The sequence below is a fragment of the Rhyacophila brunnea genome, unplaced genomic scaffold, assembly GCF_057557595.1.
Source record: "Rhyacophila brunnea isolate RB1 unplaced genomic scaffold, BYU_Rbru_1.0 scaffold_10, whole genome shotgun sequence".
NCBI classification, from domain to species: Eukaryota; Metazoa; Arthropoda; class Insecta; order Trichoptera; family Rhyacophilidae; genus Rhyacophila; species Rhyacophila brunnea.
Window position 1 is genome coordinate 10,178,228 of NW_028232752.1, and position 72,089 is coordinate 10,250,316.

At 30.3% G+C, this 72,089-nt stretch overlaps 1 protein-coding gene across 1 annotated transcript; it reads left to right on the forward strand.

Moving 5' to 3' along the window:
* The first annotated feature begins 3,451 nt into the window (after nucleotides 1-3,451).
* LOC147078872 (neurotrimin-like) lies at nucleotides 3,452-52,249 on the forward strand. Its single transcript, XM_085955269.1, has 7 exons — nucleotides 3,452-3,566; nucleotides 4,334-4,431; nucleotides 24,458-24,665; nucleotides 48,123-48,281; nucleotides 49,517-49,645; nucleotides 50,272-50,409; nucleotides 52,092-52,249. Exons 1-7 carry the CDS (start codon nucleotides 3,452-3,454, stop codon nucleotides 52,247-52,249), a joined length of 1,005 nt encoding a protein of 334 aa, XP_085811395.1.
* Nucleotides 52,250-72,089: the final 19,840 nt, after the last annotated feature.

A 72,089-nucleotide genomic window follows, 5' to 3' on the forward strand; every position in this document is an offset into this window, starting at 1 on the left:
TGACTTCTTCATTTGAAAAAAAACGTTGTCCACTTAGCCATTTTTTTAAGTTTGGGAAAAGGAAAAAGTCACTGGGGGCTAAATCTGGCGAATACGGTGGGTGGTCGACCAATTCGAACTTCAATTCTTCAATTTTAGCCATTGATCGTAAACATGTGTGAACACGGGCATTGTCCTGATGAAAGAGGATTTTTTTCCTGTTTAAATGAGGCCGTTTTTCTTCAATTTTGTTTTTTAGCTGGTCCAATAAAGATGCATAATAATCCCCTGTTATTGTTTTTCCTTTTTCCAAATAGTCAACGAAAATAATTCCACGTGCATCCCAAAATACAGTAGCCATAACCTTACCAGCTGATTTTACGGTTTTCGCCTTCTTTGGACATGGTTTGCCTTTCGCAATCCACTGCTTTGACTGTTCTTTCGTCTCGGGAGTATAGTGGTGTATCCATGTCTCATCTACAGTCACAAAGCGACGAAAAAATTCATCCGGATTGCGTTGCATGAGCGACAACAGGGCTTTAGAGGCCACCACCCTATTGCGTTTATTGTCGACTGTGAGCAAACGCGGCACCCATCTTGCAGAAATATTTTTCATGCCCAATTTGTCATGTAAAATAGAAATGACGCTACCTTTTGAGATCCCTGTAACCTCAATTATCTCACTCAACTTTAATCTTCGGTCATTTAACACCATATCGTGGATTTTATTGATCATTTCTGGTGTAGTCACCTCTACAGGACGTCCTGAGCGTGGTTCATCCTTTGTTGATGTACGACCACGTTTAAATTCATTTAACCAGTTATAAATAGTTGCAAGTGAAGGAGCAGATATGCCGTGAACTAAATCCAACTCATTTTTTATTTCCTTTGCTGTTAACCCTTTTATATTAAAATGTTTAATAACAGCTCTTAACTCAATTTTCTCCATTTTCCATTTTTCCATTTTCCACAAGCAAATTTTTTTTTTAAATGTACGAGAAACACACAACAACCCGACCAATCTGATTGAAACTTCGCAGCATACTGAATCGGTAGTGCCGCTGCATGAAAACAAACCGCTTACAGTACTAGTCGCGCCACCTGTCGGCTTTTCTAAGGACTTATTGACCCACCCTCGTATTTTTGGCATCTTATTACGTAACTATAGAAATTAAAAAAATATTCGTTAAATACTTTTCATGGTGCCAAATTCATTCCAAGAGACATTCCCCGAATTGAGTTGAAGTAAAATTGGGCCTTTTAAAATGGCATCAAATTTGAATACGAATGCTGTGCGACTCTTTAACAGAGTAAGCAAATAATAACATCGTCTGAAAAGTAACACGAAGCCAAATTACCTTAGCGTTTGTTAAACTTGACGTCGCTGCCAAAAAGCATTAGATTTTCCACTTGCTTTTTCGTATTTGAGAATAATTTTCATAAATAACGTCTATTAGTTTGATAATACTGAAGAGTTGCCAAAGTGATTTCAATATTTAACATTAAACAACCTGATGACATAATACACAGTGACGATAAACTGAATTACTTTAACATTTATTTTCAAAAACTAGCTAAGTATTATAAACCTGGTAAAATAATAATACCACATAAATTAGATATCCAATAAGCTTCATGTAAGAGCAGTCGAAAATAATAGTGGTAACGAAATTCAATTTACCTAAAGTAATTCGTGCGCAGTATAAGAAATTGCAGTCTGCGCAATTTCAAAGTTTAATTATTCCAATATTGTAAATATATTATAAATTAATTATAATATGGGGTGGCGCAACAAGAATTGCAATATTTTCCGCCATTTTTAAGCTGTCAAACGTATAATATTTATAATGAAAATACATCATAATAATATATAATATTATATTATATAACCTATCGTTCATCGTTCAATAATTCAACAGTTAAACATTTTCAGACGTTCGTCACAACGATTTTTGCAAAACGTTTTGGGTTTAAGAACATATTATTATAACATTTCATTGGTTCAAGAATAATAAAGCCCATCAAATCTATCATTCGTAAACTGCTGCATGGAATTCATTGAAGAATCAAGAATATCTATCTTAGAAGACTTATCTTTGGTATTTAAAAAAAAACATAGGTAGCTGTTTGACATTAATTTTTACATAAAGAGTTAAAACTCTTGATTTATGGAGGCAAGTAGTTGAAAGATTACCGGATAATTCAAAATGGTAAAATCCATATTATGTAGTAGAATGTTGTTACCTACATTGCCAAATTATTTTTAATATTAATCGAGGGTTTACGCTCTCTAGTGGGTCTATTCTATACTTATCGAACACTAAAGTGATGAATAGTATCAAACTTGGGGTAGGTTTGTATCAAAATATTAGCACTTATTGTAACAATTACACGAAGTTGGTTTTTATTGTTGCAATAAGTGCTATATTTTAACAGCAGCAAGATAGGTGCTGTTAAAATATAGCACCTATTGCAACAATAAAAACCAACTTCGTGTAATTGTTACAATAAGTGCTAATATTTTGATACAAACCTACCCTAAGTTTGATAATATTTACCACTTTATCACTTTAGCGGTCAATAAGTATAGAATAGACCCACTGTTATTTTTTATAATGGCCCATGTTTTTAGAGTCCCTATCCTTTCTTCTTTATACACACACTAATGCATTTGTTTCATTATCTCAAAAAGTAGTTCGACGACAGTCGTGTTTTTATGTTTATTACATACATTTTATCTGTAAATCGTTCAGGGGAACTTTTAATTATTGAAGATTTTAGATCGACGGGATCATTAACAATAAAATTAGTTTTTAAGGCAATTGTGAAGTTTGGAGTACCAAACCGTCTCTATAATCTAATATAATGAATTTTTAGTGAATTTGCATATACGTACTGAATTTAGTATCTCTACTACCCGACTATATTGAAAATATGATGAAATGTGTTTTAAGTCGGAGAGAAATACGAGACAGAAAATTTAAATTTTCTTTTAATAATAATTATAGAATATAAAATTAATTTAATAAGTTAAGTCTACCAGATATTATATCATAAATTTTAAATCAATATTGTAATTCATTTTTTTAATAATAAGTAATGGAGTATGACATGTTTAATAATACCTTATTTATTTATATAGTATAGATTCGCAAAATTTATAGCATACATCTGTTCTGCAAATAATTGACACGTGAACCCCTAAAGAACCGCGACCTCTGCTCTAAAAGTTAAGCCTCTTTGCACTGCGTCACCTTACTGAGAGTGTCGTATAAGTTTCTGCGAAAACTTTCCTCAAACTAACTTGTACAACTTCACAGTGCAGGCCAATGTATGTATTACTACAATATTAAGATCTAATAATACGCATACACTTATTTATATCACCTAATAATTATTATTAAAATAGTTCTTTTATGCATGTATTTAGAATAAAGATGTCGGCACTTTTTATAGTGGACTCTATTTTAGGATGATTGTAGATGTGGATGCTGGGGGAGAGCGGTTTAAACGGAAGTCAATCCAAGGACTAGCCTTGATGTTGTTCAGGTATCTGGCTGGAGCAGGTCTTAGGAGGATTGTTATTGGTATTAACTTAATTGTAATTCTTCGTTTTATATTTTAATATTACAATCCTGTCATTAAAAAACACTATATTGATTATTGTTACAATTTATTTATTTTGAGGCCTATCTTGGAGTAAAAAGGATAGTATTATCAATTTCTGATTATTGGGTCGTGGCTTTCTCGCGGTTGGTTGAATTTGAAATGTGGTTTTTTAGTCGATTTGTATTTCGACTCAACAAACGTATTTAAACAAATGACAAACTACAAAACCTTTAAAATAATTCGCTGTGTACTAATGTGTACATTGGTTCTTTGTCAATGGTAGCCAAGTTGGTAGAATGCACGTCCATGTAACCGTTGGTTTGATTTAGGATCTGGGCAAAAATAACATAATCTTTTGTTACTAGTCCATTGAGTACAAACAAGGAATCAAAAGGTCGGACGAATGACTATCAACATCAACCATTCATCGTAAGCCAATATAACCTTCTTTTTATGATGACTCAGAAATATTTTTTTTTAATTCACTCATTTTACTCATTTTACAATAAAATTGTAAAAATATGCATAGTTTTACTGTAAGGTAAAAATTGATTTGAATGTTGTGATATTACAATTTTATGGAAAAATAAAAATTTAGTAAAATAATATAAATTTTTCAGAAAATATAATTTATAAATGTAATATGGTTGAATAGGCCTGTAAATTTGGATATTGTACGCCGAGTCATGCGGGAATAAGTCAATACATTATCATTAAGAGTATCTGTTTGCTTGTCTATTTCCAGCGGAGCCAAAGTTTGGGGCACCAATAACGAATGTGACAGTGCCCGTTGGGAGAGAGGCTGTACTTTCCTGTGTCGTCTCCGACTTATCTACATATAAGGTTTGTATTTATTTTCACAAAAATCTATTAGTACAATATATTAGGCCATTGAGATGAACAGATAGATTATAATATAATAGTCTGCAGAGCTTTTTGTAAATCTATTTATAATTGTTTAAATAATGCAAATAAGTATGTGCTTGCGTTGGATGAGCTTATGAAATCATAGGTATGTGTTCGAATTAGTCAAACAAATTATCACTTTCAATTGTAATATTTATCTGAGCTTAAAGTTTGGACCTTTGAACAAGTGGCTAAAAAACAAACAAACAAAAAATCAAATAGGATTGTAAAGAAAATTCTTCTAGTTATACAAACTCATCAATTCGTAATTTTTCTTTGTTAGGTAGATACAGTTTCGAAAAAAATATATACTATTTATATTTTAATATACAATGTCACTTTGTATTAAAACTACACAATTTACCTACTCTAATATAGATGACACTATAAAAAGTACTTTAAACAATATACTAAAATATGGAAACGAACCTGGAAACAATTTTCTAAGCTTGGATGAAAATGGGATAGCAATAATTGACAAGATTTAAGAATTTAACATTCTTTATTGAAAATACATTAATTTAAAATACCTTAAATATATTATTGATTAACTGAATAAAACGCCATTTTTTTAGAATTTATTCCACTTTTATTATTTAATAAATTTGGAACGCTTTTGTCCGCCTCAAAGGGACATTTTCAACTGAAAACTTAAAAATGTCCCACGAAACCGGTCCAAATTTATTAAAAATAATAAAAGTGGAATAAGTACTACAAAAATATTGCGTTTTATAAAATATCCATTAATACAAAGCAGTTCCACCATGAATTGATAGTTAACACAATAAAAGAAACCTAAAATATATATAGAAAAGCACATAAGTGCGAATCCAATGTACCTATGCGTGTTCGAGTTTTCAAAAATTTTCTTCTAACATGTGAAGACTAGTATATGACGTGCTTTAAAATTATGCATCATTGATTATTGATTACACCTTCTGAAGATATTATATTCTGCCTCTGCAGTGATTGTGGTATCAGATATTAACTGACTGATATAACATTTAATTAGTAATTATTCATATTGAGTTATATCCAATATACCCACCATATAATAATATTTACATAATACAATACAAATAAATGTATAGTCCAGCAGAAGATGAAATCGAAAGTTAGAGCTTTTTATTTTTTGATCCACGGCATATTGCCAGTAGACCAAGCTTTTTTTTAATTAAAAATTCCTTCATACTGCATACTGCGGAGTTTTGTATAATATTCTGCAACCTTGGAGCATAAATAAGAATTTAGTTTTTTTTATATACACCACCGCCCTATACTGCCGTACTAAGCACAGAGGCCGTAACTGACGTATTTGGGTATTTTCATGTTTTTAGATATTTGGATTCTGCAGAGTTTTTGTATAAGATCGGTGAATAAATCCAAGCCGTAACTGCTATAGTTACAGAGAAATCAAGGGTTTTAATAGCCGTATCTACGGAGTTTGAGAAATAAACTCGATAAATACTAAGCGATTTGGTTGTAACTATCATTTACTAAGGCATATTAGCCGTATCTGACATATATATGGCTAATATCAATACATAATAATAATAATAATAATAACATAAATCAAATTTTCAAGGTATGTAAACAAATCTTAAACCAAAATTAACTATTATAGGCAAATAAAATAAATAAAAAGTTCCCCAGTATTAGCAGGAAAAGTAAAATAATATGAAAGCTCAGATCTCCCACTTGCCTAAAATGCAGATACGGCCTCTGTGCTTAGTACGGCAGTATAGAACTGCTAACAAAAACCACTGACTACAATTAATATGTAGCTACCAATATTTAACTGCCAAAAATATTTTGGAAAATTTAGTTAATTAAGTTTTCTAAGCATCACTTAAGCAATTTTTGACTAATTCATAGTTTTAATATTTTTTTTATCTATTTTAAAAAACATCGATTTTTATAAAAAATATAAATGTGTATAACTTGAAATCCTTTTTATTTACAACGTTTAAGGAATGTCCAGGATCGTGGTTTGAAAATGCAATAAAAGCTCTATTTTGACCTACGCTGAGCACGTCCGCCCTTAAAATAAAAAATATTTTTCTTTTAATGTTTTCAGATACATATTTATTAATTAATACAGTTGAAATTGTAAATTACCAAAAAAAAATCTCAAATTGCAAGCTTTGTATTCATGTTTTCTATATTTTAATATAATCTATGTTTTCTTAATTACTAGTATTGGAATGCAAATGATGCATTTATATGACATATTTTTGTTATTGCATGAAATCACATCAAATCATGGCTTTAATTTATAGTAAAACGAACAATAGTTACTTCCTGGACAAAGATTTCCCGATATTAAACCCAATCAGTAACCATCCAGGCTATAATTCGTATAAAAAATCTATATAACTAACTCCTTCTACTTGAGATATTTGTAGATTAAATATTAAATGACAACATTTAAAATTTGTTATTCATGAAACTTTGCTATACATTTTTTTAGCGCTGGTGAAATTTAACAAGGAACTTCATTCTTATACGACGGGTTATTATCCGAGGTTTTTTTTGAATGGTTAATATCCCGGGATTGTTCTAAAACCATCTACAGGATGTCGCTTCAGAAGTTAGTAGATGCACTACTATTTTTCTTGATGAATATGCATTATTATGAGTATACCATTCATGAAAATATGTGTTTAAGTTTTGCGCGTAAGAACTTGAAGGTTCGATCGTAACAAAATCTTCATTTTACTAAATCGTGTTGAGTACATCTTGCCATGGCTTAAATGAGATACAATCTTAATTAAATAAAAAAAGCTGCAACCTCATATCATGTTAATTTCATACTGATGATTGTGTTATCTACAACAATGACGTATTTATGATTATGTCTTTTACATGCCCTCGTAGGCCAGTGCGTAATTTACTATCCGTTCATTTGAAGGCTCTAGATTTAATTTCATGTGAGGTCACAATATATTTATGGGATTTTCTCAAAGTCCGACTGTTTCATTGTTTCACTTCTACCACTAAATGACAGTTTCACTACACTTCTGTCAATTACCTCCATGGTCTTTTGCTGTGTTAAATATGTTTAATAAACATTTTACTTATAAAAATGTAGGTACATAGAAATGGTTGCTGGCTCATTTATAAGGTTAGTGTTTTCTTAATTGAGTTAGCATTTACTTGGTAGAATTGAAACACCATAGTCTTGATAATGGTGTTACAACAGAAATAGCTATCGGCAAACCTTTTTTAAAAAACCTGTAGAATTTAATATTAATTATATTTTCATTTCTGTTAGTGTTTTCATTCAATTTCTGTATAAGTCATGTTGTTTTACAAAATTTATATTAATGATGTAATGTAGGTTTGTGGATCATTAATACAAATTGTAGATTTCTCTTTATAGTGATGTTTACTATTTATGTATATTTTAACCGTAAAATTTCTTAGAAATCTTCCATATTATTACAAAATACAAAATCGCTTACTGGAATATAAAGCTCGTATTCCACTGAGATGTTAATTAATTTTCATTAATTAATTAACCATAGCTAACTCTTCTGAAAATACAATACATTTATTTATATTCATATCGTTCAGCAAATGTAATTGAGTTGTAAATTTTCGCGAGAAATTATTATTCACATAAAGCAATGTTGGATTTTATTATCATTATAATAACAATGGTGTAACGATGTGATATTTATTTTTCATTATGAAAGTAAACCTCCCCATTGAGTTTCTTGTCACCGCGACAGTCTTGTGGGATACATTGCTTAGTTTTACGCACCACAAACACGTTTGTGACCAAACTACTCTATCTTAATATGCATACATTATAATATTTTACATGGTATGGTTGTAACTACATTTAAATTTGTTTCTCTTTATCAAACAAGTTTAATGTCAGCGAATATCAACGAGGCGCTTATATTTAACCAATTTATAAATAATACATACTGCCAAAAGTTGGTAAGTCTCGAAATCTTGTTATGGAGCTATTGTTTTTTTAAGTTTGACATGCCCTTTAAAATCAGGCATAATGCTAATTTCTTTGTGCGTTATGTGGTTATTTTTATGTATCTTGGTTATTTTTTATCGTATTTATTGATATCTAGATTTCACTTCATCATAGCATAATATCTTGAAAATTGCTTCTGTAACTAGCCCGAAACGTCGAGGAAAGAAGAAAGAAGTACACATGGTGAAAACCTTGAAATCTATAAATACGATAAAAATAACCCTGAATGCCTCAATCATTATAATATAATATTAATTCGCAGATATTTGTTATTTTATTAATTTATAGTGAAATGTTATACATGTTTTAATGGAAATTTTTAAAATATTGAGATAAGAATCAACAAAAATATAGTACCCACGATATAGTTTGTCACTTAGACGTATATAATATCACGAATATTTCCTACCATGGATTTCCTAAATAGCATAATTCATGGGTTACTGCCGAAAGTCTCGAAATCTTGTTATGGAGTTATTGCAATTTGAAGTTTTACATGCCCTCTAAAATTAGGCATAATGCTAATTCATTTGTGTGTTATGTGCATGTTCTATATCTTGGATGACGTTGATTTTTTTCTAGCTTACACATATAGACACATAATTTGTTGTTAACTCTATATTATTATCGACTTACCAACTTTAAGCAATAACCCCACAATTTGTAATACATAATTATCAATGGCGTATTGTCCACTGTTCATGAGGAGCATCTCCATAAATCTATACTACTCTAAACATAGAATATAACTTTGATGCTATTGTCATATTTTTATTGCATGTAATTTGCTGAAACGAATGTAATATTTCTCGTTTACAATGAAAGAATCTATAGATATAGATAATCAACAAATATAGTATCTTATTTTTTACGTCCATAATAATATCGTGGGGCTGCTGCCAAAAGTTGGTAAGTCGATAATTATTTACGTATTTCGATTTTACAACGTATTATGTGTTCATATTATATAAATATGTATGCTAGAAAAAACATTAAAGGTCATCCGATAATATAAAACATTCACATAAAGCACAAATAAATTAGTATCATGCCTGATTTTAGAAGGAATGTAAATTGTCAAATTGCAATTACTCCATAACATGATTTCGAGACTTACCAACTTCCGGCAGTAACCCCGCGATGTTATATCGGAAAATCCGTGGTAGGAAAGCTATGATGATATTCGTTTGCGCAAAGTGACAAGTTATTGTACATATTGTATAACATTTCATTATAAATTAAAACAACAATAATAATTTGTGAATAATTAATTTTATATCATTTTTGAGACTTTCACAGTTATTTTTATCAAATTGATAGATTTTTAGGTTTTCACGTGTGTACGTCTTCCTTCTTTCCTCGACGTTTCGGGCTAGTTACAAAAGTCATTCTCAAGATATAACATATTATGATAAAGTGTAGTGTAGGTGTATGAATATTTGTCCAATAATCATTCGAATTGACTCTATTTATATCGAAGAAAGAAGGAATAAGTACAAACGGTGAAAACCCAGAAATCTATAAATACAAAAATTAATGTTATTTATCGTAAGTGCGTATTTTGATGTTGTATTTTACATCTCGATTACAATGAATGGTTATTATAACTTCTTAGTCTACAGTCTATGTGAGTAACCGGATAGCTGTCGTTCATTATTATAAATGTATTATCATGTTGATATCTATGAATAGATTCTGAGCAAAAATGAACATTGCCAATTATTCAACCGCTAAATATGATATTTTAATACGTACGCCGGGGTTGATAAAAAAGTTTTATAATAAAATTAGTTGATTTTTGTAAAACATTGTTTCATTTAAAAGCTTCACTTTTGGCCATCAAAAAATAGTTATTGATTGCAGCAATACTGTCCTGATTTTTTCTATTGATCCAAACCAAGTGGATTATAGTGAATGAGAAACTTAGTCGATGTTCAATAATTCAAGTAATTTTACCATTGAAACGGGTGATTTGTCACACAGCGCGTTTTGGTAAAAGAAAACATTTTTGTGCACCATATTCTGTCGCCATTTTTCCGTCAACTCATATTTTAAACAACTCAATGATGTCACATAAAAACCTTTGTTATTGTTTTATATTTCGTCATATTGTTATGAATTATGATATTTTTTTGATTACGAATAAACATCGCCCAACAATGCACTAAAATATTCATTTAAGTATATTATTGGTATATATTCAACAATACGCATCACGTCAGACAGAAATTTTGATAAAAGTCGATTAAAAATAATAATTTTCAGCATTGATTCTTCTTTAGGAATTGTTGTCATCTCATAAAAATTTAACAAACTTTTCAAACTATCCTAATATAGGTAATGGAATATTTTAAGAACAAGTAAGAACATCAAAATACTCGTAACAAGAAAACACAATATATTATAATGTTACATATAAGACTAATTATGATATAAGGAATCAAGGACACAAGAAATATAGCCAAATGTGTGTTTGAAAGTCTAGAAATGATGAAACTTTAATTCATCTAAAACCTTCAGAGATAACATTAGAAAATCATAATTTTCTGAGAATTTTCTAATGTTAATGTATTCTCATATTCCTCCTCACGTAGGTGGAATATATCAATACCCGAAGCAATTTCGTTGAACATAGTTATCACCCTCCCAATTGGCATTACCAGTGGCAGGTTGGTTCTGCACCTTTGGAGAATAAACAACTGATGCTCTCCATTTCTAAGATAGTTATCAGAGACACACAGGTCAACACTGCCCAGAATGGCAGAGTTTTCATTTATACCTCGTATAAGTCATAAAAAATACGTTGCTAAATAAACATGTCTTCTAAATTGCAGACTGCAGTGTGTAAGCATATTATCTAAGAGAAAGTCAGTTGGATAAAGCCACAGATAGTATCCATACAACCTCAAGTAAATGAGTCTCAAGAATTTCTTCTGAACCCTCTCTACCATGGCCTTATGGCCATACTTCAACTGATGCGGTGCCCAAACAACTGACCCACTCTCAAGTCTGCTTTGAACTAAAGAATTAAATAAAAGTTTTAATACCGTAACATCCGAAAAGACCCGGGAAGTACGCATGACAAAGCTCAACATTTTAAGCGCCTTGTTACAAATGTTAACTATATGGTTAATAAATGTCAGTTTACTCTCAAACGTAATGTCAAAATCCCTTACAGATGATATTCGTGACAGAACTCTGCAATTCATCGAGTATTGGAAAAACAACACTTTTGAGGCTCTGGTAAATGACAAAAGATTCCATTTATCAATATTGAATTCTAGTTTGTTACGCCTGCTCCAATCCAATATATTATCTATAGCAAGTTGGAGCTGACAATAATCGTCCAAGGTGACAACTTCGAAAAAGAGTTTCAAGTCATCAGCGAATAATAAAAACATAGCATTTTTTATTACCAATGCTATGTCATTTATAAAAATCGTGAACAGCAACGGCCCTAAGTTTGAGCCCTGAGGGATACCAGAAAATGTGTAAAAGGTCTGTGACTGATAAAGGCCGTACGATACGTATTGTTGACGGTTTCTAAAATAATTATACCCTTCTAGAGGTGGCAATAGTATTGTAGAACACAGCGGATCTAAACTGTGAAGTATTCTCTTTAGTATTGGGTAATATCAATTACTCATACTGATATGAGGCGGAGAAGATAGACATTGGCACATCTTACATTTATTTGGTTAACTAAAGGTATGGTTTCAACAAATTTTAAGGCTTTAACAATACTATATGGAAAGTAACGGGAAAGAACTACATTTATTGTATCCCTAGTAATCATAATGGCTGTAAAACTTTAGAATATTTACCGAAATTATAGCGTTTTATGTTGACAACTGTTTTTAGTTAGAAACTTATTGTCAAAACAGTCCATAGATAACTAAAGTTAACTTTCTAAACAGTACTCTCGGGTAAAATATGTTGCCAGAGTTAATGAATATTAATAATACACCATATTATATTTTGTACACTTGTTGAAATAATTTATATAACTCCATCTGCAAATATGCTACTTTTATAAAAAAAGTTAGTTAGATTCTCTGATTTATAAAGCAATTTATATTATTTCCTAAAATTAAGTTACTGAAAAAGCTTTATTTTCAGTAAATATTACTAGTATGTTTTTCTTGTAATTCAGTCACTGTCAACCTTGTCTTTATCGTCATTACTGATAATAGTGATCACTCTGGAACAGGTACGCCATATAATGGTTACTCCATCTAATTTGTGGTCAATCTCTACTGCCCTTTTATAGGATATAATCCGAAACAACTAAACTTTTGAAGCTTACAACTCCATTTTAACAGGAATTGAATAATAAGATGCAAACCAAGTCATAAACGCCAGTCTTTCGCAGATGCTCTGTGTTCCATCCACAATACCATCAGTAGTATTCACCAGTACAGCATCTTAAATCTGTTGATATTTTTTTTACTAGATATACCATTTTTTAATTGTCATAAAATATCCCGTAAAACGTGGCCGACGCAGATGCATGAATAAATTCAATCATTATGAAATTTAAAATAATCATTTATGGTATACTAAGGCCCTCCTCCCACAGAGCAACTGAAGTCCAACGGAACTGAAACTCAAATTCCAACCAGTATCTAGCCAATGTATTTCAATCGCTGTCTCTGAAGTTTCCAGTCACCGTAAAACAGTGGTACCAACATCATTAGATTCGGGGAAAAATCATATTTTTTACCAAAATTGGTAGCAATGCAAACAAGTGTCATGCTATAAAAACCATTAACAACCCAAGACGTCAAAAGTAGAAGATAAGCAAAATTGAAATAACCTACCTAATTGTATTCGAGTAAACGCAGCAGCGTGCGTGTTGTCGGTTTTTGTACAAAACAGCTGATGGCCTAGTTTGACAGTTTGAGGTTATGTGATTTTTATTTCAAGTGGCTTCATTAGCGCCGTATGCAAAGCATTACATTGGTCAGTTTATGAGTACCATCACCAACCAGTTCCGCCAAATTTCAGTTGCGCCGTGGGAGGAGGGCCTAAATCTAAGATAAACATACTTTTTATCATCAATTTCATGCTAGAGTAACTATTGATTGAATACTTATTGTATTTTTATAGTGCAAGCATAGAGTTTTTTAGTCATATTTTTTAAATTAACTATAAAGTTATAGATCAACCAAATAAAAAAATACCACTGGAATAACGTACAAATGTCAAATAATTAATGAATCCAAAAATGACATAGTGAGTTTTACATAAACATAATATTGTAAGATTAATACTATTATTTATTTTTATGTCTGGACGTATTTTTATTTGACTGATGTTTCCACTTGAGGCATTGGAGATAATGGCCCCACCAAACCACACCCAGTCTTAATCGGGCGTCTTAAGGGACTCTACATTTGAGTGTAGACATCCGTATTTTTTATACCTTAGAATATCTCAGGAGCAGTTACCCATGACTTAGGTCGCCATGCAATCAAGTGAACTTTAATTTTAAGCTACATTAAAAAAAATGGTAAATTACAAAAGTTATTACAAAACTGCAAACAATATAAGTAAAAAGATCTTCTCGTTGACAGTATTAGAGCAGTAAGACAAGTAGTAAAATCACCCCAAACGCATATATTATTTCCACACGTTGAATCCAAGGTGTTAATAATTATTCACCTGCGCGCGCGTGTTTCTTATCAGATAAGCTCTCACGAGGGGACCGACAAATTCACAATTAGCGGAATACCTAATTCTATTTCATAAAACCAAACTGTTTACTTTAGCACCCCCGTCTGAATCCACTAGGAGTACATTGGAATTATATGTAAGCGAAGGGTATAATTAAAGCTGTGACATACGCAACCTTAATTTCATATCAATGATACATTATTCACGTATAACTAATGAATACATAGTTTATTTTGATACAGATGTTATAGTAGTTAACAAACAGTAATAATGATATTATACAAAACGAAATTAGTAAAACATCCAATACTTTACTATATACCTATAACGGGTTCTCTAAAATTTATTTTCCAAGGACACACAGAGATAATAAGATAAGTCTTATTAATATTTAATAAAATGGATGTCATAATAATTGTTACGTTTCAAACGGTTTTCTTCTTCTTATTGTGCTATTCCCTAGCGGAGGTCGGCCACCATCAGGCGATCTTCTATTTGTCGTCTGATACCTGAAACAGTTCAGTGGACCTGCCTTCGTACCAATCACGGAGATTCTTAAGTCACGAAATGAGGCGGCGTCCTTTGCTACGCTTACCATTGATCTTTTCTTGAATGTCAAGTTGGGGAAAGCTATACTTTTGTCCTCTCATAATGTGGCCGGGGTACTGTAGTTTCCTGGTTTTGATACCATGCAAAACTTCTCGGTACTTCACCATTCGATTGAGAACTTCAACATTTGTCACCCGGTCAGTCCAAGGAATTTTGAGTATGTATCTATACAGCCATATCTCGAAAGCTTCAACTCTCCGTGACATCTCTTGGCCTAGCGCCCTCCATACCGTAGAAAAGAACTGAGAGAACATAACAACGTACCAAATAATGCAGTTTCACACCTGGGTTAAAGTCTCAATTGTAAGGAGGCGTCTCATTTTGAGAAAAGCGCTTCTTGCGATCTCAAATCTAGTTTTTATTTCCTGAGACTGGTCCCATTTCTCATTGACCCATGTACCTAAATATTTATAATGGGTCACACGGTTTTAATGTATTCAAAAATGTCATAAAACCCTTTTTTTGATAGTCGGAACCTTCCGTGGTAATCTTGTCAAAATAATTGAAACAAGTTTTAATCACTCTTTCTTTTATTCAACGAATAATTCACATGATTTAAGAATGTTACATTCTTTTTATTGAACTTACATAATTTTAAAAACACTTCTGATAAAATCTATAAACAATAGATACCCAGCAGGAAACGAACCTGCATCTCTTGGGATTCGCGCCCATGCACTCAGAATTGCGACAAATTTTAACAAAGGCTCTTACAATACTCTCTGAAACACTTTCCAAATTGAGTAACTATTGGCAATTGGCTTTTGTATTTTGAATCAAAGTAGGTATTACTTATTTTAATTACTAACCGACCTCAAGGATCACTCCAAATTTTTTTTTTGTTGAAACTTACTTGAATTTGCCAATATTTTTTAACAACAGTTTGGCGTTAGGTTAGGTACTGTTTTTATATGAGACATAATTCACACATCGTTCTAAATTTTCACGGCTTATAAGAAATGTTGACTAAATTTTCATATGTTATACCTAGTTGTTTTATAAATTGAAGAAATTTTTTTTTAAAAGAGTTTTAAATTACAACTGACAGCATTACTTTTTTTACTTGACTATTTATCATAAGAATGAAAAGATAAAACGATGTTAGTTAAAAAATATTATTTATTCTTAATATAATTTAAGGGCGAAATAAAAAAAAATCGGTTCGGTACATGTTCAAACACGCGCGTTAACATCATTTTACTCCCTATTTCAATTATAGTTTGTCAATTTATGGCTACGGCCGTATGTTGTAGCTTAACCACTGGGGAATGCCAAAAGAAATGGCGTATTTCAAAAAAACACCTCCTTATTCTTAGGTCAATAATTATTATAAAGCAATTATTATTCGTAGAATTTTTATCACACTTGAATTGTGAAAGCTTATAATGAGTATCTTTAGAATTATTTTCAAATGTGTTAATCTTGCCCATTTTTTGAATAATAAAATGCCTAATTCTTGTCAAATTTGGTATCACAGAGATTATCAATATAATTTTTATTGTAAATATTTCACTATAATAGTGTCGACATAAATTATACTGATGGTTTTATAAATGCGTTTAAAAATTAATAAATGTGAAAAAATTTAACAACACTGCACACATTTATGTACTGAAATATGACTATATTCTAAAAAATTAGAGCGAGAGGTTTAAAAGAATACTATTTTATGTATTAAAGATACTTTATGCAGTCATCAAATGTTTAAAATAAATATAAAGGATAATAAGGATTCAAAATTATATAAATAGATTATCTACAACGTTTAAGGCATATCCAGGATCATGATTTGAAAATAGAACAAAAGCTCCATTTTGACCTACGCTAAGCATGTCCCCCCTTAAGGGGGGACATGCTCGTCGAAGGTCAAAATTGAGTTTTTATTGTATTTTCAAACCATGATCCTGGACACTCCTTAAACGTTGTAGATGATCTATTTATATAATTTTGAAGCCTTATTATCCTTTATAGTTATTTTAAACATTTGATGACTGCATGAAGTATTTTTGTTACATAAAATAGTATTCTTTTAAACCTCTCGCTCTAATGTTTTAGAATATAGTCATATTTCGGTACATAACTGTGCAGTGGTGTTATGATTTTTTACATTTATTAATTTTTAAACGCATTTATAAAACCATTAGCATAATTTATTATGAGATAATTTTTGTAAAATATTCACGATAAAAAATTATATTGATAATCTCTGTGATCCCAAATTTGACAAGAATTAGGCATTTTATTATTCAAAAAATCGGCAAGATTAACACATTTGAAGATAATTCTAAAGATACTTATTATAAGCTATGTCTTTGACCATTCAAGTGTGATAAACATCTTATGAATAATGATTGCTTTATAATAATTATTGACCTAAGAATAAGGTAGTGTTTTTTTGAAATACGCCATTTCTTTTGTCATTCCCCAGTGGTTAAGCTACAACATACGGCCGTAGCCATAAATCGACAAACTATATTTGAAGTAGGGAGTAAAATGATATTGACGCGCGTGTTTGAACATGTACCGTTTAAAAAAAAATAAAAAAAAATTCGGTTAGGTACATGTTCAAACACGCGCGTTAACATAATTTTACTCCCTACTTTAATTATAGTTTGTCATTTTATGGCTACGCCCGTATGTTGTAGCTTAACCACTAGGGAATGACAAAAGAAATGGCGTATTTCAAAAAAACACTACCTTATTCTTAGGTCAATAATTATTATAAAGCAATCATTATTCATAAGATTTTTATCACACTTTAATGGTCAAAGACATAGCTTATAATAAGTATCTTTAAAATCATCTTCAAATGTGTTAATCTTACCGATTTTTTGAATAATAAAATGCCTAATTCTTGTCAAATTTGGGATCACAGAGATTATCAAAATAATTTTTTATCGTGAATATTTTACAAAAATTATCTCGTAATAAATTATACTCATGGTTTTATAAATGCATTTAAAAATTAATAAATGTAGAAAATCTTAACACCACTGCACAGTTATGTACCGAAATATGACTATATTCTAAAACATTAGAGCGAGAGGTTTAAAAGAATACTATTTTATGTAACAAAAATACTTCATGCAGTCATCAAATGTTTAAAATAACTATAAAGGATAATAAGGCTTCAAAATTATATAAATAGATCATCTACAACGTTTAAGGAGTGTCCAGGATCATGGTTTGAAAATACAATAAAAACTTAATTTTGACCTTCGACGAGCATGTCCCCCCTTAACAAAACGCATTTTTTTATAATGCTTTTTCCATTTTTATCTAAAATCGGGACCGGATTTGTCTACCTCAGAGGGACATATTTACAATTCACAAGTTTACAGTTGGAAATCTCCCTTAAAATTGGCGTTTGATTAAATTAAATTAATAACACAATGCAATTCCACCATAAATTTAAGACAGTTAACACAATAAAATAAAATAGTATTTATATTTATTTAATATTTATCTGAGGTATCAATTAAAGTTTAAAATACCTTCTTCTGGTCTATGATTATCTGAAGTATAAAATTTTTTCAAAAAATATTTTCGAAAAAGATAATATTATTATATTCAGAATACTTAAGTATTACGTTTTATAGTAATGATTTTTGTAAATAAAATTTATGGAGGTAACTGATTTTGAAACTAGTATTTTCACGTGTCAAATTGTTTTATAACAATATATCTCAATCTGATATGATATCTTACGTGAAATATTTTAATAAAATATAGTATATCAAAAACACTCGGTAACAAAAGTTTTAATCTGGTAACGGATAAGAAAGTTATATGGTTGGTTTTGATACTGTCGTGCAACCCCACGATGCTTTGAAAATTCATATGTCAACATTAAGCGAGACGTATGTGCCATAATAATAAAGTATTTTTTTCCGAATATTTTGCCGGAAATTTTTCTTGTCATATTTATTTATTTCTGAAGCAACCGGTGAACCAAATACCACTTCAAGATATGTTATATATTATTATTATGTTGATAAGCATTATCATCAGAATTAGGGCAACAAGAGGTGGGTCCTGGCCTCCTCTAAAAACTCTCTTCACCTGTTTCTATTAGTCTATTGTAAAATGCGGTAAAACGTTTTTGTATACCTATATGTATTATTAGGGATTGCAATACCGAATAAAATATCAATACCGGTATTTCCGTATTTAATATTGAATCAATACCGGTATTCAATAAAAATATATTATCAAGAAAACGCCCTTTCTCTGACAATTTTCCTCAAAAAACAATATTTTGGCCAGAAACAGTAGTTGCGAGAAAGCGTTTTTTACCTCTTGCTGAATTCATTTCCAAAACCGAAGACCTGAGGTTTTACGCTCAAAGAAATTTAGGAACATAGTTTTTTTCGTTATTATTTCAACACTATCTGATAATTCATATTCTAAAAGTTTCAAATGTTTAGCTAGTCGGGAAGTTAATTAAAAATCGATTGCAAGATTTATACCGGACAAATAAGAATACGAGCTAAGAAAAACGTTGTAAAATGACTTTAATGAATTATCAGATAGTGGTGAAATGATAACGAAAAATGCTATCTTCCTACATTTCTTTTAGCGTAAAACCTCAGGTCTTAGGTTTTGGAAATTAATTCAGCAAGAGGTAAAAAACGCTTTCTCACAATTATTGTTTCTAGGCAAAATATTGTTTTTTGAGGAAAATTGTCAGACAAAGGGCATTTTCTTGATAATATATTATTTTAATTGAATACCGATCGATTCAATATTAATAATATGGAAATACCGTTATTGATATTTTATTCGGTACTGCGTAAACAAAAACGTTCTACCGCATTTTACAATAGACTATTAGAAACAAGTGAAAAGATTTTTTAGAGGAGGCCAGGACCCACATCGTGTTGCCTTAATCCTAATGAATATCGCGCCACTGGGATCAATGTATTCTTATTTTTGTTATAAAGTGGGTCATGAACCACATACGAAGGTACTTAATTTTAGCTTCCAAGCTTGGATATAAATATTATTCTTAATTCAATTATGAATTCGAACGTCGAAAATAGTACTAAGTAATAATACAATAAAGATATTTATATTTACTACATTACTAAAATTAGTAATAAAAATAGTTCTTATTGTTTTTACTATATTCGAGTCCTTATAGTTTTAGTTTTTATTCGGTATGTTGATTATATTATGTAAAAATTATATTATGGCAATTAAAAGACTTCCTAGGTAAGATTTTATAAACCTCAATATGAGGAACTAGACTGCCTCTTAAAAAGTTTCACTCAACTTGGATCGATGAGGACATTTTGGCCAATAAAGAAGTTGATGGCTACATTTTTGTTAAATTTTAGCTTCCTAGTTCAGAGCTACACCACGTCTTTACATTTTTGTAAACCTCTACCAGCCTACATATACTAATAGTGACCGCTTTTCAGTTCGGTATACTAAGTATATATCGATAGCTCAATATTACCGACGATATTAATTATACTATGCACAAGACTTATCGTGGTTGATTTAATACTCGGTTTATTTTTTTCCGGTGAGTTTTTTACTTCACTACAGACCTTAGTTCCAACTTTTTGGATGTATCCTAATAAATAAGCTATTTGAACTGTTTTAAAAAAAATTTCAATGATGACTAACATAATATTATGTATAATAAGTTTTTTTTACACTATGGACATCATGCCAAAATATTAACAATTTTAATCATCAAGTTTATTGGGATTGACTCAAATTTATTTTTTATGTCATTCTTAACAATAATTATTATTGTTATTTTAATTATTTTAATTTCAAAGCTAAATTAAAGCAAGTTTAAGAATGTACCATTCAACATTGAAAATGTATAACTAGTAAGTTAGAGAAAAAAAGAAAAAAATAGTCTTCAGCCCTCCCTTAATAATAACAAAAAGAGTATTTAAATTCCACTTGCTTCTAGATTTTTAATGATATTTTACAAATATTATGTATATTTCTAATGATTTTTAAAATAATTATGCATTCTATGATAATATAAGGTATATCCCTTTAGTGTTCTGACTAAATTGATATATTTGTATGTAAGTATATTTTGAATAGATATCAATTTTTACAATGCAATAAAATATTGTGTAAGACAGCTTTTAATTAATTTTTAATGACGTTTTATTTCTTCTTCTCAAATAATTCAATATTAAATGCAAATCAATTTCAATAAATGTTTAATGAATGTTTAATCATTCCAAAAATGTTTAAAATTAATCAAAATCAAACGTTCCGCTGCTTTGAAATTATTTCACTTAGTTAAGCTGTACGAGAGCTTTTCACGTAGCTTTTTCTCGGCGTCAACGGCCGTCTACGCGTTGCGACACCGAGCCGTGAGCTTTTGACACGACTTGACAAAACCAGGCGAGACGCTGCGACGGCACGATAAGGCGGTGGGATTCGGTTAAATGTCACAATCTCGGGGTGAAGGGTTGCCGAGTGTTTGAGTAGGTGTGTAACATAGCTGGATTGAAATTGGTACGAAATCCTAATGACAGATGCTGCCACCACGTGGGTAGTGCGAACATTTTCGATAAATAGAATAAAAATTCTGAACTTACGTTTATAAAAGTGTATTATAAAAATGAATAATACATCATCACTTTAATTGTATAACTACATAACTTAAATATTGCTGTTTTTTGTACACTACCGAATCAAAAATATTATTATTTACTATTCCACTTAAAGAAATTATCAGATAATATCTAAAATTGTGTAGTACTATATAGTTTAAATATTTTTTACGACCCGGTATTTTGACAACCTGCATTTTAGTTGACATAAAATACACATATGCCATGGATTAGAGTTACTATTTATATCACTATCAGCCAGGATCGCTATTTTTTATTCTTCTTCTTAAGCCATATCTGCCCCTTAGCTGGATCATATCGATTCCATGCGGCGCTTCCAAGAATCCCTGTCGCTCGCCAGTCTTCTTGCATTATTCCAATCAATCCGGCATCCCGCAGCTCCGCTGTATAAACTCAGTTTCAGGATGCCGGAATCCGGTTGACTTGAAGAACAGGTAAGCTAGTTGAAGTTCTCTTCTGGCATTCACAGCATGTGGTCGAGCCAGGTCCAACATTGCCTCTTCACTCTCAGCGTATTGAGATGTTGCTTCGTGCGTTCTCTTATCTCCTCAATAGTGATAAAATTATACCACCGCACTTCCAGGAACCATACACTGCTAGGTAAAGCTTCCTCTAGCTTTAGTTGTCTTTTCTACTCTTATTGTTCCTTGCTCTACATTTCATGAGTTTGTCGATCCAGCGGGTTTTCGGAAGTCACTGTTATCGTTCAGTGACAATTTGATCCCACTGTATGACTACATTTTTTTTTAACTCGCAATTGTCTGTTGTCTGAGCAATATAAGCGTACGGAGAGCGGGACACTCCCGACTCCCCTTGCGACTCTTCAAATTAAAGTCACTTTGATAATTGCCATTTAAATTAACATCATGCATTTGCACTTCAGTGCAAGGTTGCATCACCAGTCCCGTGCGGCTCTGCTCGGGACAAAATGAGGGCTTAAATTCTTTGATCTGGCACATGTAAGGGTTATGTTAGGCGGCCGCGTATCTACGTGGCTGCATATCGGGTGCGGAGGTGGGAGTTTTACATACCATGTCCGAGCAATATGTCCGAATCATTGCCATTTCAGCAGCTTAACGACCTCTATCACATCGCGTACTTTTGTATTCCTTCTTATCTTTTGGTTTTTGTTGTGTTTTCATGTTATGCCCAATATGCACCTTTCTATGCCATATAGCTTATTTTTAATATATTATTAATTTATCGTGAAAATACATTCAGAAGTAAATATATGGAAGAAGAAGTTGGAATTTTATACCTGATGTTATGTATCATTCAGACGGTTGCGTTGTGTGTGAGATGTGATATGGTTCGGGCACATTTACTGAACACGTCATGTGGGCAGTTTATTAAACTATGTTTTTAGTGTAAAGGTTTACAATAATACTTTTGAATTTAGTATTTAAAAGGGAATAACGAGCTGCTCGTGACGTCTTTATTTTGGAAACTCTAATTGATAACTGTATCGTTTCCATTGCGTTATTGTCTATGCTCTATAAATGAGCATAGACAATAGCATGTCAGTTGTAGGGTTGTATAAAACCTATACATTAGTAGTTGGCCAGGTATTGGAGGATTGTTTTTACTTTAAAATGTTTATAGGAATCAACGATGTATTGGAATATTTAGTGTAACTATAAGGATATAATAAGCTTTATATTAATATACATTTGCTAAATAATACATTAACTTAATATACTTTATTAAATAAAAATGAATGGGTGATATCATGTGCATTGCCCCTGATAATACTGAAAGGTGATTCAGGAAAACAGAAATTGCAATATTAATTTTGACAACTATCCTTTTTGAAAGCTGTTATAATATATAATAAAATAAAAAAGCTCAATAGAATATGTTAATATTATAAAGCTTTGATAATATAAATCCTTTAATAAAAGGTTTACTTTTATATTATACAAATTCTATGATATCGTTGTTACGTCTGTCAAAAAATGTTAGAACCAATAAACTGTATATCTTGCAAATACGTATAGCTAAATTTTCGGACGCCGGCATGACGGATATTGAATGACTGACGTTCGTGGAAAAGCGACAATTAAAATGTTAAGGCTGAAACATCGGATGGTCGTCACGGAGACGGATTCGAAATACTGTGAAAAAATGACATTATGTCTTATATTAAATTAAATAACAACTTGATTTAGTAAAAATATATAATAATTATTGCGTATTCTTTCACATTTAAAAGATTAAGATAATAATTATTACTATGATGAAATTTTAGGTTAACTAATTCAATCCATATAGTTTATGCACACTGCATTTATTGTATTTTTAACACTTAATTTTCTGAGAATGTAAAAAATTATGTAACTTAGTTTTAGGCATACTATAATAATTGGTGCAAGTGATTTAATTTGAATAAAAATAAATAATAATTACAAGATAAAAAGAACTTTTTATATACCACGTTTTTAAATTTTCTGTTGAATCATATAAACTTGACAATTCTATGTATTAATAATTTAGGACAAATAAGGCAATTGTCAACAAATCATTTTTTTGCTATTTTGCAACAAACAAATATAGAATACTGAAATGTCATTTTGATTTCCATAGTAACGCACGTATACATTAATAATTCAGTTGTTAGGACCACCCCATTGGATTGGTTTAAGGATTTCTTCCGAAATAACTTTTCATACAAAACAGAATTAACTGAAAATGAATTTATTTCTACTTAAAGATGGCTAAACGTATTAAAAGAATGCATTGGTATCGTGTCCTGATAAATTCCAAAAGTTTCAAATGTCTAGCTAGTCGGGAAGTTAGTTAAAAATCGATTGCAGCAAGATTTGTACTGGATAAACAACCACCGGACAAACAAGAATACGAGCTAATAAAAACGTGGTAAAAATACAATTAGAAAAATATGCGTGTCAGTATAATTTCAAATTAAGTGGAATAAATAATACAGATCAAAGAAACTATATGAGAGTATTTGTTATTTTAATAAGTAATAAGTATACTATAATTTTCTAATATAATAATAGTCCCAATATTGAGTTATTTCTCAAAAAATATCTCTTGCTGTTTTCATCAGGTGGCATGGCTCCGAGTGGACACACAGACAATCCTGACTATCCACAGTCACGTGATAACGAAGAGTCGTCGGATAGGAGTCACTCACAGTGATCACCGCACGTGGTTTCTGCACGTGCGTGAAGTGAGGCCGACCGACCGAGGATGGTACATGTGCCAAATCAACACAGACCCCATGAAGAGTCAACTGGGATACCTGGATGTAGTTGGTAAGATAAAAATATTATTTTTAAAGTTTATCTTAATGTTATTTTTATGTATTAATTTTTGAGAGAAAGGTATATTAATAATTATTGTCATCATCATCATCATCAGGGGCGCGATAACTCGGTGTGGGTCTTAGCCTCTTCCAACACCTCCCTTCACCTGTCCCTATCCAGTGTGGCCGCTTTCCAATTTGGAACCCCTAGAACACGGCAGTCATTGGCAGCTCCATCCAACCAGCGAGTCTTTGGTCTGCCTCTTCTTCTACGCCCGATTGGATTGCCGGATTGCCGGATTGCCGGAAATCACTCTCTTTGCCAGTTTATTGTCATTCATATGGTGCACATGACCTAGCCATCGCAGTCTCTTAATCTTAATTGATTGATTTGCGCTGCAATCTTCGTATAGCCCGTAGAGCTCAGCATTATTTTATCTTCTCCTCCAATTGGTGCCGTCCCTGATCGGTCCATATATACGGTGGAGAATTTTTCTTTCAAAAATATTCAAGGCTCGTTCATTTTGCGAAGTTAATGTCCAGGTTTCCGATGAGTAGGTGAGCACTGGCTTTACAAGTGTATTGTAAAGAGTGCTTTTAGTTCGGCGAGATAGTATGCGGGACTTAAAATGTCCTAACAGGCCATAGTAGGATTTATTTGCAGACATGATTCTCTTGTTGATTTCTTCTGTAATATCATTATGTCGAGTAACAAGAGAACCAAGATACGAGTATATGAAACTGTCGACCGTATCAAATTTGTATGCAACAATATCTAGCTTTGGTGTGCCTTCTCGTGGTGTGACATAGACAGGCATGTATTTAGTTTTTGCCTCGTTTATTTGTGAGCCCATTCTTTTGGCAGCGGATTCTAGTGCTCTAAATGCCTTCTTTAGCGCCAATTCTGATATGGCAAAGATGTCGATATCATCGGCATACGCCAGCAGCTGCACAGGCATAGTAAATATCATGCCGCTGCGACGGGCATCAATCTTTGCATCCCGTATCGCCTTTTTTAGCGCAAAAAGAAGGCATGCCAGAGCGTCACCTTGCCTGAGGTCATTCAGTGATATAAATGGCTCGGATATTTCCGCATGAAGCTTCATATAATAATTAATATATATTATATACATTATTGTAGAGACACATAAAAAAAATATTTTTTGTAATTATCATCATCATCATCAGCCGGGGTCGATCCACTACTAGATGAAAGCCTCCCCTTGCTCACTCTTCTTTTCTGGGTCTAATTTTTTTTGCTACCACCTATATTCACCAAACTTTATACCTAAGTTCGACTATTAAAGGGGTTTTAGGGCATCTTTGTTGTCGTTTGGAGCCCCTTGGTTACTACATGATGGTATGACAGCATTTATCCAATTGTTTCCAGGGTTCGAAATGGACTAGAACGCACCGAAATGCCGTTTTGGCTCATGAGGTTTGTAAAATTAACGCTCCGCCTCATGGGAAAAAAAAGTTACTAAGTAAGATAGGACATGTCATTGTAATTGAAAATTTAACACACTTATTTTTATAAAATACACGTAAAAATTGATATCTTAGTAAATATGTTTAGACAATAAATCACATCACATCACGTATTCTTATCGACTTACATACTTATATACCGGTTTCTTTTGTGGTCTTTTCGCGTTACGCCCAACATTAATCTTTACATGCCATATTGCACTACTAGTAATTTTATTAAAATACAAAAATGTTTGATTGTAGTTCAAAAAATAAATAGCTGTATTTTTTTTAAATGCTGTCACATTTACAAAGTAACGATTATGACTAAACGACTGTAAGTAGAATAATATTTGCATCTATAAACAAAGGTATCGTAAAATAATAAGAAAAACGAGTGGGGAATTACATAGTATAACTAAGCTTAAAGGAAGTCAACTATAAAAATGTTTTACTTTTTTGACAATAATTATTACAATAACATTGATGGTTAAAAGATGTTAAGTACTAATTTTCTGTAAACAATAAGATTTTTCTTTAAAAAAAAACGGACGAGTCTACAATATAAATGATCAAAATCAAAATAAAATACGAAGGTTAAAATGCCGTTTAATTTTTTTAATAATACTAGTACTCATTCATAGATTGATCAACTAGTAAAAATGAAAAACGGCGTTGGACTATAATGCCGTGGGTCCCAGGTTCGTATCCTGGGTCTGGCAAGTACACATATTGTTTTACAATTTATGTGTGAGTCAGGGTATGGACATAATAGGTTGAGCAAGTGGCTGACATCAATTTCTCGTAAAAAATAAAATCTGTTAATACAAACATCTACTGTGTGGAGGTCATATGATCCTATTAGAATTGGACATGGTCAAAAAAAAAATAAGAATAAAAATGTGGAGAAAATATTTGACTTTACAACTACTTATGTTAAACTAAAGTTATAAAATTTCTTTACAATCGTATTGTAGGTACTGCTTTGTAATATCTATAGTCACTGTAAATGCAATTCTTGTTATAATAATAATATTATATTCATTTATCGATTTTTTATTATTTTTCAAAAAAAAATATGTTTCTTTTCGTGTCTTTATTGTTATAAATGAAAGCTTTACATTGGTAATGGTGTTTTAACATAAATGGGTATTTATATATGTATTGTGTAATATTTACTTTATCGATCAGATTTCGAAATGATATTGTTATTATCAAGGGTTTGCGTGTGTACCTTTCAATAAGTACTTGGCTGATTTGTTGTTTGCTATTTTTACCCAAAGAATCATACAAAAGAGCAGTTAAAAGCAAGATTTTTTAAAAGTATCGGTTCCGACTTGTATTATAAAAATCCAGTTATACGTCATTTACAGATACTTATTTCTAATTTCAAAAAGTTGGCGTAGTTTAATGCTATTTTACAACGTTTTTCTTAGCTCGTATTCTTATTTGTTCGGTGGTTTTTTGTCCGGTACAAATCTTGCAATCAATTTTTAACTAACTTCCCGACTAGCTAGACATTTGAAACTTTTAGTAGAATTGAATTTATTTTCAGTTAATTCTGTTTTTTATGAAAAGTTATTTCGACACCATTATTGGTTGTTAGTGGCTGGGGTCCTTGCAACTAAATTATTAATATATACGTGCGTTACTATGGAAATCAATATGACATGTTAAGTATAATTTTTTTTGATCGTTTAAGCTAATCGAGTCAAGTTTATATGGTTCAACAGGATTTAAAAACGTTGTATATATAAAGTTCTTTTTATCTTGTAATTATTTCAAGATACATTAATTTGGTATATTGATAGCATACTTTATGAAAAACACATTATTAAAAAACCTATATAAAGATTACGTTGAAATGAATAATAACATAAAAAATACTCATTTTTTATAAGTGGCTCTAACGTCTAGAGTCTAGCATTAGTAAATTTAATGATTTGAAATTTTTGATTTAAGGATTCGGTTTCAGTTTTATTGCAATATTCAATGTCCAAGCTACATTATCTCTAAAAGTAGATTAAAGATATTCGTGTTGTTTACAATTATATATTGAAACTATCATCGAACATTCATCGAAGATGCATCGGACTACATTCAATCAAACTGTTAACAAATTATTATCTTAAAAATGATATTAATTACCTTCTAATAAAGCCAGTCTAAATTTAAAAGGTGTTTTATAAAATTCATCTCGCCATTCCAGAACAACATGTTAAAAAAATACTTTGTAAGAATCCAATCAAACTGAATAATATAGCATACCTAATTCTTGGTAGCTTCAAATGTAAATAATATATTTTAAAATGACAAATAAAACCTTTTTGACGTTTTCTACAGTGAAATACGACGATAAACGGAATACATAAGCATGTTTTTAAAAGCAATCAAATCATAAGTTTTCTCGCCTAACACTTTGCAACAAATTAAAATTTCATTACGCCTACCTTCTCTCTGATAAGATATAAGCGCAACTCGTAATGGAAAATAATATTTTGATTCGGAGCCAAGTAAAATGTAGGGGGCCATATCTTTTCGAGACTACTACTATAATATGCAAATTTCAATTTGAAGATGTTCGAAGAATTACGACTTTGCCGCTTACGATACAACACGAAACAGATAATGAAAGGTAATTAAGGAATAATGTATTATTCCAATATCATTTGTTTCTCAAAGTTTAGATTGAAGATGATAACCAATTTAGTTCAATAATAAATAATTGTCAGAATTTTTAATAGGTTTATTTTATATTCATAAAATCGTATACTGTTAGTATTATTAATTGATATAAACGATTACGATAAAACAGTAAATTTTAATTAATTTAATCATTATTATCTTTATACTAACAATCATTATAAATGTGTAAGTACCAGTAGCGAAGGGTGAAGATAGGCTGTAAAGATCCGCCATAAAATAGTGCACATTAAACTTTGTTAGTCATACAAATTTCTTTTTATTGAACTACTACTACAATTCACAGATAATGTTGGTTAGTTCTTAAAAATCAAAAAAACCCTGCATAAACCTAACCATTATAGTTTTTGTTCATGTTGGGCAAGACAACAAAATTGTGCATACTTTTTCATTCTGCTTATTCGTTTTCGTTGGATTAAGAATACCTATTACATATATTATTTGCTCATTTTTTTAAATTCTTTAAACCCTGCCCAAATTATAATAAATAAAAAATATTATTCTATCTATAAAATATTAAAATTTTTGTATGATTTAATAGCATAATTTTATGAAGATAAAAGAGTATTTTTTGACTATTATCTACTATGTCTTGGTTTCGCAGGGTTTAAATTATTCTTAAAAACTAACCAACACCATCTGTAAATAAATTGTAGTTGTATTTCGATGAAAACAAATACGTATGACTAATAAAGTTTAATGTGCACTATTAACGGCCGATCTTAACAGCCTACCTCCACCCTTCATCACTGGTGGGTGCACTATAATAATGATCGCACTTATAAATTATTTGTAATCCGTAAAACTCAAAAAATCGTCTATACACCAAATTCATGTTTTCATCTAAGTAAATTAATTTTGCCAAAAACAAAATAAATATGTAAAACATCACATCACTTTTAATGGATAGTAAAAATATACATAATATTCAAATCGATATGAACTGAAGCTTACCGTACCATGATGTGTCGTGAAGTGAGTTAATAATATTGAAAAATTTATATCATATACATTTTTTCCCGATAGCTGATGTTTATCATAATATACCAACTATCTTCATAACTCTGTATTTTTTTTATATTTTCTTAATTAAAATGTCAAATAAAAACAATAATATTAATGTCATTGAGTCAATTTTCACAATGTAAATGTCAAATATGTAATTGTTTTTTTTTTATTCGTTTTCAAATTAATACACAAAATATTTACAAATATAAGATACCTGCCTACTTATTATTAACTATCAACAATTACCACGTAGCAGTTTAACCTATTAACATTCATGTCAATGCGCTCAAAAATACTATCTTTTATAATATCATACGTGAAGCAATATTAAAATAGCTAAAGAACGCGTCAAATTTAATACAATACAGTGAATGTGTTAAGTGAGAGCGTGTGAGCAAAATGCATGTACGTTGCTAAACGATCAAGAGAAGTGTGGGTGAGAGGGATGATGGAACGCGGGTGTTCTATGTATGCGATCGTGCAACAAAGACGCAAATTCACTTGCGTCAGAGAGATACAGATAATACGCTACAGACAGATATACATATATATCCCTGCCTCAGTACAAGGGTACACTATTTGACAAAATGTCAGTTTTGACTTATGAATTACAAAATATGGAGAATCAGTTGAAGTTTCTGGGCAAAGCTGCACTATTTTTGTACAAATTTATTTTAACATAATTTGTATGACATCAACATGAATATAAAAGGAGTATAATTTATTGTTTTAGTGCAATACTACACTTCATTACATAAATTGAGTTAATTTAAATATGGGAGGGAATTTAAGGTGGTTCTTTATAATTTTAGATAAAACGTTCATTTTTTTAGAATATTTACGTTTTCATAACTTAAAAATACTTTATAAATAATAACAAAATAAAAAGAACTTTTTATATACAACGTTTTTAAATTTTCTGTTGAATCATATAAACTTGACTTGACTAGCTTAAACGATCAATAAAAAAAATTGTACTTGATAGAAATACTGAATAATGAAATGTCATTTCATATTGATTTCCATAGTAACGCGCGTATATATTATTTAATAATTTAGTTGCTAGGACCACTAGCAACCAATAATGGTATCGAAATAACTATTCATACAAAACAGAATTACTAAAAATGAGTTAAATTCTACTTAAAGATGGCTTGAAGGATTAAAAAATTCATCGGCATCGTGTTCTGATATATTCTCAAAGTTTCAAATGTCTCGCTAGTCGGGAAGTTAGTTAAAAATCTATTGAAATATTTGTACTGGACATACAACCACCGTACAAACAACTACCGGACAAATAAGAATACGACCTAAGAAAAACGTTGTAAAATATCTAATTACTCTATTCAAACCCTTTGACAGCCATTTTCTCCTGACTGGTTTTTGTCAAATTGTCTACATTTGTACTGAGGCATCGATATATAATAATATATTATATAATGTAAAAAAACACACAATTTTTTTTTTTAAAAACATTAGAAAAAATCTTAAAAAAGGGTGTCGAACCTTAAATCTTATTTATTATATTTAGAACTCACGATTCCCGTTATTATTTCTTCAACATTTCGATGCAAACTTTTAACAATATAGGCATGGCTTTTGTTATAACTCGCTGTGAATCTCAAAAAAATGTTTAAATTAGATTCACAGAAATATATCTATCATTCAAAATACTAAATTGTTTAGACGTAAAAAGATAACGTGAAATTTTGCGATTTTTTTACATTTCACTGATATTTCAACATAAATAAATAACTGCTACAGTAAAAAAAAGAATTAATTTTACACCACTTTGTATTGTCTTCATTTTAAAATATGTTCAATATTGTGCTACCTCCATTAAGTACTTGAATATTTATTTGTCATATTTATTAACACCCCAAGTTAAAATTTTATCGCTGTAGTTAGCTGTTTTCGTATTTAAAATCAGTCTTGTATTTCGTCTACTGGTATGATGTTCATTAAATGTTATGATTATGTTTCACTATGTTGTATGGCTGATCATAAAAGTACTTATTTAATACTTATTACAAGGTATTGTTGAGGAAAAAGTATGTAAAATAAGATAATATATGTATTATACATATATTATATTTTTTTCAACGCCACAATAAACCATAACGTCCTAATGACAATTATTGTGATGTAGCAGTAGAAGACAACCGATTATAACGATTATAATTACCTAGGCTTTGAAATGTCAATGTGCTTTGGCGCGAATATAGTGGTTATAGGTTTAAGTCCCGTCGTGCGTCATATTTTTTCAAAAAAGATATTTTTCTAGCAGGCGTTTTCAAATTATGTAATTATATTAAAAATTTAACTTTTAAATGCGTAAAAATTAAAAATCTGTAAAATAATGGACGAAGAACGTATTATACGGTCTCTATGCTATTCTATCGTCTGTTATTTAAATAAAATATTCACGATCATGATGTATACGTAAAATTTCACTACACATCATTGCATATGCCCATTTAAAATATGTCTCTATTTTTTTTAGATTTGATCAATGTTATTTGTATAGTGTAATCGTGTTTATTTTAATTTAATATTAAAATAAACACTTAATAATATTAAAAATACAAAAAAAAACTTAAGAACTATCTATGTACATAACAGTTTTTGCCTTCATGTTGTTGGTTTTTGTTTTAATTGTATGTAGCTATAGTAGGTTAATTTGTGGGGTTACTGCGAAAAGTTGGTAAGTATCGAAATCATGTTATGGAGTAATTATTGCAATTTGAAAGTTTGACATGCTTTATAAAATCAGGCAAAATACTAATTTCTTTGTTATTTATATGCATGTTCTGTAATATTATACCGGATGGCCTTCATTTTTTTCTAGCATACATATTTACATATAAACACATAATCCACTGTTAACTCTAAATACCAAAATTATCGACTTACTTTTGGCACGAGATATTGTTATTCATAAAATGCAACATCATAACATATTTTAAATGCAGCAAAGCATATTTTTCTTTATTTACGAAATAGTTGTATTGCAGCCTCAGCTGTGCCGGTTGTGTTTCAGCTGCTCTTTATTTCGCTTTATGCAAGGTATTGTGGTGAAATGGGACATTTCAAAGCGCAGTTCAAAACACACCACTTTCACCCTAGGGAGAATTGTTATTCAAAGTATACCGTTCCTTGCTCTGTGACATTTTACGAACACTTATGACGTTTGTTCTGAATACGTTTAAAGGGAGGGACCTCTATAAAATTTTAAGACTGGGTTGACGAAAGAATATATCTTTGCGTTATCGATTCATTTACGTATTTTTTATATATACATCACAAGTATTGATTATTAACCAAGATATATTTGGACCATAGTGACACTCGGTGTCAAAGGGTGGAGGTAGGCTATGGATATTCGACATAAATAGCAGAGGGTTGGAGCGGATCCTCTTTTTAATTGCTCTGCTCCAAGATCTATTACTTGCTCCAGCTCCGCTCCAGGGTCTGCTCCGCTATAAATATAATATAATATGTACAATACAAATATTTAAAAATACAGGAAATCGTCTTTATCACTCGGCAGTGTTGCAATATTTTAAATAATTCAAGTGTTGCAAAGTATCAAATATACTATTTTCGTTGTCTTTTAGGACAACAATTTAATAAAAAAAAACATCTGGAGCAGTGGAGCTCTACAAATTTTTGATGCTCTGGGTAAAACCCCATTACTCTACTGCTCGGTGCTCCTGCCACGAGCTCCGCTATAATGTTTTGATAAATAATGAACACTAAATTTTGACTAAAGTTTGTATATCTGGGATCGACTATTAGTGAAAAAGGTGGATGTACAGCAGATATAAGAATGTCAGATGTATACAGATATAAGACACAGATTGCAAAAAATGCTATGACACGTCTTACCACTATATGGAAGGATCAAGGAATTTCAATTGCCACGAAAATGATACTTGTGCAAATATTAGTGTTCTCCATATTGTTGTACACTATCGAATCCTGAACCATAAAGGCAAGAAAGTAGAAGGTAATCGATGCCTTAAAAGTGTGGTGTTGACGAGAAATGCTTCAAGGCATAGCATAGAATGAACCAGTTGATAATTTAGAGACTTCAGATAAAGGAACAGCTCTCGACAATATGTTTGAAACGCATTCTGCAGTTATTGAACATATTTTTCGGTCCCGACCGCATAACCTGGAGAGACTGGTGGTTTTCGGTAGCTTAAAGGGAAGGAAAAGCAGATAAAAAACGTCTGCGCGCTGAAGTGACCAAGTGAAGGAACTGACTGAAGGCAACCTTCACTCTGCCCTGAGAGAATTAGAGAGTCGGGAGTGGTGGAAAGACTTGGTTGCTCAAAATAAAACAATATCTCAAGGTGGTCACAATCTACTGACCAAAAAGAAAGAACTATTGTTAGTCATATTTATTTGTTTACATTGAACTAAGAATATAAATTACAGATACTATTGGTTCATTTTTTAAATTCACTAAAATTTAATATGCAATTAAAGTTCTTATAGTACAGAAAAATTACTGCGCTATATTGACATGTTGAACGGGTAACAAGACCAAGCTCATGGAAACAGTGAGCGGAGTCACCATTTCCAGTAAAAATAATTGATTGGTGTAATATTCAAGAATCAGAGCGGATATCTCCACTTTTTCTGCCAAGTTTTCATAGCCGCATCTATCATCATGAAAAGAACAGTTTGCTTTCTCACGAATAGTTTTTCACCATCAAGGTGGAGAGGTGGCGTTAAATGATAGTCATTGATGTCCGCCTCCTCATCATTGAGGATAATTATGGATGCCTCACGTACCTGTATAATATGCAAATCAAGAGGTAGGACCTCAGCCAAGACAGAAAACGCATTCGTTGAATTTTTATGAGACACCTTTGTGATTGATAATAGAGCACTGTGTTAACAAGAGAACAGAAAACTACAGTACTTTGACCACACTCAACAAAAGATTCCTAACTCGTTATTCAAGGAAAAATAAACATACCAAAGAAAGGTGCCATATTTTGGGCACGGGTTAAGTTTTATGAAACTGTTAACTGTTGTACCTGAACGAAAGAAAAAAGATCGCATTGCCACCAATGCGATCTTTTCTCATTCGTTTCTCACAATGATCTCCAATGAAAAAAGAATATATAGATGATTTATTTTCCAAAAATAGTACATACTTCTCATTTATCTCTATCAGTATATATAGTTGTATTATATTATTATTTCTGGATGTAGCCAATAATTTGTTACTTAAATAAATCAAATAAAGAACGGCAAGTCGTAAAAGAAAGCAAATCCATAAATCTCACATAACAGCAGAGGTCAGCTCTGTCTATCAAATTGGATAAAAATAGGCTTTGGAATGTTTTTGTATGATTACTTTTACAGATTATCCTTACGGTATTAAGGTATATATAAGACGCACATTTTAACTATAATAATGTATTTTTTACTAAAACAGTTATTTGGCTAAGTACTTTCCCCTAAATTGTTATTTTTTTTAAATATTGAATAGACGCAAGGTTTGAGAATGTGTAATTATTTTTAAATACATCAGAAAACACATGAATTATAAAAAATCCTAGAAAAAGTAAGGTGAAATAAGAGTCGAACTTCAACCCTTTTCACTATCTGAGTGACTGATCTATCCTCTGAGCTACTAAGCTTAAAAATTAAATGTCATAAAATAACATATATAAGCAATAATTGCTATAATTATTACAATTTTTGCCTAGAGAGTGGCCAGCGTTGTATTAAAATTGAAGTTATTATTTACTAATATGATTTATAGAAAGTGTTACGCAGTTGAACGAAATTTATTTTCATTTATTCTTAGACTTACGAAACGATAAATGGCTTTCTTCTGATTTTCACAAGAAACATTAATTATTTAAAATAACTAGTTAATGGCATAAGAGTATTTTAATATGATTTTTTTTGTAACTATAGTCAATAAATTAATTATGTAACTAAAAAATACATGGGTAAAAAGTAAGTAAATTTTACGAATTATTTGAATTAAATCCCCCAAAGTATCTTAAATATTTCATTGTTCATAATATATCCCATACTTTTCCTCTAATAGTTCCTTATCAAAATAACGCATCTTTTTAAACGATAATAAATAATAATACTAGGATTATTTATTTTAACGCAATCTGTATAAAATATTAATATAATTTAAATTAAAAGTCCCTTTTCCTAAGTAAATGCATACTAAATATTTAATGCATTTTATATTATATTATACTAAACGTATTTGCATACATAATTATATATATTATATTATATTAAACACAAATAAAAACTAGCTTCAGTTAGTGCAATTGGATCGTTAACCTTCGATATATTATGATAACCTGCAGTAAGAAGAAGAAAATAGTTGAACTGCTACCTGAAAGAAACAGTGGAATAAGTCAAAAAATCTTGTTTCGGGATAATTGAACTTTAATATTTTTTTTATAATATGTTTATTTTCTTTTGTTCTGAGGTTGATAATTAAACAGATAATAATGGCTAGATTTTGTGTCTAACATTATTAACATTGGGTTATTTTAGTTATCCAACTGTTGCTTTGAAGTTACAAAACATTTTTTAATAAATACAATTTTAGTATTTTTCTTTTAAATTGGGTTTTACAAATATTTAAAAAAAAATCTATGTGATTCATTATCCAATTTTTCACTTTATCTCACTGTAGCTTAGATAAAAAAGTGTATAATGAAAAAAAAAACATTATGCTAAAGTAAAACTAAATCGTCAGCATTACAATATACGAAATGATTTTTAATGATGCTTCGAATACATATTAGGAAAATGTAAACATCTTTGAAGTATGTATGGTAATACCTAAATTTCAGAAGCTAATAATATTATGAATTACACGTTATATAAATATTAGGTATCTTTTATTTTAATATAACCTCAACTCTATGTCCCAAAATGGCAATTATTTTCATTATTATAATATTATTATATTCAGCATGTAAAATGATTATTTTAATATTTTATATTGTTGACAAGAATTATAATCACTTAAATAGTGAAATAGATGTTTTAAAATAATTTTAAAATTAATTAATCTGCCAAAAAACATGATAACCCTTTTTTTCAAAGTATTTATAGGATAATGTCACAACCTAGATAGTATACTAACTCATAGTATATTATAAAATTCGTTCTGAGCCTGAATACCTGTTAGTTTTCCAGCACAGAGTAAACTGAACACCATAACTATGTATATTATTGGAATTTATTTTTTAATTAACACTACCTACATAATGAAACTTAGGTATTTTATAATTTAAAAAAAATAATTAGAATTATATATTAATTTATAATTAATTTTAATTAGTCAATTATTATTATTTTGAGATATATGATAATCCTTTACAAGTCTTCAGAAATTATCTTTATCACAGGCAATCCATAGCAACCATTTTTTAAGTCTTATATTCAATCATATTCATTTTTTTCTGGCATTGTAAAGTCATATTTTTGTCTAAGCAATCTAGGATTTTTTTATACTAGAAATGATAATTTAGGTCTCAGCAGTTTTGTCTGTTTTGGAAACATTTTTGTTTTACAATCGTGTATCTTTTGCGATAAAGTGCTCAATTTAAAATCTGTTCTCGCGGGTTCTACTGCTAAAATTGCTGAATTGCTCAATATAATAAAAACGAGAGGAAAAATATAATTATTAAAATGTTTCCATACCAGGTGATTTTGAACCCTTAGAAAAAGGTTATTATTATTTTTTCTACAACAAATTTGTAACACACCTTCATTCGTATTTTATTTTCGCAACTCATTTAAATGTAATCATGTTATTCAAATTTTAAACAAAATAAAGTCTATATATTTTCTTTGAATACCTAATTTAATTAGCGAACAGAGAACTATTGCATTTTTAAGAATTGTGTTTTTTTCCATATTTTTTTAACAAAATATTTATGCTTTGATCGACGTTATTTTCTAAAATTTTAATTAAAACTAAGTGGAGTTTTTTTTATTTTTAAATTTATGAACAAATAATGTTTGAAGAGTAATTGGATATGTATTTACTTTTTTTTAAATTTATTTTGGCATCAATGAACTTGCAATAGTATGCGTATTTAAAATATAAACCCAGATTCTGCGATGATACAGCTTTATTTCACATAAATGAATGAGTATGTAAAATATTGAAATAAAACGGAATAATAGAAGACCATGGTTCTGGTCCTTTACTAGTCTATAGAGACACTTGGGAGTGCTAGGATTAATCGACAAGTGAGTTAAAATGGAATACCAGAAATAATGGATAAGTCTATTTAAAGTGAATAATGTCTACCAGTGGCGAAGACTCCATACTAGGCGATTATTTAAAGCCTACCTTCTTACGAAAAATAATTTTATTTTCATATTGACGTATTTATATAATCACAAATAATAATATATTCAATATGCCCAAAGACATCTATCGTATAATTGTGATAATTTTACGATGTTTTCCCATATTTCAATAAGCACCATCTATGGCATCTCTCGAAAGTTTAAAAAAATAAAACACACCGCGTTTCGCTTCACATATTGTATAGGATTATTTTGACGTGAATCGTCGGGTTTATCAATATGAAGTTTTTTTCTCATAATTTAAAAATGTCTGGCGTCCCGCATACAAATCTACAAATTGTTTCGTTAGCGCTAACATCGTTAGAGCACATTTATTCAAAATAATTTAAAAAATAATTTCTATGGGATTCAATCACATAAATATGTATTGATTGTTGTTAAAATATAAAATAGTTTATCTCGTGATTTTTATTTATCTATTAGTTCACTCATTAGATAATTTATATATCTGATATTGTACCTACCTAAGTCTATGTTGTATATATAAAAATATTTTAAAATGTCTAGTTTTACGGGTTTAATTATAAACTGTTATGGAACATAATATAAACTCAACAACGGATATTTTCAAAGATGATAGGTAAAATTTTTGGAGCGTATTTTACGTTTATAAATGTTTAGGAAAATACATAAGTTATTAAAACCAATTGCTTATTTTTATAAACTAGTTATAATAAACCAATTAAGCTTTTGAAATTTCATCGATTTAGCGTACCTAGTCATCAGTAGTAAGTAATATTGGGTTATCTTCTTATTTCCCGTAACTATATCTGACAAGCATGGTTACTGCCATAGCCTACCTCTTTCAAAAAGTCACTCTTCGCCACTGATGTCTACCTTAGCCTGTAGAGCCAGAGAGAAGACGAATTAGATTATAACAATTACCTACATGCCCCACGTTCTGAAGCAGGCCCCTAGGCCAGAATGTTTAGCGACCCCTCTACATAATATAACTATGGTTAAAGGCAGTGTGATATTCTACAATAGTGTTACCCAAATAGTATTTCGTGTTTCCACGGCATTTTTAGTATTTTTTTTGTATTTTTAAATAAATTAACTTAAATTATTGAGTGGTCACACTCGTCATCATATTATGAAGGACAGATTGCGACCCTCTTTTGTGGTAATCAAGTATCGTGTGACCCTTCGACATATTGGATAAAAAACCATTTTTATTAGTCAGGAAACACAATAAAAATAAATTATAACATACAATTCTACATGTGATTATCAATCATCACATCATACCAAGCTGTATTGTATAGTAACATATTTTAAAATGTTAATATTTTTTATGTATAAAATCGTGATTTTTTTAAATATTAAAGCAAATTTCTGATGTGTGTTTATCTCATTTAACTGCTCAACCTACAACGCCAGGCCCCCAAGCTACAGCCCTGTCACCCCCCCCCCCCTTGTGAGGGCCATACTTAACCATATTTAATTGCTCAATCTTGTCTATTTGTGGAGTAGGAGCACAGTAATAGTGAAGCATATTGATATACCCCTATTATCGACAGTTTAGCGAAGTCTACAAAGTTGTGAATTTTGCCAATTATTAATGGCATTAGCAGATCTAATTTTAGCATTACAACCAAAGTTTCTGTTCTATACGTGTTTCGCCATTGTCAGCAATGTGGTTTAGTGCTTAAACGTGTGATAAAAGTATATAATATTGTATTTCAATACCTAATTCATTCTTCATGTCCGTATGTAAGGTGGAGCATGTGATTACCTCGTGACGCCTAAAAAAAATTCTCGTTCGTTAGTTTTCTTGCGTCTTTTTGGGCATGGCAACATCTTATAATACCGCCATATATGACGTACATAATATTATTATATCAAATTTTTAATAATTAACTAATTTTTTTATTCAACAAATAATTCACAAGATTCATCAATGTAACATTCTAATTATTGAAAATACATAATTTTAAAAACACTTCTGAAAAAATATATTATAACCAATAGAAAAAATCTTTGAAAAGTGCTTCAGAGAGTATTAAGAGCCATTAGTTAAAATTTGTCACAATTAAGTATGACGCCTATAGCATAGTGGTATATGTGCATGGGCGCGAAACCCGAGAGATGCTGGTTCGATTCTTACTGGGTGTCTTACATTTTTCAATAATGATTTTTTTCTTTTGGTTATAATATAAATGTTCTTATATCCTATTTTTAATAGCTGTTTCTTCACAGTTTACCTCCACCCCTTCTCACTGATGTATATAATATGTGTATTATATATAATATGTATATTATATATAATATGTATATTATATATAATATGTATATTATATAATATAATATGTATATTATATATAATATATATATTATATATAATTATTATTATTATTAATATATATATTATATATATATTATATATAATTATTATTATTATTAATATATATATTATATATTTTAAACTATTTATTTAAACTTTGAATTTTAGTAGAATGTAAGGTGGTATCCATTATTGGGTTTTATTTTCACTGTGATAAGCAGTTTTCCTCACGACTTGGTCTCAGCCGACTAGCCTCTTGTTACATGCCATAAGGAATATTTATTGCTAGCAACTTTATTCAATCCTATAAAATGCACCAGATGATTGACTGCTATTGCAGCTGCAACGAAATGAATGCGGGATTTGTAAGGCTGTTGTTTGGTATCAAATATGTTGGGTGTTGGAAAAACCTGTGACCTGTGACCTGCGCAAATCACAAATAATAATTATTATAACTATCATATTTTATAGTTGGCTCGACATGGGTTTTTGGCATCTTCCAGACGTATTTGTGATTCCGGTCAATCCTCTGATATTATCATCTAATTCGGGGTTGGTACGTAAAAAGGTACGCATGGCGAAATTTCCCAAATAATATTTTTCGACTGTCTGACGTGCCGAACAATATTTCACGAGGAAAAAATAGTTTATAAGAATTCTATTAAAAAGTTTAAAAAATATAATTGAGTTCTTGAGATTCTATCTTTCACCGTGTTTCTAGCCGAAGGCATAACTTTTATTTTTTGAGTAATTTATTTCATTGTTTTCAAGATTTTTAAAGAAATCATGGAAACATTTTAACCGCGCTTCTTTCATAATATATAACTGAACAGTTTTCCATTTTTAGCGATTATGTTTGAGGCAAAATAACAAGCAGTTATATTTGAATGACTGATGATACTCATACATCTCATTAGGTTTGTTGATTGAATATTTTTAATTGCTTGATCAACAAATTCCTAAAGCCAAAAGATCAACCAATGCAATTATATATCTATATTAAATGCAATACTTATTCGTGAAGAGTATTATTGCCTGTTATTTTTTTTTATATAATATGATCTGTCATTAATGAATGAATTTCATCATTTCCGTTTGCGTATCGATTGGTATATATTATTGGTAAAAAAAATACTAATATTAAAAATTGAAAAAAACACCCATGGCTATGGATTATTTTTTAATAAGTAGATATTATACGTATTATTTAGAAATATCAAGGGATGTTTTTAAATAAATAAATAAATAATACCATTAGATTAAGTATCTACTGATAGACTAGATACATATTATTGTAAACTATCTATATTGAAACAATATTGTAGAGGGTGGGTTAACATGAAAAGTAATGTTCACATCATAAAATCTATAGTTTATGATGTTTTTGTGAGACATCTGCTGTATTTTTTATATGTAGAGATTATACGTAGATATTATTCTCTTCTTGATTGACTTTTCTTGTCCGTGGGAACATATCGCAAGTACAATAAATTTCTATCTAGTATTCAATCGATATATGTATCATACACCATAACGTTAAATTATGTTAACTACCTGATTTTATAATTAATTGTCAATCAAATTTTTAATAATATAAAATCGTTAATTACTAATTTTAGATAATTATAGCAGTCTGATTAAACCGTTCTTATAACACCGTAAATAATTCTCCTTAAAGAGAGGCTTAGCATTAGTTCTCATTAAGTAGTATCGCCGCCATTTTCAAAATTCAAAAATTAAATCCAAATTTGTTTTCCATTTTTTTTTTCCAAAATAATTAATTAAGAAAATCTCTCAAAAAAAAGATTGAGATCAAAACAGACAAAGCTCACGCTTTATTATGTAGTAAATAACGTCTAGAAATAAAATCTCATTTCAGGTATTCAGAAAAAAACCGCAGAGATTATATTACGAAATTAACAGATTTGAGATTTTGGTAATGTCTAGTCTAGGATGTGGTCAGATTGGGACGTAGAAAAAGCACACTGGTTATAATAAGCGAAATTAGGATTCCACACATCGTGATGCATGGAAAATCCGATGACAGAGTTACTAAACTTACTAAATTTCTTTAGTTCAAAGCAGACTTGAGAGTGGGTCTATTGTTTAGGCACCGCATCAGTTGAAATATGGCCTTATGGTGGAGAGGGTTCAGAAAAAATTCTTGAGACTCCTTTACTTGAGGTTGTATGGATACTAACGTGGCTTTATTCAACTGGCTTTCTCTTAGCCATGCTTCTATACTGCAGTCTGCAATTTAGAAGAAATATTTATTTAGCTATGTATTTTTTTCGACTTATACGAGGTATAAATGACAACTTTGCCATTCTGGGCAGTGTTGACCTGTGTCCCCCTGATAACTATCTTAGAAATAGAGACCATCAGTTGTTTATTCTCCCAAGGTACAGAACCAACCTGCCACTGGTAATGCCAATTGGGAGGGCGATAACTATGTTCAACGAAATTGCTTCGGGTGTTGATATATTCCACCTACGTGAGATGAGTATAGGTGGACGTTGTTTTATAAATTCTTAAAATAGGGTCTGTTTAACTCATCCGGTGTACTTCATTGTACCTATCTAATTTATATTTTTTGTATTTACACATTTCTACTGTTTAATAACATACTATCTATCTCTATACTGATCTATCTCTTTTTTATGTGATACTGTTTTATATTTCTTTGCTTCTAAATGTCATGTTGTGAATGTCTTAAACTTATAATTTGTAATGTCAACAATATGTTAAAAAATAAATAAATTGAAATTGTAAATTGAAAATTAAAATATGGATGGATAGTTGGGACTACTAGGGACACTAAAAAAATCTAAATTAAACTAAACATAATAACCAACATAAAAAGGAATATTTAAATAATATTATTACACAATAATTTGTTGTTTCAAATGGTGATGATCCTCAAAGTGATTATGGCAAATTCAATGAATAATATCAATTGTATCTAAAAAGCAATAACTCTAAAAATATTGGGTACAAGCTATTTTCCATTCACAATTTTGTATCCGAATAGAAAAAAATACATTGTACGCTTTGAGTATCAAATATAGTGAAACCTGCGCCAGATTGCGAGGGACATTTTCACTTTTGATTCCGAATGCGTCATGTCATCAAAATATATCAAACGCCATCGTACCTACCTAGTATGTAATAAAAAAGTTGTGCATGTCTTCTGTAATACGTGGTCCTTTGTTATTCCGTCCTCCCTCCCCTTACCTTAAAAGATAGAGAGGCTCATAAAATACAGGTCCTCGGTAATCGTATCTATTATCGTTATTTTCGCGTCCAGCTATATATCTACTGGTACATGAGTTTCTAAGAAGTATATTCTGCGGAAGAAAATTATATTCTGAATAATATATCGTACCTATTCATGATTTAATTTGACAAACGTATTTAGAAATAACACTTATATGATGATAAAAAAAATAAAAGTAGAACAAACGTATTTTTAAGTTGAATAATGCAGCAGCGTTTTTTTGACGCAAATAACGCAACCGATTCGTCAAAAAATTGAAAAAGGGGCCTCCAAATCAGTCATATATATTTGAAAATAATATATATTGTTTTATTAGATTTCACAGAACTAACACTCTACAATGAAAATTCAGTGATGTCCCATGGGAATAGGCAGATAATGCTTTGATATGAAACAGTAAAATAACGCATAATTTGCAAATATTATTACCTGCCTATTTATTTGAAATTAGTAAATTTTGTGGATGTAATTGTTTTCTGAAATAGTAGTCTATTTACGCGAATAAATTATATTATTTGTATAAACTATTTTTTTTACCATGTTTTGATCCAAGAGGATTATAATATTATTATGAGCCTCCACAAGGTGGAAGTTATATTTACAGATTTTTGTGTTTACGATAAATGAATGTTAGCCAATTGCTGAACCTATTAGATTCATACTCTTTGTCCAAACACAAATTGAAACAACAACGATGAAATTAAAAACCAACGCGGTAGCCACTCGGCAATCGTGGGCGTAGGTCCTTTAGTTTTTAAAACGACTTCTAAATAATGTTGTCTATAGTTTTTTTTTACATTATCATACAAAATTTTATTCATATTATTTAACTGTGGATATTGTTAATATAAAAAAATTGAATTACGAGTATTAAATTGTGCATAAGTATATACCTTATTACTTTGGTAAAATAAAATGTATTATGGTTCTTATGTTAGATCCTTATTTGGGCAAGCAAAATTATGTATAATAATTATTACAAGATAAAAAAAGAGCTTTTTATATACAACTTTTTTATATTTGCTGTTGAATTATTATGCTCAATATGCTCAAACTTGTACTTGATATGAAGTAAATAAAAAACAAACAACTATAGAATACTGAAATGTCATTTTGACATTTCATTTTAATTTTCATAATAACGCACGTATATATTAATAATTTAGTTGCTAGGAGCACCCCCTTAACAACCAATAATAGTCTTTTACTTTTTACGGATTCTTCTGAAATAACTTTCCATACAAGACTTAACTGAAAATGAACTCAATTCTGCTTTAAGATAGCTAAAAGTATTAAAAGAATGCACCGTGTTCTGATATATTCTAAAAGTTTCAAATGTCTAGCTAGTCGGGAAGTTAGTTGAAAATCGATTGCAAGATTTGTACTGGACAAACAACGAGACAACAAGAATACGAGCTAATAAAAACGTTGTTAAAATAGTAGATAAGTCAAAATCAAAAAAATATGTTTATCACGTATACATAAATAACGCTATATTATATCACTTGAAATATACATTGAAAAAATAATAAATAGGATAAACATTCCTCTATAACTGCCGATAGCAGTCTCGTGTATAGAATAAATGCCGGGTGGACAATTTTTTCAAATGTATATTGTAACGTGATTTTTATAATTTGAAAATATTATACCAGTTCAAATAATTTGAGACGTTGAAAAAATTATATATTCATGATATTACATAATTGTACATAGTATCAAGCGTTGAATTCATATATCTTTCGACGCGCACTGTATCAAAGTTCTGTTTCAACGCATTGCGAGTAAGCTTACAAAAAACAATATAAAATGAATTCGCCCCTTCACACCCTCTTTCACTCTTTTAGTGGTACTAAAATTTGTAATCCTCCTTTTAACACGATGAGGACGTGGGGACTGGTGCCCTTTGGTAAGCCTTTCATACATGTGAAAGTGACTCGGCCAACAATACTGGCAAATGTCACTCTTTATTTTTTTTACATTTGTCAGTGCTTGTAATATTTGGCTAGATAATGTAAACAAAGGTTTTTCTATTGTTACAATATAATATATGTCTGTTTTTTTATATAATAGCGTCTACCACATTCATCATCCAGCAAACCCAACGATCTTTTTTTTATTTCGAGATATTCCATTCGTAACGTAAAATGAAGATTTATATGCACTCGTATCTATAATTAATTTTTCTTTATGGAATAGTATTCCACTCGCAAAATATTATTATTTTTTTTACCAATTTGAGGTCACTGATTACAATACTAACATGGATTCCTCCAAGCCAAACCACCCAGCACCACATTTGCCCTTAATCAGACATAATACGAATCCTTAATGGATGTTTAATCAGTCTTTTATCCCTAGAAATCTCTCAGGGGCAATTACTCAAGACTGAGGCCACGACGTACTCAATAGTGTGCTCTGTCTTAATTTACTGAATTTTAAAGATACGTATTCCTTTTAGATTAATGAGCAAGTAGAGTAAACCATACATAGTTTTATTTATCTAAATTTAAATTATAATTATAAAATAATACTAATAAAAACTGCTGAACAATTGAAACAAAGAGAAGCAGTATGATGTCACATTTGTTTAAATGCCTAAAATCTGGCCTTTGTGGCGGCCAGGGTGACTTACGAAAAATATCACAAAAACACACTAGCTTGAGAAAATCACATAGGTAATGTATTGTAACCTAACCATGAATTGAATCCTATACCGCTGGTATAAGAAACATGTGCTTTGTGTATTGGTCAACGAGAGTCTCCAAATAGAGTGATTTAATGAGTCGTTCATTAAATAACGTTAGAACATTTTACAATATTACGTTACAATATACGTTACAATATTTTTTTTAATAATTTAAACCTTGCTATATAATATATTGCAATTATAATACCTACATAATAACCACTTTATATTGTTATGTCTATTACATTTAGGTAACTTTCAATAATGAGAAAAACTTAGGAAGTCATGTTTATGAATTACTAAAAGAATAATTATTGTTTATAATATAATGATTCATTTTTCCTGTGTATTTTATTAACATGTTTCATAATACAATAGCAAAACCTTATCCAAACTTTTACAAAGTAACCGTGTTGTGTAATCGTTCAATTTTATTTATACGTACACCGTTATGGTGCTTCTGGAGTTTGTCTTTTTTATTATTTTTTCCCTTATTTATTTTTCTTCCAGGCCACGTTTCGGTTGTCAATAAATACCGACTTCTGGCAATATGATGAAAAACGTTTTTTTTTTCTTCAAAGAATTGTTTGTAGGTTCACAGAAAAATGTCATTAAAACTCTGTTTATATTAAACTCCAACAAAAGCTTGATTAAGCATTTCAAATACCGTAAATATATTTAAAAATATATGAGTATAATAATAATACTTGAAGCTTTTCACGTCATAATCGTTAAAGCTGAGTTAAATAAATCTTCGATCGAATGGACTAATATATTTTATATCCCAGTATATTTTTCTAAAATCAAAACGTCGTATTCTACTTGCACTCCTGTAGATAGTTGTGATACGTGACCACTTTATGCATGAGCTTTAAGAATCAATGTCTCCGCAAAATTTTAGGGATACACTGTTACGAATGCATCAGAAATACGTAAGTCAGTTATTGACTTAATCATGAAAACTCACGTATGTGGCTTGGATATGGGCTCTGGATGCCAGCAAAGAGTGCAATACTCTGTATCCTTGTAGCACAACTTAAAAAAAATGACTCCATCTCTCATTCAGTGTTTCAAAAACGATCTGCGTGCTCTCCTCGCATGATGGAAAGCGCGGGACGTAACGATAAACTAAAAGAAGTAGCACGATTTTGTGATTGCTCTATCTAGTGCTGGGGAGAAGTAATGTTAAATAATCAATTTAAAGTCTATGGTAATTACATATTTGAATATCGTTAACTATAAATTTTTGTGGAAATAAATTTAATAAATAAACGAAAATACAAAATACACTACAGTACGTACCTAGTATAAAAGGGATCTTATTAACAGAGGGCATAATTTTGGCCTTCACCTTGTTATCTTCCCAACCTATTGAATCCTTACTCTCGATTTAACACGCATTGGCAAAGTTAAATTAATTTTAAGGGTATGAAATATCAACGTCATTATTACTGCTAATTACAATTATTGGTATGCGACTCTAAAATCTTTTGTATAGTCTGTAACACCTCAATATAAATATAGAATATTGATTGCCCTGTACTATCTTTATGCGTAAAACAAGTTGAATTGTCACTAAATATTATTATTATTAATTAAAAATAATGGCTAGTATGTAATCCTAATTATGTAAAACTTTCTTTGTCGACAGTTCCGCCAGACATTCTCGACTATCCAACCAGTACAGATATGGTAGTCCGTGAGGGTTCCAACGTAACTCTTCGCTGTGCAGCCACAGGAGCTCCACAGCCTCAGATCATGTGGAGGCGAGAAGGAGGAGAACTTTTTCAACTTCAATCAGGAGAGGAGGGTAACATATTTATCTAATGTCTTGTCAAATGTAGTTAAATATATAATATTTTATTTTCATTTTATGGGTATTATTATTACGATTCCCATTAATCATTAATTGGATTTAAATCTAAGAAAAACATAATATGCATGCTTAAAACATGTATGCCTTTCAATGTGATAGGTTCATCGTCATTATATAAAAAAATATTTATCTATTTTATTTAAATTATCATTTTCCACAACCTAGATAAGTGGTCTATACACACATTTTACCATTGGCGAAGGGTGGATGTAGGCTGTTAAGATCCGCCATAAATAGTGTACATTAACCCTTTTCAGTCAAATGTAGGTATATGTTTTTATTGAAATAAGACTACAATTTATAGATGGTATTGGTTGGATTTTAAAAATCAATTAAACCCTGTCTCAACCAAACCATAATAATATTGGTATATTTTAGGCGATATGACAAAATTGTGCACATTTATTCATTCTTACTTATTTGTTTTCGTTAGATTAAGAATACGTACATATTACACATATTGTTGGTTCATTTCTTTAATTCATCAAGATATGCCTAAACCAAACTGTAGTAGATAAAAATTATTATTCTATCTATAAAATATCCAAATTTATGTATGATTTAATTGCATAATTTTAGATATTTTATAGATATACGAGTATTTTTTGACTATTATCTATTATGGCTTGGTTTTCGCAGGGTTTAATTGAATTTTAAAAACTAACCAACACCATCTGTAAAATGTAGTCTTATTTCAATGAAAACAAGTATGTATGACTGACAAAGTTTAGTGTGCAATATTTATGGCGGATCTTAACAGCTTACCTCCACCCTTCGTCACTGCATTTTACAATACAAATACAATTACTAACCACTGCCATCACTTATAAGTTGTAAGTACACTACATATTTAGACTGCATTTTTTATACCGTTTATATGAGATTAGTGTATACACTTCATAATCATACAATGGTGTATATGACTCAATGAAGTTCGGATAGTCTAAATCTTACTACCTTATCTCGGATGGACCCTCACACCTTCCAGCGTATGTCGAGACACTACGCGTTGTTATTCTAGCATTAAACACCTGGCCTGTAGTCATAACGACTACTGGGATACGCAAGTTCTATTTTCTGGAAGCTATCATACCTACTCGTGGATATCATAGCCAAAAAGTGAATAATAAAAATGAATTGAATTTTAATGTTTTCTCATTTTTTTCCAGTTACTTCCACGGAAGGATCAGTATTAAATATAAGCCGTGTAAACCGATTGCATATGGGCCCATACTTATGCATTGCATCAAATGGGGTTCCACCTAGCGTGAGCAAAAGAATAATGCTAATTGTACATTGTAAGTTTAATTTTTGTAATTAACAATATTTTTTTTTATATTTAAAAAAAATATAAATTTAAAAAATCTTGTTGCTTGGAGAAAATAATATGTTGAATACTACTTTTTTTAATATCACAAAAAATACTTTTAATAAAAATACTGACTAAGTAATTATTTTTAATTAGTACCCACAGTAGCCTAGTTTGTAAGGCATCCGTCGTGGATGTCTATATGCTCTGATTTCCGCATATGATAATTTATAACATATTTTATATATATAAAAAAATATTGGTACTGTTAGGTTATCAGGAATACAGCGGAAAACACATTTTTAAAATACCCGATAAACTGTAATATTTGTTAGGTTAACCTAACCAAACCTAACCTAACCTAACCTCACCTAACCTAACCTAAACTATCCCAAACTAATAATTAATAATCCAGTATATCGGGTATTTTCAAAATGTTTTTTCCGCTGTATTCCTGATAACCGAACAGTACCAAAATATTAAATAATTATATGATATTCATATTACTTTTGTGGAACATCCAGACTTCATAACAATTTAAATCATTATATAAGTAATTATTAGATGTATTAATAAATATTTTACATATACCTATGTTATAAATCTTTTTCGTAGTTCCTCCAATGATATGGATCCAAAATCAATTAGTCGGGGCTGTGGAAGGATCTCCTCTAACACTTGAGTGTAATTCAGAAGCGTATCCTAAGTCAATCAATTATTGGACACGAGAAAAGGGAGAGATTGTTCCTCAAGGTTTGTTCAAATAGTGTAATTAAATATACAATATTAGTCATATATATTATAAATATTGTATGCTTTTACAATTTACTATTTAAAGTGAATTTCCACCACCACACGTAATGTTTAAATTAATTTAAACAATGGATAAAGTTTCTCAGTATTTATACTCTATCAATATAATGCAATACAACTTATAAAATACTTATTAATTTTATCTGCATTTCTCAATTTGATGTAATAAAGAAGATATCTTTGTTTTTAATCTACTCATTTAAGGAAAGTCTAATAAAAAATAATACATATTAATATTCTTTATTATGTGAAAAAATAATATTTAAAAACATAACATAAACACTTAAGTACAGAACGGTTATATATAACATAAAACATAGTATATATTGCAATTCTTCAATTAATAAAAATCAGTAGGTATATTGCTTAAATTTTAAAACGAATCATTTTCGCATGGAACTTCATTAAACACAAATATGTTATTTTAGAGTTTTTAAGAATATAATAGTACACCTCATTTTATACTATAAGGTAGCTGTCAAAAGTTGCTAAGTCGAAATTTTTGGGTATTTTCAATTAACCATCAATTAACCCGATCCGACGATAGATAGGTACTTTTTCAAGTAGTCATACTAATAATTGATAAAAGTTTTTTAACTCATAATTTTTCAATATGTGGTAAGGAAAAAATTTGTAAATCGACGCTTATTTTGTCTAAATTTATCAAATATTTGTAAATTAAAAGGTTTGTATGACGAATTATTACAATATTTCCATATGATACTTGCTGTCAAAATATACCATTTTCATTAAAAAAATGTTATACTAAAAGTTTGTAATTTTAAAGCAGAGCGTTGGAGCAGATCCTTTTTGTGTTGCTCCGGGACCTAATACTTGCTCCATCTCTGCTTCAAAGTCTGCTCGGCTCCGCGTTAAACGTTTTAATAGGTGTTATATGTATACAAATGCTAGAATTTTAAAAAATAATTAGTTTTGAAATAAGGTTTATTATTCGTAGGTACTTTCCATTATTAATTCTATTAAACAAAATTCCCGACAGCAAATTGTATTTTATTATCTGCCTCGTCTGTGAAAAAAGTGAGGTTATCTATCACTCAGCTATTTCAAATAATTCCAGTGTTGCAAAGTGTCAAATTTAATATTTTTATCGGATTAGGATAGGACGAAAATTTAATAATAAAAAAAAAACATCCGGAGCAGTGGAGCACTACAAATTTTTGATGCTCCGGGTAAAACCCTATTGCTCCACTACTCCGTGCTCCTGCTCCGAGCTCCGCTCCAACGCTCTGTTTTAAAGTAACACATAGGTAATGCTATTTTGTTATATCTTTAGACAATATTACTTACTAGTTATATTACAGTGTGAAAATATAGTAGATTTTACATTTCAGTTAACTGGTAATTTTGGTTAAATGGAACTGTCGGGTATTTGACATAATAAAATAATAGAATATACTTCAATATATTAAAAAAAAATCTAAATTCAATTACGTTTCGGCTAAGATTGATTTATAGAAGATGGCAAACTTTTAAATGGCGATAACACATAGCATGTTTTTGAGACTTACAAACTTTTGGCAGTTACCCCATGATAATGAGGTGTATCAATGCCAAAGCCAAATCATTGCATGGTAACTGAATTACAACTTTTTTATTTTAAGGAGGGAAATATGAACCGCATATGTCAGACAATGTCTATAAGATGCATATGAAATTGACAATAAAATCGATGAGTGAAGCTGATTTTGGTTCTTATAAATGCGTATCAAAAAATTCATTGGGAGATACCGATGGAACAATCAAAGTATATCGTAAGTAAAATTTAAAATTGTAAAATATTAATTTTAATATTATTTTATTTCATTCCACAAATAAGATTTTGAGTTGATATCTATTTTTGTTGACAACCTATTTTTTAGTCTGTAACCAAGAGCAAGCGCTACGAAATTAATCAATGCGCTCCTTAACCCAATGCTTACGGGCCCTTTTAATTAATTTTGTAATTAACGTGTTAATTTGCATTTGAAAAGTAATTAGCAAAAACACAATTTTGTGCGGCCCGTAAACAATTGGGTTAATAACATAGAGATTTTCAGTAATATATTGTACATTTCATTTCATTTCAAAATTCCTATTGTTTATATTTCTTTTTTCTTCAAGATTAATCTTTGCTTTGTATTTTAATTATTGTATCTCCCTTAATCATAAATTGATAGATCATGTTTTTAACATATTGAATTAATAATTTGTTTTGTAGATATTAAAATAATATATTATTTCAAATAAATGATTTGTGTATGATTAAATAGGTACTTCATAATATGCTCAATTTATTAAAGTAAAATATTAGTATTTTTTTTAATTATGTACAAAAATACTCTTTTGATTACAATTTATTAAATTATTATTAGACCATTGTTAAGACTGGGATTTTTGTATAATAAGTAGTATTATCAATTCTTATCTATATACTACTTATTTTTCTTCTTAATCTTGAAATAATCACTAGGTATATTATAAAAAAAAAACACGTGACACTCTTACTAATATATTTATTTAAAGAGTCATTTGTTAGAGTATATTTGTATAAAAATGATATGTTTATAAAGGTGATAACTTTTATCACAGCTCTAACGCATTTTTATCACAGGTATAAATCGCAAGGCTTCAAATGTGATAGAGACAAATGACATTAGCAACTCAATTGGAGGAACACAAGGTAAATATATATTTTTAAACAATATTATTAGATAAATATTATACTATTTATATTGTTATTATTACTTCATAAAACACGTAATTAGATTCTTCATACTGTAGATTTGTATTTATTAATGTATTTTCTTATGCATAATATCTACATGGGTTGTCACCATATTAATAATGTTATATTCTTCTACTAAATGGTTTCATTGCAGACGCCATTCTACAGATATAATATTGGCATTAAAGTGCACTGTTGTTTAAATAAAATGCCGCTCAAAATTTGTCGACAAGGGTTCGGTTAAGCATACAAAGAGCATTCTTTGTGATAAAAAGTACACTTCAATACATTATTTCTAAATAATGGTCTCTGCAACGAACCCATAACAATAATTAAAGAAAGAATAACCAAACCATACGTAAAAGTTTCATGTAACATAATATTATTATTTATATAAAATTTGAGAAAATTGATTTTGATACAAACATTTTTTGAATACATGGTATAATTAGGATTTTATATTTTTTTTTCGACCATATTCGATCCTAATAGGATCATATTGGCCTCCACAGAGTAGAGGTTTGTATTAACAGATTTTGGCTTTTTTTACGAGAAATGGATGTCAGCCACTTGCTCAACCTATTAGGTCCACACCCTGACTCACACACAAATTGAAAAACAATATGTGTACGTGCCAGGCACAGGATTCGAACCTGGGACCCACGGCGTTATAATTTAATAATCCCTTTCCATTTTACGTGTCTTTGTACCTACTGTGCATATCGTTTTAATATAAATGTATATAATAGCTTTATTAAATGACTCGTCGAGTTGCAAATCTGCTCTAGTGACCGCCTTTACTGATTATATTTAAAATCTACTACGTCAATACAATTTTGTTTTATCATAATATTAACATAATATACACCCACGGTGGCCGCGCGGCTTAAGCATTGGACAATCATGCCGTGGGTCGCAGGTTCGAATCCTGGGTCTGGCAAGTACACATATTGTTTTTCAATTTGTGTGTGAGTCAGGGTATGGACCTAATAGGTTGAGCAAGCGGCTGACATCCATTTCTCGTAAAAAAAAAACTAAATCTGTTAATACAAAACTCTACTCTGTTGAGGCTCATATGATCCTATTAGGATCGTACATGGTCGAAAAATTAACTGATATAAAAAGGTAACCCAATTTGGAAGAAAAAATCATGCATTTTATATAAAAGGATTCACGTTTGTGATTGGTATGATTCAACATAACAACGTTGTCACAACGTTGCTGTAGTTAAATAATATTTATAGTATGTTATTTTTTTTTAATAGATCTCAAACTTCGAGGGACTAAGATGAACGACGACGATTATGACAGCAGTGGATACAGAAGTTTGACAAACTTTATTCTATTAACTTTCTGCTACTGTATCTCACACATCAAAAGTGGTTAGAGATTAACATTAAAATTAAATTTACGTAAAATCTGTGCAAAGTAACTTCCATGAACAGCATAAAAATTAAGTCTAAAAATTATGCAATATGAACTGTTACCATTAATACTAAAATTAAAAGTATGCTGATATTTTTATAAGAATTACATAGGTAAATAGAAAAATGCTTGTTATGTGTAGTACTGTATTCATTTTTACAACGTTTTTCTTAGCTTGTATTCTTATTTGTCCGGTGGTTCTTTGTACGGTACAAATCTTACAATCTATTTTTAAATAACTTCCCGACTAGCTAGACATTTGAAACTTTTTGAATATATCATAACACGATGCCAATGCATTTTTTTTAATACTTTTAGCCATATTTAAGTAGAATTGAATTCATTTACAGTTAATTCTGTTTTGGATGAAAAGTTATTTCGACACAATTATTGGTTGCTAGGGGTCTGGGGTCCTAGCAACTAAATTATTAATATATTCGTGCGTTACTATGGAAATCAATATGACATGTCTAAATGAAATTTCAGTATTATTTCTATCAAGTACAATTTTTTTTGATCATTTAAGCTAGTCAAGTCAAGTTTATATGATTCAATAGAAAATTTAAAAACGTTGTACATAAAAAGTTCTTTTTATCTTGTAATTATTAATTTATAACATTATATATTCGTTTTTGCTATAACCTAAATAAATAATAAACTATGTATTTTTACAAAATTACTTAGTGACAGTTTTGATTTTAAATAAATAATAAGAATTTATTCTTTAACTTCCATAATTTTAAAAGATTGTACAGAAAGAATGGGGGTGAGAATAGATAAATATGATTTTTCTTTTAGATTGTGCTGTCTTATAAAAAGGTACCTATGTAAAGATTATTCTCATTTTTTTAAAATAGTTTATTCAGTATTTTTTCTTATGAAATCCCTGTAAATAGAAAGTTAATGAATTAAAAAAAACGATTAAAGTAATTACTTTTATCGATCTCAATAAAACTGATGTTATTTGAAAACCTCTTAACAGATATAAAATCAAATACAGTCGAATTCCAAAACACATCTTCCACTTGTCAGGCAATTTGTCTTAATAAATAATTTTCAATTTAATTATCGACCCAAAAGTACTTCTTGTGATTAATTACTAATAACTATGCTATCTGAAGTGTTTCAATTTCTATCAAGATTTGATTAAAATTCAGATTCAAAAGACGCCTGTACAAAACTCAGTATTAATAATTTATCTCCATAATAAAAATGTACAATGTTTCTGAAACTTTTCCAAATTATGTGTTCTGAATAAAAAAAAATATTGTTCAATCTTATATATTATTATATAATATGTATTATTTATGTTAAGTACTAATTTAATATAAAATTCCATTTTTTTTTTGATAATGTAGAGCTCATAGGTAATATTTTTTTCTACTTATATAAACTATTGATTACTTATAGAGTTACCATCGGATAATAAAAATGTTAAATATAAGTTGTAGTCTAGATATTGTAATTAGTTTAATAAATTTATATTTTAATGTCAAAATAATAATATAAGTACGACCTTTCAAAAATAATATAATATATTATTATAATACTCACCGTGAAATACGTAGTAGTAAAGCACACATCTAAATCTCTGGTTTACGGGTTCTAATCCCTCGTCTGAAAAAAAAATTGCAGTTCTCGTAAATATGTCATACCAACATACTGGGTAAGCCAGTTCCTGGCCAGCTTTGGAGACTTCGCAGGTAAAGTTGCACGGTTTTTGTTTGAAAGAGCATGGGCCGGAATGCACATACGAGCACGTCTATCAAGTCGCTGAACACGTCCTCTAAGACTGCCTGCTGATGGGATCAGACCGATTGGATCTGTTTGCAAGGTCAATCTACACACGGACCCAATTGGATACGCCGACTTAAATTAATCAATCAAGGCCTACTCTGAGACATTTAAAAATTTTGCTGCGTCATATAGAGGACGGAATAATTCATATCTCTCCTTAGGTTCATCACTTTCAACTCCTGACTCCTCTGTTTCGGTACACGGGTACAGATAACACTTCATGTTACTCAAGATGACGGCAGAACACTTTCTTTGTATCACGATGCGTGGTTGTTACATCAGCCCCATGCAGCTTCATCTGGGAACAAGGAAATGTAGCGCTAAAATAATTTCATTCTGATACGTTTATAGCGGTTATATAAATTGTACGTAAAACATTTCACCGTCGCACAGTTTCCGTGAGCTTTATATCGGAAAGAGACGACCGTATACTACACGGTCTCCAATTTTATTAGATACAATACCTATGAACATTAATTCAATTTTCATACCTGATTTAGGCAAAATTCATGAAAACCTAACCTAACCTAACAAATAATTTAGTATATTGGCTATTTTCAAAATTTGTTTGCTGCTGGCTTCCTATAAAGTATAAACTGACAGGAACCGTGTTTTATTTAGAAATGAATTTTATCTCAATACTATACGACCCAAAGAGGTTGGACGGTCTTTAATATACGGCTATATATTTCCGGTACAAAATTTTACGGTTAAGTGTGATACGGATAACTGCATACGTACAAGTTTCCGGACACGGTTTATAGCGTCATAGAAGGCGGCCATGCACAAATCGCGGCTGTAAATAACGAGAGCAGTGGAGATGGGGTAACTTAAATCATTGTTGATATAACCTCTATTTTTTGGATGCCTACGGACTCTGCTTATGAACTAAATTGCTAAATGAAACAATACAACATTTCACGTCAATACATGCATATCCTATTAACATTTCCATATTAAATGCTAAAACATTTGAGCAATATCTATTTTGGAAAACTGTGTCTTATTATATTACCTTATTATTCGCTGTTCAATGATCATATCAGAAATACACTCAAATAATTTTATTTTTATTACATTTTAACGTATATTTTTAGACATTTTGATAACATAAATAAATTATTGATAACAATGTTTTGTATGTAAATATAGTTAAAACAAGACAAAAGTTCTGAAAAATATTCTTTAACAATTTGCTATGTATTTTAATTTTATAAATATATTTTTCATTATCTACTATAATAATTATTGGGTAGTCAAAAATTTGAACGAAAATAATTAGGTATTTTTTTTATTATACATGTATCAATCAATATTACTTTTTAAATTTCATTTAAGATCATAACGTAAATAATAAAACATATCAACATAAAACCAATATTATTTTTAGATAATAGAAACTATAAAAATTAAAATTAGTTATTTCTAAGTAAATATTATTTATTGATAATTAGAAATAAAGCTTATATATAAGTAAATATTACCCATCTACCTATAATATAAATTTATACGTAGGTACTCATAGAAATATTCTACGACTGATTTTTTTACACCTAACATAAATAATTATTTTAACTAAGTAAGTATTAAAAATTATATTATAAAAAAATGTATCAGTAAGTAAGAAGGCTGTATAAATTAGGTAAACTGATAATAAATAAAAGCTTACATGCTTTTTTTAGTTGTATGTGACAAATAAGCTTTCAAATAAAAGTATCTTAAAATATTATTGTGTTTTGTTATTGAACAATCTTAATTATAATTTAATATATGCCCATAAAACAACTCTTTTAACTTTTTAAATATGATAATAATACATTAATTCTGTCGACTGAAGGTACTTGATGAAATTTGAATTTAAATTCTAATTTATTCACACGAATTCAATGATTTATGACATGACGTAAACCTTAATTTTCATCTGTGGCGCCGACAAGACTATGCCCAAATCTCCGAATGTCCAATCTAACCGTCTAATCTTGGTAGGGATATAACAAAAAATCTAATAAACTATTTTTATATGATAATATTTACTTAAATAAATATATATTTTCCAAAAAATATTGAGCGCTCCGATTCGTAAAATTGTCCATTTCGAACGCTGAATATATTTTTATATCTTGATTTAAGTTATTTTCCGATCATAAAAGTTAATACTGATTTAATAAGTAAAAATGGATGTTTGCATTGAAACTTTAAACTTCCTGATTTATTAAACCCCATAATAATATTATGTATTATAAAGCATTGTTTTTAAAAACTTTTCTTATGCTTATTACATCATTGTCCACACTTAATTATTTAAGGGATGGTGGAATTTCTATTCAATTTTTCAATTATTATCAAAAATGCCTAAATACGTCCGACAAAATTTGTTTTGATTCGTTTTTTTTAAATCATGGGCCCATTATAATCCCAATCCCAATCCCATACCCATCTTTAAACCCGCAAAAATATGCCTTACCTACCATCTTTATTATTATTGTTATCCAAACACTTAGAAATCACGGGTGATCGGTTTGACCATGATTTAATGACGGCTAGTTACGAGTAGACAACGAGAGAGTCAACTTGCTACAGTGTAGCCATCGTTTAAGGGGGGACATGCTCAGCGTAGGTCAAAATAGAGCTTTTGTTCTATTTTTAAAGCATGATCCTGGACATACCTTAAACGTTGTAGATAATCTATTTATATAATTTTGAAGCCTTATTATCCTTTATATTTATTTTAAACATTTGATGACTGCATAAAGTATTTTTATTACATAAAATAGTATTATTTTAAACCTCTCGCTCTAATGTTTTAGAATATAGTCATATTTCGGTACATAACTGTGCAGTGGATTTTTTTTTTCGGTTAGGTACATGTTCAAACAAGTTTTGTGAGATTATTTTATTAAAAAAAAACAGTTCTGTATTTTATAATCTTTTTGAGTGGAACATAATATTATAAACACAAAGCCTACCTCTAAGAACGCCAATCGCTAACAAGTCTTCTTACATCTTACTTTGCCATGCCAGTCGAGAAGGCCTACCATATTATATATATATGTATAATTTTAATTAACTATTTCTTTTATTCAACGAATAATTCACAAGATTTAAGAATGTACCATTTTAAATATTGAACATATATAATTATATAATATATATATTATATATACTAAATGAAGTAAGTCCCAAAGACTACGATGGGCGGGACATGTGGAGAGAATGCCTGAAGTTAGAGCGCTAAGGATCATGACGAAGTGGCTACCCCAACGGAAGAGACCCAGAGGCCGACCAAGAAGGAGATGGGCTGACGCCGTAGAAGAGCACTGGCTTCATATAGGATGACTCGGTAACTGGAAAAGTGTGGCTAGAGACCGGAGTGAGTGGGGAGCGGTTGTAGAGTAGGCCAAATCCCACCCCGGGATGTAGCGCCGTGGAAGAAGAAGACATGTTCAAACACGCGCGTTGACATGATCTTACTCCCTACTTCAATTTTAGTTTGTCAATTTATGGCTACGGCCGTATGTTGTAGCTTGTAGTTGTAACTACTGGGGGATGACAAAAGAAATGGCGTATTTCAAAAAAAACACTACCTTATTTTTAGGTCAATAATTATTATAAAGCAATCATTATTCATAGGATGTTTATCACACTTGAATGGTTAAAGACATAGCTTATAATAAGTATCTTTAGAATTATCTTCAAATGTGTTAATCTTGCCGATTTTTTGAATAATAAAATGCCTAATTCTTGTCAAATTTGGGATCACAGAGATTATGAATATAATTTTTTATCGTAAATATTTTACTAAAATTATCTCGTCATAAATTATACTAATAATTTTATAAATGCGTTTAAAAATTAATAAATGTAAAAAATTGTAACACCACTGCACAGTCATGTACCGAAATATGACTATATTCTAAAACATTAGAGCGAGAGGTTTAAAAGAATACTATTTTATGTAATAAAAATACTTTATGCAGTCATCAAATGTTTAAAATAAATATAAAGGATAATAAGGCTTCAAAATTATATAAATAGATTATCTACAACGTTTAAGGTATGTCCAGGATCATGCTTTAAAAATAGAACAAAAGCTATAGTATAAAATAGAAAAAAAAAGAATTTGGACAACCAGCATTCAGAGAATCAGTTGGTAAATCATGTTCCATGTTTATTAATTTTAGCCGTCAGAGTATAAGTATTTTAGTTTTTTTTTTTTAAATAATAAATATGACCCAGTATCACGAGTTAAAACAACAAACATTTATTTAAGCAAACAATGAAAGATTTGATTAGTCGATGGATTTACTACACGTGATTTCTTACCATATAAATATTATTTGTTTTGAAAGATTGAGTCGTTAAAATCTTTCGATCCTTGGATTGAGCGACATGCAATAGGGCAATTTTGAAAGCAACCAGACTCGTTGGGTTTTTTTTTACTACTCTGCTGTAAATAGTACCTCCTTGCATGTTTTGCAGAAAAATACTAAATGCGAAAATCGTTTTACGACACAGAAACTATAAAATATGTGACTTATGTTGAAAATAGCGATTTAAAACATACATGCATCTAAAATAACCTTGCAATAGCTGAATAATAGCTTTAAAGTGATAAATTTGAGTAAACTATAATGTAAGACAATATTGTAGTCAATTTAGGGTAGTTTTTTTTCCGGCCTGCCTTGTAAGAAAAAACAAGAGCACATATTAAGGGTATAACCTCAGTTGAGGCATTGTCTAAAAAGATCATGGCTAGGCGATGCGTGGATTGCGAGTCGTGGGTGGAAATGCCGTATGCCGAACGAAATATAATTTGTCATATAAATTCAACATGCTTCCATTTAATGTTCTGTTTATTGTTCTATTAGTAATTTTCTTTCTTAACTTTCTTCTTTAAGCACTACGGTGCATGGTTGTAGCATCAGTCCTGTGCGGCTCCGTCTTGGGACGGAATGAGCACTTAAAATCACTTCTTTCAGACACGTTTAAAGCGTCATAGAAAGCGGCCGTGCATATCCATGGTTGCGCATATATGACGGGTGGTGGTGGGCACTTTAATGTATGTTCTATTAGTAACAATAGTAATATATTCATTGACATGTTTTCTTTTTCAAGTAAATGGGTAACGTTTTTAGTCATCTTTACACGATTTAAGAATTAATACCCCCGTCGCCATCACGAAACAAATTGACGTATTCACACATCGAGGTTCGTTCTCTGAATACCAGCGGATCCAAAATTTCGTGGCGCCTATAGTTTATTAAATTATTTGCCGTTTCACTGATGTATCGTCTTAATAATCGTGGGTTTTCTGCCATAAGTTGGTAAATTGATAATTATTTAAGTATTTAGAATGAACAGCGGACTATATTGTGTCTATATTATATAAATCATAGTCAGCGAAGCATGGAGAGGTGTATGTTGGACATCATGCGAAAGGACCGTAAGAGAAACGAGTGGATTAGGAAGCAGACAGGAGTACGCGATGTAAAAGATGTTGCCAAATAGCTGAAATAGAGATGGGCAGGGCACATTGCTCACCAAAAGGACGGCCGCTGGACAAATGCCGTCATGCAGTGGTACCCAAGGGGCACGAAATGGCCTCAGGGTTGCCCTAAAAGCCGATGGATTGTCGAACCAGGTAAAGTTAGGCGGAAATACGTGGCAGCGAATGACACAGGACCGAGAGAGTTAGAAGAAGCTTGGAGAGGCCTTCATCCAGCATTTGATTGACCCCGATTGATGATGATGATATATAAATATGTATGCTAAAAAAATCAAGGTCATTCAATATATTGAATATGTACATAAAACACAAATAAATAATTAGCATTACGCCTGATTTTAGAGGGAATGACAAACTTTAAATTGCAATAACTCCATAATAATACAGGTAATACAAGTAATGCAGTTTTTTTTTAATATGTATTTACAAAATTGATTCCTTACATATTATAATAATTCTTTAGAAGATGGATTAGAGATCCAAAACTGCTGTCAATATATTTCCTAATACTTGAAGCATACCTACAACCAAAACATGTAATATTCTCATTTATTACTCTATTTTCCGCCCTTTATAATATGATCCTGAGAATCGCATGCAGAACCGCTCCATTCATAAGTGCAAAATGTGCATTGCACATTGGAGGCTGAATTGAGAAGGCGGTCAAAATTAGTTTCAGGTTTGATTTGATTTTTTCATAGAAATACTCCCAGTCAAACGGAAATGAACAAAAACAACAATACACTATGATAGAAAGAAAAACGCTACAATAAATAAGTAAAATACTTAGAATGTTAATGCAGAATATTATTAATATTATAGCAAGGGTTGTTTTTATATAAATAAATAAAGGATGCCTTTAGATAAAGTACTAATTAGATTAGATAAAAATTTATTGCAAACTAATAATATTCCCACAATATTATATAGATCAAAATTTGATGAATAGTAATGTTTACATCATAAAATCCATATTCTATGATGTTTTTGTGGAATATTTGCTATATCCGCTATACAGATTAATATATCCTTAGATGCTCTTCCCTTGATTGATTCTTATCCATGGGAACATATCGCAAGCACAATAAATCTCTATCCAGTACATAGGCAACCTACATAATATTAAGCATATAATGAAATATAAAGAGGACTCTTGTTTCTGACGCCATACTGATAAGTTATGTTAAATAATTAATTTTACAATTCTCAATTAATTTAATCCAATAAAGTATTTTAATAAGATGGTATCGTTAATTACATACACATTTTGGATATTTATAACAGCCTAGTTAAACCGAATTGATACATCAATACAAACGGAGTTTTAAGAGTGAACCATTCAAATAATAATCGTAGATTTAACAAAACTAATATATCAACTATCAACAACTTCAATCAATCATACTTATTTCTGTGTTGTTTTATTAGTTTATATAATATAAGCATTATAAATTTTATGTGTCAGGTACGTTGTTATAGAAAAGAATATAAATAACCTTAAAAATTCACATAATCAAAAAAAAAATCACCTTTGATTGGTTGGATAAAAATAATATTTGGTATTTATCCTATAATGGTGGCAATCACTATATAGATTAGAACCATTTTGCATGGTTGAAGTCATTTATAAATCATTTATTTTAGTCCAACTGAAACAAAAACGTAGTTGGTATATTATCGGATAGTTTTTTTTTAAAGAAAAAAACTAAACTGAATTTACCCCCGAAACGTGAAACCTAATGACATGTGAAGGAAATTGATAAGGAAATTTGTTTGTTCTGTGGTGTATGCATGATTATGATATGAAATTATTTTGTCACAAACTAAATATAATATTAAAAAAAAAATTTTTTTTTAAAAATAATATCCACGCTAAAGAATACCAGAAATAATATATTTCATTTTATCATTATATTATAATAAATAATATAATTCATTGATTACATTTATATAACATAATACATAGATACACAAATTCATTCCATTGTATTTGTTTTTTTTTTTTTTTGAATTGATAATAACCATGTCCTTGCTTTTTCATACAAGGTGATTGTTAGTAATTTTAACATTCACAAATACCCAAAATTTGAGAAAAACACATAGATATTGTTAGTTATATAGTTGTTTCAGGCTGTTTCAGGTCACAAATCCATCATCAGATTGACACTACGACAATGTACCTTAACGAAGTTTTTGTTTAATTTTGTTATTATTAGCAACCAGTTTTTGCAGTTTGAATCGTAGGTATTTATTTACACTGTTTCCTAACGGGCATCAGGATCTCTCAATTTTTGTAATTTCATTAATATGTACGAGGATTTATGAATTAATATTCTTAATTATTTATATATAATAAAGAATGCCACATTTTTAAATATTAAAAAAAATGGTTTATTTATATATTATTAATTACTTATTATTACAGCTTAAACTTCAAAGTTTTATATTTATTATTCGTTCTAAAAACATTGGTGTCTTAAAGCATATTTCAAAAAAGTAAAATTGGATACAAAATTTATAAATGAAATTACTTTCATAAAAAAATGGTTTTATCGAATATTATTTATAGCATAAAAAATATTTCGTAATTGTTTTCATGGAAACAAATACAGGAAATTGGCTTGTCATATAAATTTATAAAAATGAACGTAAAAATGCTTTTAAGTAAAACAGGAAATAACGGTTTGCCATTTTACAGAGTTTTCCAGTTCCAGAGAAAAGGTAAGAGCGTCTTCTCTACGTATTTTAACGTAGATAATTTATAAATTGTATTTTATTATAAATTGTATATATCAAGCACTTTTGTTTGTTGGAACCCTTAAAACATTTATTAAATCTCAGGAAAACCCAGTATGGTTGTAAATTATAATAAAGGTAGAACAGTGGACAGTGGTATTACTTTGGCTAAGTGTCAGCCTTAATCAGAATACCAAATTTACAATTTTATTCTTTTTTTTTTATTCATACATGCGTATAATATTTCTTTACAATAATGTCGTGCGAAATCTACCATTCATATAATATATTTTCATTCCTTCTTTAATTGTCTTTTAACTTAAAAGGTGCTGCACATAAGCAACACATATTCTGCCTACTCGTATATTATGTTATTACTACCAGTATAGTTATTTGGTGGTAAACGTGTTGAGAGGTGAAAGTCAGGTTGTAAGTTGCTCGAGTGAATTGAGGAGAGTGTTTATTTATTGATAGACGAATACTCTGAAGTTAACCGTGTAAAGTAACACGCGGTGAGGTCTGCTCAGCCGAGGCATTCTGATAGTGAATAACATCGTTCGAAGCGTGTTGGTAGAGTGCCATATCCCATCAACTGTAACTCGTTATTTATTAAAATTAATATTCAATAAACAATTGCTTCAAGCTATTATTGATATAGGTCACTATAGGGTAAAATAAATTATGACTGCCACCTCGCGGCGTTACGCTGACAAGGTTTGGAGTTTTTGACCATCACCGACGTATGTCACATTTGCAGAATGTGCTGACCGTAGTTGAAGTGATATGCAAAAGTTGTGCAATTCGCTGATTATCGCGTTGTTGTAATCACCGATCATTTGCTGACATGGCCTGGAGTTGTTGACACCTCAGTTATTTATATTATAAATAGTACAGTAGTTAATAATACATATGAAAACATTATTGTTTTCCATATTTTGTATGGTGTCAAGTTATGAATCTTTAAGGAAAGATAATGAAAAGCAATATTGATGCTTCCAAAATGTAATATTGGTGCCTAATGCTTCGTGCTTCTTTTATATGACACACCAGTCAATCATCCAGAGACTCCATTTAGAAAAACGGTAAAATCTGATTTTTTGGGCATATTGGGATAACCAGGGGAAATTTGTGATTGTGGGTAGCCTTCAGAGAAAGTGAAACAAAAGTACATCGGTGCCCAGGAGCGAACAAGTATATGAGATTACTGGGGGCAGCCTTCACTTTACATTAAAAGAACCATAAGACCATGAGGGGGTGAAGAGTCTTACTCGCACATAAGGTTAGTGCATTGTATAATAGTGATCACGATCTTCAGCCATTAGAGAATGGCTAAAACGAAGGATAGTTAATCAACACTAATTATTCTACCTTAGTTTCAAAAATAAATATGTATTGTCTTTTGAGATGCTCCTTCTCAAAGGTTTTTTTTAAATCCTAGATAAATGTCGTGGAAACTCAGGACACCGCGGAACCTGATTGAAATTCACGAGTGAAAATAATGAAAAATAAATCTAGTGAATTAAAAAAAAATACGTGACAATCGAATTTTGATTTATGCTTTATAAATATTTTAAATAATTCGCACAAGGACTCAGAAGACTGTACAAATAAAAAAATACTTTGAATTAAAATTTTTATGTGACTTTAAATGATTTGTATTAATGGCCTTTCAAAAAAAATAAGTAGTTTTGTGAGATTATTTTATTAAAAAAACAATTGTGTATTACATAATCTTTTTGAGTGGAACATAAGATTATGAATACAAAGCCTACCTCTAAGAACGCCAATCGCTAACAAGTCTTCTTATATCTTACTATGCCATGTCAGTATCGAGACGGCCTACCATATATATTTATATTTTTAAATAACTATTTCTTTTATTCAACGAATAAGTGAGTTATTCACAACTACCATCCTAATTATTGAACATAATATATAATATATATAGTAAATCTATACCAAATGAAGTAAGTCCCTAAGACTTCGATGGGCGGGACATGTGGAGAGAATGGCTGAAGTTAGAGCCCCAAGGATCAAGACGAAGTGGCGACCCCAACGGAAAAGTCCAAGACGGAGATAGGCTGACGCCGTAGAAGAGGACTGGCTTCATATAGGAAGACCCGGTAACTGGAAAAGTGTGACGAGAGACCGGAGTGAGTGGAGAGCGATTGTGGAGGAGGCCAAATCCCACCCCGAGATGTAGCGCCGTGGAAGAAGAAGAAGATATACTAAATGAATAGTTTAATGACGTTTCGTAAGGCTGAATTTCTATTGTCTTAATTAATCTTGAAGATATTATAATGTAGTGAAGGCTAAATTGGTAATCCGTAGTACGAGGTCGAGCCAGATCTTTACGAGAGCTTGCATGATCTTTTGTCTCATCTACAGTTTTATTATAACGTATGAAAACAATCTCAATGTAATATTATGTATATACCTCATACGTGTAGTTACAATTAAAATATATATTATTAGCTCGTTTCATAATTATTATTATTTAGCTACCTGAATTAAAAGGTATCGTAACTCGAAGCGTGTAATTAATATAACATATAGATAGGTAACTAAATTAATGGATGTTTTCACAACAATGTAATAAAGTTTGGTACCAACTAGGGTTTGCAATTTCAGATGTTTATAATTCCGGGATTTCAGGAATATTATAAATGATTTTAAATTATAATACCTATCAGTATTTGGGATAATTGTAAACTTTTGAAATTTTCCTATTTTTTGTTTGATAAAATGAGTTTTTATTTAATTGAACAATTGTTATTTTACACAACAATAATAAAATTTACGTTTAGTGACATACTTTTAATTTTGATTATTTTTCGGGAAATATTATATAGGTATGTTATATTTATAATCTTACAAAGTCTAGTCATGATTAAAATCAAATTAAAATATATTTTCTGCACGATTTTTGTATCTATTATACGTATTATTGTGATTCAATGAAATCAATACTATCAACGATATTATTTAAATGAATAGTATTATAATGAATAGTATTAAGTAATCTGGAATCCTAATTACTATTATTATATTTTTATTTGATACTGAACATACACAAGGTTTGAAGAATACCTTATTTTTCCATTATTGAAAGTACATTATTTGATGAAAAACTTTGGATACGATACTATAAAAATAATAAATATAAATAATCACTATCCGGGTAAGTGCTGTTATTCTTTTAGGTATCCATTTGTTAAAAATTCATGAAAATAAGCACTGATAACTACGCTATTTTAGTTATTAGTATACTGATATCGATCACCCTCCTCTTGAGGGGGATCAGCACAACACTCGCCGGTGTCCATCTGACACCACCGCAGAGATCCGAAGACGTTCCTTATAGGAAGACTGTAAGTGACATTGTGTACAATACCGCATTTGCGGCATGGCAGGCGAGGTGGACCGCCTTCCCCAAGGGGCGACACACTTACCGTTTTTTTCCCAGACGTATTCTGCAGGCACCAAACTAGAAGACTCCAACCTTCGCACTGGATTAGCCAGTTCCTCACCGGCCATGGCAACTTCGCCACCAGACTTCACGAATTTGGCTTGATAGTAGATAGGCCGGGTTGTATCTGCGGGCATGACCACCAAGATGTTGAACACATCATGTGGGATTGCCCGCTTATGGAACTCGAACGAGCTCAACGGGCCCAATTGGTCATGGAGATCTGATAGCAACTGAGGCCAACTTTGCGGCATTTGAGAAATGTGCAGCGTCGTATGGGGAGCGGGATAATCCCAACTCTTCTGTAGACCCATCTATTTTAATTCGCGACACTCAGTATGCGGGTACCAATGACATTATTAATGGACGACGCACTCAATACAGTAGCTAGCAAGTAAATTCGCACATTCGCATGTACAGGTAGACTTCCATTATGAAGCCAGTCCAAAAAACAAAACAAAAAATTCTTTCTTAACTTTCTTCTTTAAGCACTACGGTGCATGGTTGCAGCTTCAGTCCCGTGCGGCTTCGTCTCGAGACGGAATGAGCACTTAAAATCACTTCTTTCAGACACGTTTAAAGCGTCATAGAAAGCGGCCCTGCATATCCACGGCTGTGCATATATGACGGGTGGTGGTGGGCACTTTAACGTATACTTACAATATGAGAATGTTAGATTCTTCAATATTGAAAATATTTAACTTGAAAAAACTATAAACTGTAGAAAAAAGTTAGAATTAATAGGATTTGAACTCATAACCTTCACTGTCCTTAAGTGTGTTTGTGAAATTTGGTTAATATCTAACATTAGCTATTATAATTTAGTGAGTAGTATAATAATTTACCTTATTAACAAATCTGGTTTGCTTTTCATTTTGCGTAATTTGAAGAACTCTGGTGAGCGTAATTATTAGTAATAATAATTCACATTGATTACCTACGTGTCTATGTCTATAGCATATAGTCAAAATTTTCCTGCAATGGAACATTTCGCAAATCCTGAAATGTTATCGGAGGACCTTGTTTGTTTTGAAGGGTAGGTAATTAATATATAATCAATAAAAAAATTAAAAAATGTGAAGAGGCATTAATTATGTATTAAGTGAGTAATTATTTTTTATACATAATACATACAAGTACAAGTGAATAAAGTTCTAGCTCATTTGGATAATGTAGGGACGAATTGTAGTTTGTCCAACTTTTTTATTATTTTTTTCTTTTAAGTATATCTCTGATGTTATTTAAATTTACGTATTTTCAATCAGAAATGTATTATAATTAACTATTTCTTTTATTCAACGAATAATTCACAAGATTTAAGAATATATCCTTCTGATTATTGAACATATATACTCTCTCAGAAAAACATTTTCTGAGAGTATACCAATAGAAAAAAATCTTTTTTGAAAAAAAAATAAATGTAATTTGCAATGTATTATTATTTAACATTTTTTTTTATTCAACGAATAATTCACAAGATTTAAGAAGGTAACATTAATTATTAGCAAGTTCAAGTAAGTTACAACAAAAATGCTTGGAGTGACCCGTGATGTCGGTTAGTAATTATTAAAGGAATACCTACTTTGATTTAAAATACAAAAGCCAATCGTCAATAGTAGCTCAATTTAGAAAGCGCTTCAGTGAGTATTAAAAGCTATTATTTTAAAATTGTCGCAATTAAGTATGACTCCTTTAGCATAGTGGTCTATGTGTGTGGGCGCGATACCCGAGAGATGCAGATTCGATTCCTGAAGGGTGTCTTACTTTTTTCAACAAGATTTTTTATGTTGGTTATAATATATTCTCTCAGAAGTGTTTTCAAAATTATGTATATTCTGAAAAGTGTTATGTATTTTGAAATAAAATCATGCATACACTGTTTTATTGAGACAATAGTAATTTTAGTACAATTATACATATTATTGACTTTAGAAATACGACATTTCAGATGGTTGTCATACCGAAGAGAATTCCAAAATTCTGGGATTTTTGGATTAAAAAATCAAGTGGGGTCTCGCAATTATGGATTCCAGATTGCAACCCCTAATACTGAAGTAATGCTTTTACATTATACGCTGTGAAAATTATGAAAATTAATTTTCATATAATTACGAGTATGTGCTCCAATACAAAGGGTGCAATTATAAACCCCAAAGTCAATTTACATATTTTGTAGGATAGATAATAATAATTATTGCCATACTTTGATTTTCATACACGCAGTAGGTAATTTTGAAACTAATTGGTTGGTGTAATTAGTTGTGTTTTGAACAAGAGAGTGTAGAAATTTTTGATTAAAACGGTTTTTTTTTTAAATTTTTCATTATATTTGCAAATATATTATGTAATAATATGCTTATAAAAACATTTTGTAAAAAATAAACTGCACGTTGAAATTTACAATAGAAATACGTAGTAAAATTTTTTACTAAGGCCATTTTATTTCTTATTTCATTCTTTCGACCATGTCCGATCCTAACAGGAGAATTTGGGCTTCCACAGAGTCGAGGTTTGTATTAACAGATTTTGTTTTTTACGAGAAATGGATGTCAGCCACTTGCTCAACCTATTAGGTCCATACCCTGACACACACAAATTGAAAAACAATATGTGTACTTGCCAGACCCAGGATTCAAAACTGGGACCCTCAATACTATAGACCGGCGCTTAATCCACGCGGTCATCGTGGGTGTCATTTTATTTAATCTTGAATTAAAATGTAAGTTGTGACATTCCTTTATTTAACACTCAATAAATACAAAACTTAAGAATACGAAATTTTATCCTTCGTATTTTAATTACGTAACTTATAAACATATCAGAAATAGAAATTGCCATACTGGTATTTCAAAAACGGTATCCCAGTATTTTACTATACCGAAATACAGGTTTTCAGAATCAATTAATACCGATTTATTCGGTATTGAAAGTGGAAACAAAAACATTTTAGACTGTAATTTTTTGTCAGGTTACGCGATGTCTGGTTTACTTCCGTGGCCTTTCATCGTCCTTGGTGGTCAACAATGACACATGCTATAAAATATCATTATTTTAAAGTGATTTTAATATTATATTTGTTAGTGGATACTTTTGTTTTTTTCCAATTATTTTTTGAATACCGTTATTAATAGCGGTCAATAGGTAAGACTTATTTTGGTGTTGCAATCACTAATCAGAAACATTCACTTTAGAAAGATAATAGTAGGTATCTTGACTCATACCTCAAAAACCAGTCGCCAATATAACGCAATTTGCAGAGTGCTTCAGTTACATGTCTACTAGTTAATTTGGTCATAATTATTAGGTAGAATCCAAGTAACTACATTGGTGAAGCGTATTGACCGGAATCCGGTAGATACAGATTCAAATCATTCCTGGCGTCTTAATTAAAGTTAAATAAAATGCGTGACTAATGAGCGTGAATAAGTGACTCCCACGATATCTGCGCGGCTTAAGCGTAGGACTATAGCATCGTGGGTCCCAGGTTCGAATTCTGGGCCTGGCAAGTACACATATTGTTTTTCAATTTTTGTATGAGTCATAGTATGGACCTAATAGGTTGAGCAAATGGCTGACATCCATTTCTCGTAAAAACAAAATCTGTTAATACAAACCTCCACTCTGTGGAGGCCCATATGATCCTATTAGGATCGGACATGGTCGAAAGAAAAGAAGAAAATGCGTGAAGATAAACACGTAACAAAACAAAACTTTACTAAAATATTACATTGACAACTTTCCATAATTTGAAGTAGGTATACTATAATTATAGCCCCTTATAATATACATATAAAGTATTTTAATTTTATTGTGTAAATTACTTTTATTCTTATGTTGGTAACTTTCTGACTCAAATCAAAACACATGTTTATTTATTACGTAACATTCATTATTTTTACCGGCGCCAAAATGGCAATCGTCCAAATGGTTGCGCCAAATCATCATAGTGTCTCGTTGCAGAC

Coding starts and splice junctions, on each gene's coding strand:
- LOC147078872 (XM_085955269.1), top strand. CDS start 3,452: ATGATTGTAGATGTGGATGCTGGGGGAGAGCGGTTTAAACGGAAGTCA. Junction 24,666..48,122: donor GGGATACCTGGATGTAGTTG/GTAAGATAAAAA, acceptor CTTTGTCGACAG/TTCCGCCAGACATTCTCGAC. Junction 48,282..49,516: donor ACTTCAATCAGGAGAGGAGG/GTAACATATTTA, acceptor ATTTTTTTCCAG/TTACTTCCACGGAAGGATCA.